We start from the raw sequence: 72,089 nt of genomic DNA, 5'->3' as shown, positions 1-72,089 counted from the left end.
TCGAAAAAAGGTACCTAATAGCCAATATAAGGAAAAAAAGCTAAAAAAACAAATTTTATGGACGTTCATAACTGCCACACGTGTGACACAATGGATACCGGACCACATAAGTCGTGTGGTTGTATCCAGGACGTTTGGGCGCAGCTACGACGCCCCACACGGCTCTGTTTGGCAACTGCTCACCCCCACCCGTGAGCGCGTATGCGTGTGTTACCAACTTTAGTTGCCATGTGTAATTATTTGTAGTTGTCATGTCTACCATGTATCATTAAATATAGTTGCCAAGTGTAACTAATTGGAGTTGCCACGTGTGGTCAATTCATAGTTGCCATGTGTGATTAATTAGTTGCCACATATGTACACACGTAGTTGCCGTGTGTGGTTAAGCCATAGTTGCCATGTATGGTCAACCATAATTGTCATGTGTGATTAATTAATTACGACATATGCACACATGTAGTTGCCATCTATCACCGTGTGAGTGTCGTGTGGACGAAGAGCAGTTTCGTCCACACGTTCAGGCGAGCGTCTTGTGTCCGTTTGGGTGAGGAGTGCCCACACGTGTGGCACTAAATGATAACGCCCATACAACGATGGGTGCTTACGTGGCTCTTGGCCCAGATAACAAACTGCTTGAAAATTCGTGTAAATGAATCAAACGGTATCGAGTGCGTGTGGGCGTGTTAATAAGTGTCACACTTGTGTGCGTTATCATTTGAGAATCTTATATAGGGGTAGATCGGGCCAACTAAAATAGTTTTTTTCTTTTTGAAACATGGGCCAACTAAAATAGTTTATGAGACTAGATCGTGCCAAATTTTTGTTTAGAGCTAAACAGAAAAGGTGAATTATTCCCAAAAGAGTGAATTTGGGTAGAAAAATTAAGTTTCACCAATAAAGGAGAATGCACTTCCTTGTCTCATTAAGTCAGGTGACTTTACAGTGGCTGACACGTGGGCCGTCACATCCGCATCCCCACCCTCTCTTCTCTGTCTTCCTCTTCCAGGGTCGGCCGGCTGGACCCTCGCCGTGGCCTCCTCCGTCGCGGCCTCGATCGAAACCGAAAAAGATAGGCCAGTACCAACAAAGTGGAAGGACAAGGCCGTCGTCACTGTCGTGTTTTGCGGCTCGTCGTTGTTCACGGATTCGAGGTAAGGCGGGGGCGTTGCACCTCCTCCAACTCCTTCCAATCTGCTTATTTGAAAGAGGAATTAGAGCAGCAGAGACTACATTTTCTTGATGATTTTCCTCCTCGATGCCTAATAGGCGTGCTTCTGTCTCTGCAAGTCTTATGCTTCGATTTAATTTCTTACATTAGGAAGTGAGGATTGTTATGCAAGTGTCTGAAAATTGCAAGTGGATTGGTAGGTGCTAGTGCTCCTCTCCACCCATATACTTGCATCGTTATACAGGTTTTTTTCTGAATGAATTGCAGTGGATAGATGACCACAATAGATACGTCACAGCCTAATGGAGCACTTCTCACTGTTTAGTTCCACCGTCAGGTTTTGATCCGTGGAGTGACAATTCGGTGACGAGGTACCCTGTCTGACTGAGTTTATATGCCTAATATCTTTGCTTCTGTCTCTGCAGGTCTCATGCTTCGATTTGGTTTCTGACATGAGGAAGCGAAGAACCGAGATTGTTGCATGTGTCTGAACATTTCAAGTGGATTGGTAAATATGGAGCTGTATTGGCATCTTCACCAGCAAACAATGGGAGAAACTACGCGACCTACTAAATGCACGCCAACATACAGCTGAAAACAGATTCCATTCTTCCTGTGGCGCTAGTGCTTGCCTGGCAATCAGGAGCTGCAGACAGATTGTGGATCATACACATGCTTAATCTGCACAAAGTTCTGCTTCAAGTACATCATCAGGCATTACTGCAAGAACTACTCAGCTGGTTTGAAGAAACGGATGCCTACATTACAGGTAACTATATCATGACACACACCACACCAGTTCATCTTTGAGTTGCAGAAACCCAACCAAAGCATACTGATATTACACTGAATATTAATAAGAAGTCAAATTTGCGCACAAACATCACACTTTATTACATGAAACCGTACACGAATGCATATGTTGTTCGATACAGAGGAAAGACACACGAATTCAAATCCAAGCATAGATACAACCATTTATGCTCAATCGAAGCCACTAGGGCACTCATGTAGAGCAAGTAAACGGACATACTTCAGTTGTAATGCACGCAGAACATAAACACACAGCAGAATGAAATCAACAGACAAGCAGAACAGAGTGCAATCCACACTAGCACACGCAAACCACACCATGGGATCAACGGAGAGGCCCTTCCAGCGTCAGACCTGTTTCTTCCAGCAGAAAGAGGATTTTGCAGCATCATCGTCATCCTCTTGTTCATCTCCTTTTGCTTTGTCTTGAGTTTCTGGCCCATTAAGTTTAAGACTAGGCTTGTTTTTATGGTTTTTAATGGCCTCCCTCACCTCAACAGGGACTTGGTCACCGACACCGTTGAAGTTGAACTTGAGCTCCTTCAATCTGGGAAGTTTGTTGATGCCGGAGAGAGATGTGGAAGATGACCAGACAATCTTCTTGAGCCTAGGAGCAGATCCTCTGGTGAAGACTATCTTTGTGATGGCCGAGCAGTCAACAACAAGAAGGTTGAGCCACAAGAACTCATCTTTTTTCAATGTAATCTTGTTTTGACTTCGACGAAAAGACTTATCCAGGAGCACCAGAGAGCGTATATTTGGTTTCTTGGCCAGTGTTTGAAGAGCATCTTGCTCTAGCAATGTACCACGAAGAGTTAGCTTGGATATCTGTTTGGCATCGTCAAGCAAACTACCGCAGAAGCTGCTGTTCAACTCAAGCTCTTTCAAGTTAAGAAGGCAGTCAACTCCTGAAATAGAACATTTGCTGGTGATAGACAAAACCATCTTCTCGAGCTCACTGGCTGCCTCATCCTCAAAAGTGATATTAGTCAAGTCTGAGTCCTCAACAAGAAGGTACTTGAGGCATCCGAATTCACCTTTCTTGAAGTTCAGCTTGTGCTCGGTGCATAGAATATGTTGGAGCCTGACACACCGTAACTTGGGCAGCTTGGCAAGGACTTCCAGATCATCTTGGCTCAGCAGAGTGTGACATAGAGTTATCTTGGCAAGTTTGTTGTTATCACCTTTTATGAACAATGGAAGGAGACGCCCCTTCTGTGTGGTTCCCTTGATGCTTAGAGACTCAAGAATCTTGGGATGTTTTTTTAGGTAAGATACATTGACTTCTGGTAACTCTGCCTCATGTGGTCTGGCTACAGGAATAGTGATTGACAGAGAACAGAGACACTCATGTAGGTCACTGATCGCCTTAAGCAAATTCCTTAGGTGATTATCAGTATCATCGATAACCACACCTAGCTTCCTCAGCTGCCATAGCCTTCCAATATCTTTTAAATCATGACTCTGCTTGGCCTTGACATTGTGTAGTGCCTCCATGTTTACCATTTTGTCGATCCTATGAGGAATCTGGGGATTAGATTCAAAATTACTTGGATCAATGTGGCCAGCAAGCAGACGCTTCAGCTTCAATAGCAGGATATGTGCTGTTGCATGTGGAGGCACATTAGTTTCTCGGATATCCAGTACCTCTAGTTCACGGAGGTTGTTGATTTCACTAGGTAGCTGGGTAATATCTGTTCTCCTTAGGCTCAGATACTTGAGCAGTAACATCTTGCTGCAGATTTCCTTGAGGTACCGATGGTTCTTCTCAAGAAAGCACCGACAACCTTCTAGATCTAGCACCTTGAGCAGGGATACTTGAGATGATTTATAGAGCCCATGGAAGAATTGATCAATTCTATCAGAGCTGCGGAGTTGGAGATCATTGAAAATGGAGAAGTGGCGAGCCAAGTGATGTGACAGGCGTGTCTCCACAATGTGTTGTTTTCTGGCGATGGTGGTAATGAATCCATGAACTGAATCACTTACGACGCAGCTCTTTACTTTTCCCATGGCATCAATATTAGCTGGATCAACAAGGCACCGGCCAACAAGTGTGTCAAAACATCGGTTGGCCTGACGCACAGAACTGGGCCAATCTTCCTTGGATGTCAGCCCTTCTGCAACCCAGCGTGCAATCAAGGTTGACCGCCTGATCTTTTGTCCGGGAGAGAAGATAGCTAGGTACAGCAAGCAGGACTTGTATTCTTTAGGCAGGTCATTGTAAGAGAACTTGAACATCACCTTAGTGATGCTGTTGAATGATTTTGTTGGTAAAGCCTGCAGGGTGCTGTGCAGCTTGTGTAACTCCTCACCGCTCCTCTTGGGGTTAGCATGCAGAGCATGAGTGAACACCTTCATGCAGAATTCATGTGGCTCACACTCGTACAAGATATCATGAAAAATTTGGGGGTCATAGCTGTCTTCATTCTTCTGCTGACTAGTAAGCTCGAGCACTGTATCATGGTAGAGGCCAGCAAGAGAATAGTCTATAGGTTCCAGCGGTGGATAGCAATATTCTTTAGCCCGCTGGATGTCCTTTGCGCCGGTGACAATCATCAAATCGGCGCTGCAGTTTAACAGGCTCAAAGCATTTCTGATATCCTCACATGAGGAAACATCCATCAGCTCATCAACTTTGAGGATAAACAGGGGGCATTCACACTTCTTAGCCCGGTACGGATGAGGATTCAAGTTATTTTTAATCTTGTTCACGAGCCCTTTGATCTCGAGCTGCTCTTTGAACTCATGCTTCATTTTGTCCATCATCTGATCCATGAAAGAGGCAAATATTTTTTCAGAAACAGATTCTGGGTTTTGATTCGGAGCACCAGGATCCCCTTCACTCTTGTCATATTTGCTTTGCTGCAGCTCCCGTAAGATGTCTTCCTTTGCATCGTGGATGAGTTTTCTTACTTGATCCTCACCCAATGTATCCGTTGTGGTCTTTGTAGCTTGCTTATCCAAGGATCTGTCTTGAGCCTGCACAGGCTTGCTGCTGCTCTTGGGGAACAGCTTCCCCAGGATGTGTGCATATTGTGCCTTATGGAGCTGAATCCATGTCGTCTCTTCCTCTTCATCGTCGTCGTCATCATCTTCTTCTTCGTTGTCATCGTCGTCGTCATCATCATCATCATCATCTTCATCATCTTCTTCTTCATCTTCCTTTCCTTCCTCCTCCTCCTTATCAGTGGTTACTTTTCCTCCCCCATCCTCCATATGTATGGCTATTTCTCCTTCCCCCTCCTCCATATGTTTGCATGTTACTTCTCCTCCTTCCCCCTCCTCCATATGTTTGCGTGTTTGCCTTGCTGCAGCTCCCGCGGCTTTTTCTCCTTCCCCCATATGCTTGGCTCCTCCTTCCTCCTCCCTATGCATGGTTACTTCTCCTCCCCCTTCCTCCATTTGCTTGGCTCCTCCTTCCTCCCCATATGTATGGTTACTTCTCCTCCCCCCTCTTCCATATGCTTGGCCATGGCTTCTTCTCCTTCTTCCACCCCCATATGCTTGGCAGCTTCTTCCTCTTCAAGCTTCTTGTCCTTTTCCTTTGCTTCCATATGCTCCTTAAGCTTCTTGACGATGATGTTCTTTTTGTCCCACGCTGGTAATATATGCATGTCTTTATTCTTCCCGTTTTGATCTTGTTGAGACGCTGTTTGCAGCACCAACTGAAGTAGTTCGTTTAGGTCCAACTGGTCAAAATTACCCAGCAGCTTGTCACCCTTGGGTTGTCCGTCGCCCTTTGCTAGTTGACCATGAATACCACTTTTGATTTTGTCAAGCTTTTCATCAATCTCCATCTCTTCAATAGTCACCTTGATATCAAGAAGAGCACTCTTCTTTTCACGGTAAATTTGCCATTTTCTCATGTAAACTTTCCAAGAGTCAAGATCCTCTTGGCCTTCTGTGCCTTGCTCCTGGGGGTTGGATTTGGCAAGCTTGAGCTCCCGCAGAATGTAGAAGAGAACCTCCATGGGCCGTAGCGGCATAAAATCGTGGTGCACGGCTGGGATGTCAACCACCACAATGCGATGGTAGGGGGAGGCCTCTGGGTTTTGACTCAAAACCCAGATTTCTTGTACAAGAGCGAGGAGGTCCTGATACGTGTAGGCTGCCGCTACGACCATGGACAAACTTTCGCCGGCATTTCCAGGAGCTCCATTCATCCACTCCCATAGCTTTGCCTTGACGTAGTCGTCCAGAGTGTGAGGCTTAGTGAAGGCTCTTGGACCAGAATGGCCACCAGTTGCCATTCCCACCACGAGTTGACCGTCACCGTCTTCTTCTTCTTCTTCTTCTTTGTCCCCGGCCGCATAGCCACCTGCTGCTGCAGCCCACGACGATGATGATGCTGTCGGAGCCAATTGCCCCTTCCCTGACTTGTCCGGGACCTCGACGCCATACCTCAACCGCCGCTCGCCGACGTCGCGCGCCCGCTCCTTGAGCAAGCGCAGCTCCTCGGCCGCGCGGTGCTGTGCGGCCAACTTGTGGAAGAACCAGGTCGCCCACCAGAGGTAGCCTCGCAGCCCTCCTCTGGCGCGGTGGATATCAGGGTTCCCCCTGTAGAGGTAGAGGCCGATGGAGTTGTTGCAGTCCTGGGCGAGCAGCCGCACCTGGTTCATCCAGGTGCGCACCTGCTCGTCGTGCTCGCCGCCGGGGGGCGCCCACCTGGCCAGGTGCGCCAGAAAGCTCTTCATGCTCTCCATCTCCTCCTTGATGAACTGCACGTCGTCCCGGACGCCGCGCAGCAGCAGCGCCTCACTGCGGATGACGACCAGCAGCGAGCTCACGGCGCCCGTCGCGAGCTCGGCCATGGCTCCTTCCTCTCCTTGCGCCGGCCGGTTGGGTGGTTTCTAGTTGAACTGGTGGAGGCTAGCTGAGCTGGGTGGTGGCGAGGACGCACATATTCTTCTCCATGTATGGGAGAGCCAGAGGAGGATCTATGAGTGGGAATACGGTGTGCCTCTGTCATCGCTCGGTCCAGTGCACAAATCGAACGGATTCTAAGGAATGAGAATCGCCTTTTCACCCCACTAGAGATGGTCTGATATTCTCTCGGGCCACGCACTAACGTAAATCTTGGCAGGACCTAAAGGTACAGGCAAATCCTGTTCTCAATTCTGTAGGTGGATAGAGAAATTGACGGGGTGTGCAATGATCTGGGACCCTGGCTCCTCTTCAGGCAATCATCTGCGCTATACCATTCCACTTGGCCGAAGTATTTGCTTCTTGATCTAAACGCTCTTATATTTCTTTACGAAGTACTTACAAGCTTATTTACCATATAAAGGGCCACGTTTGGAATGCAAGAATTCAAAAAGAAGAATGCATGAATTGAGATGTCGTGTATTCTAGATTCCTACAGGAACTAAAAACCACAGGAAAACAACAAGATTGAGGCCGCGTTCGGCTCCTCTCCGCTCCCTCCACTCCACTCCGCTCCGGAGCGGACCAGGCTCTAGCTCATTTTCACGGAGCAACTAAAAGTGAGCTCCACAACTCCGCGGAGTCAGAACGGAGAGGAGGGATTCCGAACAAGGCCTGAGATGTCACCAACTCCAAGATGATCTCGTTGAGCACTTGTGGTCACTTCATAGCACTTGATTTTTGTGCTTTTGTTGTTGTTGTTATTATTATTATTATTATTATTATTATTATTATTATTATTATTATTATTATTATTTATGCTATTACTTCAGTTGGACTCTATGGTGTTTTTGAATTTGAACATTTAAGTTTAAAATATTGAAGTTCAAATGTTGTTGAATTGTGTGCATTTAAATTACCAGGTTTTGAATTAATGTGGTGTGCAAATATCAAGTTAAAATGAAGTATGTAAGAAAAAGAACGAAAGAGAGTTTGCAAAGATTTTTTTAGAGAGCTAATTTTAAGGGGTTTGATTAGCTCCACATCTTTGCTAACTCCTCGGGCTTTTTCTGAGGGGAGCTAACTCCTCAGATTTGAGGAGTTAAGGTTGGGAGGGCGGTATCTAGTGCAAGGGTGCTTGTTGTGCACAACCCAACCCTTGCCCGTAATAGTTTGCTCGATCCGAGTATCTCAAACTATGTTTCTAATTTCAATCTGATTTTTTTTGTGACAACATAGATTAGTGTTGTGTGAATGTATTAAGTTTTTAGCTTAATTTTTCAACATTAGTAAAATAGCTAAACTAAATCGGGTGCATCGATGACACCAAGCACTCCAGTGCATCAGATATTTCCCCTTGGGTGAGGAAGGAGGGTGGGGCATGTGAAATTGTAGAGATTCTAATAGAAATGCCCTAACATTATGGCCGGTTGCATTTACTGCATCAACAACCAAAGGTCGGTACCAGACGTGGCAAATCGTGTCCGTGGGTAGGGAAATTGATGAGGTGTGCAGTGATCCAGGACCCTGCCTTTTATTAATTTTTATTTATAATGTTACTTCATTTGGACCGTATGGTTTGTTTGAGTTTGAATATTTAAGTTTGAAAATAATGAACTTAAAATGTTTATTGAATTGTGTGCATTACGTTGCCAAGTTTTGAATTAATATGGCGTGTAAGAAAGATGAAGGAATTGGCAAATAAACTTTTTGTAGAGTTAAATTTGATTAACTCCGCATTTTTGCTAACTCCTCGAATTTGAGGAGTTAGTTACACCCCCCCCCCCCCCCCCCCCCGCACACGCGCATAATAGTTTGGTCCATCTGAGTATCTCGAAGTATGTTTCTAATTTCAATCCCTTCGATCCATATTAATTGACGTTACTCTAGTACTACCTTCGTTTCAGTTTACAAGTCCTGCGCGTATAACTAGGTTGCCAATTTTATCACCCTAATATAAATTATATAACACAAAAATTATACGGTTTAAAAATAGAACATTTGAAGTTTATATTGGTATATTTTTTGTAATATATGACTTGTATTAGGTTGGTCAAATTGACGGCCTAGGGATACGCGCACGCCCTGTAAACTGAGAGAGAGGGAGTATAAACCTGTACTATAGCAACGTCAATTAATATGGATCGGTGGGAGTATCTATTTTTCTATGACAACATAGAGTGATGTTGTGAGAGTATCTGGTACTCCAGACGCTCAGGTGCTATGGTGATATGGGTTTCTAGGCCGTTGGATCTCATAAACATCCGGGAAGCTACTGGATCTGCTGGCCCTATGCGCAATTTTCAGACTCCTAGGAGAGTTTTCTGCAAAAAGTCCAACGGATCCAACGGCTCCCACAAGTCCGTAGCACCGTAGCACCTGAGGGCCTGAACCACCTGTGTTAAAACTTTATTTCACAAAAAATGTGTTAAAATTCTATGTCGCAAAAAATGTGTCAAATTTTTAGTTGAAATTTTCAACATTTATAAAGTATCTAAACTAAATCGGGTGCATAGATAGCATCAAATAATCCGATGCATCAAATATTTCCCCTCATTTAGACTCTATGTTTTTTTTGAATTTGTAATGGTGACATGGCAAAATTATGGATTTTATTCTTGTGGTGAAGATGGCAAACTTTGGGATTTCGTATTTTGAACATGATGGAAATTTTAGGAACTTGCAATGGGACACATGGCAAAATTAAAATAAAAAATCTTCTCAGAAAACACATGGCAACTTTTTGGGGGATTTGAAAACGGGCACATGGTAAATACTTCCTTCGTTCCTAAATATAAGTCTTTTTAGAAATTTCAATATAGACTACATACGGAGCAAATTGAGTGAATTTACACTCTAAAATGCGTCTATATTCATTTGTATGTAGTCTATATTGAAATCTCTAAAATACTTATATTTAGGAGTGGAGGAAGCATATGAATTGTGTTCTTTTAAAAGCAGTTGCAAATTTAGGAAGTTTGCAATCCACACATGGCAAGTTTTAGGAAATTTGTTCTCTAAAGAAGACATGGCAAAAATTGTTAATGGGCACATGGCAACTTTAGGGTTCCTCCGCCTCCCGCCGGCGCTACCGCCAACCCGCTCGTCTCCGGTGGCCTTAGGGCCATGGGAGCGCGGTGGATCCCGACCTCTGCCGGTGGGAGGGCTCCATTTTTAGATGTGTTTTAGAGTTTTGTTAGGGTTTGTGTCCTGCTCAGGAAGGCGAGGCGACAGCGGCTCCTTGAAGATGGAATAAGGTTCTCCCCGCCCAGCCCCCGTCCGGTGCTGCATCTAGCATCGTCAGTGGGCGTGTGAAGGTGTGTTTCCGGCGGATATGTTTTTGGTGGATTTGCTCGGATCTGTTCGCCGTTTGTCTACGTTTTTGTGTCTTCAAGTTGGATCCTTTCGACCTACGCTACTCTTCATCGGCGGCGGCTACTGTTCTGGTGCACTGGTCCTATAGGGCCTTAGCACGACGAATTCCCGACTGTCTACTACAACAAGTTTTGCTCGGCTCCGATGAGGGATGAGCGATGACGGCGGCGCACCCTTGACTCGCCTCAGATCTTGTAGTAGTCGCTAGATGGTCTATGAATTTGAATGTAATTTTTATTATTTTTGGTATTTGTTGTACTATCATGATTGAAGATGAACTTTTGTTGGCTGCGCCTCCTCCAACTCCTTCCGATCTGCTTATCTGAAAGAGGAATTAGAGCAGCAGAGACTACATTTTCTTGATGATTTTCCTCCTGATGCCTCAATAATAGGCGTTTTTCTGTATCTGCAGGTCTTATGCTTCGATTTGATTTCTTGCATTAGGAAATGAAGATTGCTACGCAAGTGCCTGAACTTTTATGAAGGTCTTATGCTCCTCTGCACCCATGTAGATCGTTATACAAGTTCTTTTTCGGAATGAATTGCTGTAGATGGATTTTCGGATAGATGACTGCAATAGATACATCGCAGCAAACAATGGGAGAAACTATACTGTTTAGTTCCACTGTCAGGTTTTGATCCGTGGAGTGAAAATTGGGTGACGAGGTGCCCTGTCTGACCGAGTTTTATACCATGAACTATACTGTCCTCTCCACCAGCAAACAATATGAGAAAACTACCCGAGCTTCCAACCAAATGCATGTCGACATATAGCTGAAAACACTTTCCATTCTTCCTGGGGCGCAAGTGCTTGCCTGGCTATCAGGAGACGCATACAGATTGGATCACACATTCTTAATCTGCATAAAGTTCTGCTTCAAGTAATAGTCAGGCACTAGTCCAAGAGCTACTCAACTGATTTGAAGCAAACGGATGCCTACATTACAGGTGACTATATCATGACACACACCAGTTCATCTTTGAGTCGCAGAACCAAATCAAAGCACACTGATATCACGCTGTACATTAATAAGAAGTCAAATGTGTCCACAAACCTCACATTCTTAATCTTTATACAAGTTCTTTTTCTGAATGAATTGCGGTAGATGGATTTTCGGATAGACGACTACAATAGATAATACTGTACGTCACAGCCTAACGGATCACTTCTCACCGTGTAGTTCCACCGTCAGGTTCTGATCCAAGGGATGAAGTTGGTTGACGAGCTGCCCTGTCTGACTGAGTTTATATGCCTAATATCTTTGCTTCTGTCTCTGCAGGTCTTATGCTTCGATTTGGTTTCTTACATGAGCAACTGAAGAGCCGTGATTGCTGTATGTGTCTGCACAGTTCAAGTGGATTGGTAAATTTTGGAACTGTATTGGCTTCTCCACCAGCAAACAATTTCGATTCTTCCTGGGGCGCTAGTGCTTGCCTGACAATCAGAAGATGCAGAGTTGCAGACAGTTTGTGTCACACATTCTTAATCTAAATAAAGTTCTGCTTCAAGTAATAGTCAGGTACTAGTGCAAGAGCTACTCAGCTGGTTTGAAGCAACGGATGCCTACATTACAGGTAACCATATCATGGCACACACCAGTTCATCTTGGAGTTGCGGGACCCAATCAAAGCATACTGATATCACACTGTACATTAATAAGAAGTCAAATGTGTCCACAATCATCACACTTTATTACATGATACTGTACACAAATGCATACAATGTTTGATACAGAGGAAAGCCACACAAATTCAAATCCAAGCATAGATACAACCGTTTATGCTCAATCGGAGCCACTAGGCACTCATGTAGAGCAATTAAACGGACATACTTAAGTTGTAATGCACGCAGAACATAAACACGCAGCAGAAAAAAAATCAACAGACAAGAAGAACAGATTGCAATCCACACTAGGACACGCAAACCACACCATGCGATCAATGGGAGGCCCTTCCAGTGTCAAACCTGTTTCTTCCAGCAGAAAGAGAATGTTGCAGCATTGTCGTCATCCTCTTCTTCATCTTCTTTTTGCTTTCCGAAAAAGGCTTTCGCCCTGCTTTATAAATAAAGAATCTCCTTTTTGCTTAGTCTTGACTTTCTGGTCCATTGAGTTTAAGACTAGGTTTGTTTTTATGGTTTTCAATGGCCTCTCTCACCTCAGGAGGGACTTGGTCACCCTTGAACTCGAGCTCCTTCAATTTGGGAAGTTTGTCGATGCCGGAGAGAGATGTGGAAGATGACCAGACAATCTTCTCGAGCCTAGAAGCAGACCCGCTGTTGAAGACAATCTTGGCGATGGCGGAGCAGTCAACAACAAGGAGGTTGAGCCATAAGAACTCATCTTTTTCTAATGTAATCTCATTCTCTGTTCCACTAAAAGAGTTCTCCAAGAGCATCAGACAGCGTATATTTGGTTTCTTGGTGAGCAGTTGTAGAGCAGCTTGCTCTAGCAATGTACCACGCAGAGTCAGCTTTGCTATATGTTTGGCTTTGTCAAATGATGACAGCAAACTGCTGCAGAAGCTGCTGTTCAACTCGAGCTCTTTCAATTTAGCAAGATACTCAACTCCAGAAATAGAACATATGCTGGTGATAGACAAAACCATCTTCTCTAGCTCACTGGCTGCACCATCCTCAAAAATGATATTAGTCAAGTCTGAGCCCTCAACAACAAGGTACTTGAGGCATCTGAATTCACCGTCCTTGAAGTTCAGCATGTGCTCGGTGCATGCAATGTGTTGGAGCCTGACACACCGTAACTTGGGCAGCTTGGCAAGGACTTTCAGATCATCTTGGCTCAGCAGAGTGTGACCTAGAGTTATCTTGGCAAGTTTGTTGTTGTCACTTTTTATGAACAATGGAAGAAGACGCCCATTCTGTGTGGTTCCCTTGATAGTTAGAGACTCTAGAATCTTGGGATGGTTCTTGACAACTGGTAACTCTGCCTCGCATGGTGTGGCGACGGGAATAGTAGTGATTGACAGAGAACGGAGGCACTCATGTAGGTCACTGATCGTCTGAAGCAAATTCTTGAGGTGCTTATCCTTATCATCGATAACCACACCTAGCTTCCTCAGCTGCCATAGCTTTCCAATATCTTTTAAATCATGACTGTGCTGGGCCTTGACATTGGATAGTACCTCCATGTTTACCATTTTCTCGATCCTATGAGGAATCCGGCCACTATAGCCAAAATTGCTTGGATCAATGTGACCAGCAAGCAGACGCTTCAGCTTCAAGAGCAGGATATTTGCTGTTGCATGTTGAGGTATCTCAGTTTGTCGGATATCCAATACCTCTAGCTCACGGAGGTTGTTGATTTCATTGGGTAGCTGGGTAATATCTGTTCTCCTCAGGCTCAGATACTTGAGCAGTAACATCTTGCTGCAGATATCCTTGAGGTACCTCTGGTTCTTCCCAGCAAAGCACTGACACCCTTCTAGATCTAGCACCTTGAGCAGGGACACTTGAGATGATTTATAGAGCCCCTGGAAGAATTTATCAATTCTATCAGAGCTCCGGAGTTGGAGATCGTTGAAAATGGAGAAGTGGCGAGCCAAGTGATGTGACAGTCGTGTCTCCACAATGTGTTGTTTTCTGGCGATTGCAGTAATGAATCCATGAACCGGATCACCAACGATGCAGCTCTTTACATTTCCTGTGGTACCAATATCAGCAGGATAAACAAGGCACCGGCCAATGAGTGTGTCAAAACATCGGTTGGCCTGACGCATAGAACTAGGCCAGTCTTCCTTGGATGTCAGCCCTTCCGCCACCCACCGTGCAATCAAGGTTGACCGACTGATCTTTTGTCCGGGAGAGAAGATAGCTAGGTACAGCAAGCATGACTTGTATTCTTTAGGCAGGTCATTGTAAGAGAACTTGACCATCACCTTAGCGATGCTGTTGAATGATGCTGTTGGCAAAGCCTGCAAGGTGCTGTGCAGCTTGTGTAACTCCTCACCACTCCTCTTGGGGTTAGCATACAAAGCATGAGTGAAGACCTTCATGCAGAATTCATGTGGCTCACACTCGTACAAGATATCATGAAAAATTTGGGGGTTGTAGCTGTCTTCATTCTTCTGCTGACTAGTAAGCTCGAGCACTGTATCATGGTAGAGGCCAGCAAGAGAATAGTCTATAGGTTCAGCCTGTGGATAGCAATATTCTTTAGCTTGCTGGATGTCCTTTGCAGCGGTTACGATCATTAAATCGGCACTGCAGTTTAACAGGCTCAAAGAATTTCTGATATCCTCACATGTGGAAATATCCATCAGCTCATCAACTTCGAGCATAAACAGGGGGCATTCATAATTATTCCGGAACGGATGATAATCCAAGTTATGTTTAATCTCTTCCACGAGCCCCTTGATCTTGAGCTGCTCTTTGAACTCATGCTTCATTTTATCCATCATCTGATCCACAAAAGAGGCAAATATATTTTCAGAAACAATTTCTGGGTTTTGATCCGGAGCACCAGGATCACCTGCTCCTTCACTTTTGTCATATTTGCCTTGCTGCAGCTCCCGCAGGATGTCTTCCTTTGCGTCATGGATGAGTTTTTTGACTTGATCCTCACCTAGTGTAGCCGTTGTGGTCTTTGCAGCTTGCTTGTCCAAGGATCTGTCTTGAGCCTGCAGGGACCTGTTGTTGCTGCTGCTGCTGCTCTTGGGGAACAGCTTCCGCAGGATGTGTGCATATTGTGCCTCATCGAGCTGAATCCATGCCGTCTGCTGACTTTTGATTTCTCCTTCTTCTCCGCTTCCTTCTTCCTCCTCACTATGTACAGTCACTTCTCCTCCTTCCTCCATATGCTTGCCTGTTTCTCCTCCTTCTTCTTCCTCCTCATTATGTATTGTTATTTCTCCTCCCCCCTCCTCCATATGCTTGGCCGCGGATTCTTCTCCTTCTTCCAGCCCCATATGCTTGGCAGCTTCTTCCTCTTCCTCTTCAATCTTCTTGTCATTTTCCTCTGCTTCCATATGCTCCTTAAGCTTCTTCACGATGATGTTGTTGCTTTCCCATGCTGGTAATCTATGCATGTCTTTGCTCTTCCCTTTTTGATCTTGTTGTGGAGATGCTGTCTGGAGCAGCAACTGAAGTAGTACGTCCAAGTCCAACTGGTCAAAATCACCCTGCAGCTTGTCACCCTTAGGTAGTCCATCGCCCTTTGCTAGTCGACCTTGAGTATCACTTTTGATTTTGTCAAGCTTTTCATAAATCTTCATCTTGCCAATATTCTCCTCGATGTCAAGAAGAGCAATAGCTCTCTTCTTTTCATGGTAAATTTGCCATCTTCTTAGGTAAACATCCCAAGGGTCAAGATCCACCTGGCCTTCTGTGCCTTGCTCCTGGGGGTTGGATTTGGCACGCTTGAGCTCGCGCAGAACCTCCTTGGCTCGTAGCGGCGCAAACTCATGGTGCACAGCCGGGATGTCAACCACGACAATGCGATGGTAGCCGCCATTTGGGTTTTGACTGAAAAGCCACATTTTTTCTACAAGAGCGAGGAGGTCCTGATATGTGTAGGGTGCCACAACGACCATGGACAAAGTTTCGCCAGCGTCTCCTGGAATTCCATTGAACCACTCCCATAGCTTTGCCCTGACGTAGTCGTCCAGAGTGCGAGGCTCGGTGAAGGCTCGTGGACCAGAATGGCTGCTGGTCGCCATTGCCCCCATGAGTTGACCGTCACCGTCTTCTTCTTCGTCATCCCCGGCCGCATAGCCACCTGCTGCAGCAGCCCACGATGACGAGGATGCCGTCAGAGCCAATTGCCCCTTCTCGGACTTGTCCGGGACCTCCACGCCGTACCTCAATCGCCGCTCGCCTACGTCACGCGCCCGCTCTTTCAGCAGGCGCAGCTGCTCGGCGGCGCGGTGCTGCGCAGCCAGCTTGTGCAAGAACCAGGTCGCCCACCAGAGGTAGCCTCGGAGCCCACCTCTGGCACGGTGGATGTCGGGGTTCCCCCTGTAGAGGTAGAGATCGATGCAGTTGTTGCAGTCCTGGGCGAGCAGCCACACCTGGTTCATCCAGGTGCGCACCTGCTCGTCGTGCTCGCCACCGGGCGGTGCCCACCTGGCCAGGTGCGCCAGAAAGCTCTTCATGCTCTCCATCTCCTCCTTGATGAATTGCACGTCATCCCGGACGCCGCGCAGCAGCAGCGCCTCGCTGCGGATGACGACCAGCAGCGAGCTCACGGCGCCTGCCGCAAGCTCTGCCATGGCTCCCTCTCGTTGCGCCGGCCGGCTGGTGGTTTCTAGTCGAACTGGTGGAGGCTAGCTAACTGGTCTCCCTCGTCGGGGGAGAGCGAGGCAAGCTGAGCTGGGTGATGACGACGACAGCGCATGAGATATGATGTTCTCGCGCGCCACACACAAATTTAAATTATCGGTATCGTCACAGACGCTTGTGCACCTTCTCTCACGCAACGCACCGATTTAACCATCTCGACTTGACTTGACGAAGGGTACCGTCAAGGGCGTTCACACGCTGTGCAGTCATTGACATTGGCTAGTTGCGTTTCCCACGGGCGGGAACTGGTGGCATCCATATCCACTACTGATGGTGACACTAGTTTAGACTCTTAAGCAGCCGGGGTCTATGTCAGCTAAGTGGCCTAAAATTATTTACTCATCTCTGCATACATCATTTTATGCATATCAATAAGTAAAATGAGCAGAACTTGAGCCATCAAAAGAAAAGAAAAAACACAAAACTTTAACCACTGAAAGAAGCAAGCTCATGTTTCTTATTGGTGCATACGGCTATGATATGTGAACCATTTGGACTATGTGTAATAAGATGATCATTGAGCAATTCTTGCGTCGTGCTTCTGACTTTGTGTTCAATTTTTTAGCATTTTTACTGCAGTGACATCCGTTATGTAGGTGGCGGGACAGAGACCGGCTAGGCCTGTGTTTTGAATTTCGGCCGAAAAAAAGGGATTTCGGCCGAATTTCGGCCATCTCGGCCTAGGGCGAAATCTATCTTCCGCTGAAATTGTTCAAATTTGAGAAATTTTGGTCAAATTTTAATCAAATTTCAGTCAAAATTGGTCAAATTTCGGCTGAAATTTTTTAAAACGACCGAAATTCGGCCATCTCGGCTTAGGGCGAGAAAAATCACAAACCGAAAATCAAAACGATGGGCTAGGCGGCATGCTGGATGGTCTAGAGGAGGGCCTGTTTGGTTCGCTTCCTCAAAAAGCTCCCCAACTCGGTCAGCCATCTCAGACGTTGGATTTCTCAAGCCTAAAATTGAAATTGCTCCCTTTCTAAGTAGCTGCTTGTGTAGCCTCCAACCAAACACTCCCGTAACGCACCCCTAGCAGTTGACTCATCAGAGAGGCATGTTGTACATTTCTTTTTCATTTTTGGGCATGTGGTAAATTACAATTACACATGCTTCGCTATGATGAGGCGGTAATTAACACATACTCGTTCTGGTTCTTTTTAGTCTGCATATAAGTTTTGTCTGAAGTTAAAGTATTTCTAATTTGACCAAACTTATAAAAAAATGTATCAACATTCATAAAACCAAATCAATATCATTAGATTCATTATGGAATGTAGTTTCATATTTATATATTTGATATTGTAAATGTTGATATTTTCTAATATAAATTTGGTCAAACTTCGCAAAGTTTGACTTGACACAAATCTTATACGCGAAGTAAAAATGACCGGAGGGAGTACATGCTGGCACTTGTGAACAGATGAGAGAAATTTGCTGCAACCATTTTAAAATAATTAAAGTTCTAGGATTTTTTTTCAAGACAAGCTTCATTAAGTTGGATCAAGTCTATATAAAAATGTGTCAACATCTACAAAACCAAAATTATTTCATTAGATTCATTATGAAATATATTTGCACATTATATATATTTGATATCATAGATCTTTGAGGATTTTTTCTATAGACTTGATCGAACTTTAGAAAGTTTGACTTATGTAAATCCTAGAACTTTAATTATTTTGGGACAGAGGGAGTAATAAACAAAAAACACATGTAACATGGCAAATTTTAGACTGAGGCAACACAACGTCATGCATGCGACGCAACATGTTCAGCAAGTGGGCACCACTGCCTGGCGGCGACGGCGACCATGTGCTGGTGCACGCCACGGGTGGCTACCGCCGTTTTTAGTTGATGGAGAGATGTGGGAATGTGATGTAAGCTAAATATAAACTATAACAATTGGTTGACACACAACAATCATATTACTGGGAGGCAGTTTGTTGAACATGTCTCGTGCACATGACAGAGTGGAAACCTAGAGAAGGAGAAACAATGATACGTGAAGGTTATTGGTGCAGCCCAGATGGGGAGGGGGAGAGCTCGACCAGCCTTCAGCTCTTAGAGCTCGCAGGGAAAAAAGTTACTGTGTTCCAGCTAGCGGTGGATGGAATGAATCTTAATTCTCATCTCCAGATCATGCACGAAAAGCAATGGCCTAAATGATCATGGATGGACGGTATTAATCTTTTTCTTTGAACAAGCTAAAGGCGCCAAGGGCGACATGTATTCATACCACTCACAGTTTACATCATGGAGGTCTAGATCTGTAACACAATGTTTTAGGGGACAATCTCTGCCAAAATGATCAGGATTGTGACAACTAAAAGGCATTAGAAACTGCCGGATTCTGCTGAATTGCTTTTTGGGCCTGTTCGTTGCAAGTTCTTGAAGTATGGAACACCTTAACCTGCATCTCTCTAGTTGCTAAACAGAAGTCAGCAACCATAGAATCTGCCAATGTCCTGGTTCATCTGTTGGTGCTCGAGCAGCTAGAGCCTTTGCCAGGGTAAGGCTGTCAGTAAGAAAAACTACACCCTTGAGCTGTAGATGTTGAACTAAAATTGCAGCCAGCTTCGTTGCTTGGGCTTCGGCTTGTAGAGGAGTTGTTGCTCTGTCTGACGATGCTGAAATTTTGGCTTCCATTCTATTGTGTTCTTGTTGTACCTGTATCTGAATCCCTAGGCCTGCTCATGAATCTTGCCTATTTTCTTGAGGGTTCTTCCAAGCTGCATCTGTAAAGATTTTGATTGTTGCTTCTAGCTTGGTGGCTTGGTGTAAAAATACTAAAAATATGTCTGAAATAAGCTTGAACTTCCATTGTACTCATAAAAAGAATTCCACATAAGAAAAACACCCCTTTGACTTCAGGGCAAATTTTTTTTGGTCAAAATAGTGCGAGGAGTGACTTGTATATAGCAATATTGTTTGTTTTTTCCCTGAAGTCAATGCTAGGTTTTTATTTATGAAAATTTATATACTAGTGCAAAAGAAAGTTAAGTTTATTAAAAAAAACTTTTGAACTTTTTTGACTTTTTTTGTAATTATTGAACTTTTTTTCCAATATAGGATGTATATACAGCCAGTAACCAGGGGCATTTACCACGACACTATAGACTATGGTCTGCTCCAGAGATTTCATGTGATCAACTGAAATAAGTTTAGTGCTTTAGTCTTTTGAGCCCATCCTCAACTTTCATCCTGGATTCACCGCTATATTCCATTATTGTAATGGTCGTAGTAAACAACATCTGTATATTTTTATCTTTTTGTACCGAAAAAATATACTAAAATGTTGAGATCTTTGTGTAATTCTGTAACAGACAGACTACAGTAAGGCAAATTTGGTCATCTGCCGGTGGTGGCCCAAGACACATCATCACTGCAGACATTGACCGACGACGACGCGTTGTAGGCATGTGATCCAGGAGAAATGTCGGACGGCCCCGGCCTTGACAGGGTCGGTAGCGTGACGTCCTCAGATTGCAAGACGTTCATGAGCTGCACAACGGACGGCCGCACGCCCGGGCGCGGGTGCGTGCACCAGAGCCCGACAACCAGCGCCCGGTGTAGCTGCCACTTGCAATCGTCGAGCTGCTTGTCTCCCTTTAGCCTCTCATCCACCGCTTCAACAATGGCGCCCTTCTCGTACAGGTTCCAGATCCACTTGAGCAGCGGCAGCGCCATGTATACTTTGTCAGCTGCTGTTGGTTGCTCCATCTCCATCTCCGTGTCCGGCCGGCGGCCGGACACTACCTCCAACACGACGATGCCAAAGCTGTAGACGTCGGATTCGGTGATCGGCCTGCGTGTGCGGACGAACTCCGGGTCTATGTACCCTGCGGTGCCCATGACAACATGCGTTGTCCGCGGTCCGGCTCCATGCTCCACGAGCCTCGCCAGGCCAAAATCCGCCAACTTGGTGCTGCGTGATGAGTCAAGAAGTATGTTGCTTGGTTTGATGTCACCATGCAGCACACACTGATCCCACTCCGTGTGGAGATAGCGTACTGCAGATCCCAAGCCAAGGATAATTCTGTATCTGAATGCGTGATGTGTTAGGTTAACTAGTAATGGGAATGATGGGAAAAAAGAGATATTCTATGTCATGATGGTTTTATTGCGTACATTACCTCTCTGACCAAGTGAGTAGACGATCAGTGTTGTATATGTGTCGATCAAGGCTGCCTTCCGGCACAAGCTCGTAGACGAGCAGGAGTCCTTTGCGGCTATCGGACCAGCCTAACAAGTGCACAAGATTCCGGTGCCTCAGCCGGCTTATGATCTTCACCTCGGATTCAAACTCTTTCCTCCCCTGCGCAGACGATTCCGCGGAGAGCATCTTGATGGCCACTGGGCGGTCTTGGTCGCTCAGGCTGCCCCGATCCACGTTGCCGAAGCCACCTCGCCCGAGCTTTCCCTCCTCCGCGAAGTCCTTGGTGGCCACCACGAGCTCACGGTAGCGGTACCTTCTAGGGCCTACCCCTCTCTCGAATTCAGCCTGCTCGCGTTTTTCGTCGTTGGAATCGTCTAACCTCTCCCATATGCGTCGCCGACGGACTAGGATGACAGCGATGACGCAGAGCAACACAAGAAAAGCTACTACTGCGGAAGGCACTTAGCACACGCACTAGTCGCCGCCGAGGACTGGTGCTGCTAGTAGCCACCGTGGCATCATCTAGAGTGGAGCTAAATAACCAAGACATCACCTGATGTAGCTCGCTGCAGATGCCAGTTGATGCGGCGAAGCCGATTGCAACTTCATGAGGCAAATTCGCCTTCATGTCCACTGACGCGTTCACCATGTACGGCTTGTCGCCGTCGATGCGAAGACGGGCGATAAGGACACCCGTGCGGTTGTCGTAGCTGATCTCGGCAGTCATGACCGCGTCGTCAGAGACCAAGCGCTTCGTTACGTTTGTGTAGGCCCTGGAGTCGATGCTGTTCACGTCTATGCCGACGTGGTTGTCGCTGTGGTCCCAGGAGTTGGGGTAGGCGTCGAACTCCACCGCGACGGTGCGGTCATCGCCGGCGGCGTTGAAGCGGTTGCTATCGTTGAAGAGAGCGAGGTTCTCCCCGACGCTGTTGGGAGGGAGCCTTGACGGGAAGTGCGCCAGGAAGAAAGCCATGCCGTCACCAGCACCATCACGAGTGACGTGGCTCAAGCTGCATAGACGAAGATTTTCGTCCGTCTCGTTCTTGGGCCTGATCCGGAACGTGAAGTTGGAGGAAAAGCTGGCCACCTCACCGGTGGCGTTGTTCCAGAGCGGCACCCGCCGAGCATATGATGCTCGGCCGACGCTGAAGAAGTTGGCTTTGAGCTCGTTCTTTGTTAGCTCGATAGCGCCGGAGACCATGCGCGCGTCATGTTCGCATCTGAGCTCCGTGTCACAGAGATCGTCGGAGCTGGAGAAGTTGAAGCTGAAGGAGAGCGCGGTAGCAATTAGCAAGGACGATGAGTAGCTCAGACAAGTGTACACGGAGACGAGTAGGAGGCGATGAGGCCTCATTATGGTTGATGTTTGGCTCGCGATCGAGAGACGAGGTGTGACAGCTATAACTAGCTTCCTTGGGTTCTAGTGGCACCTCCGCCCGGCCAGCTTCAGGATCAGGTGGCGCCACGCAGGCTCGATGTGACATGTATCCCAGCTTTGAATTTTTCTTTCGCTTCTACACTAGGGCCGGCATTCCGTCGGTTTCCACATGTGCTAGTCTACTGGCCTACTACAAGGACTCAGACAACTAGCACACGGCGAACACACCCATCAGAATCTAAGCCACTCGTCGTTAGTTTTGGGATCGGTGCAACATTTTCTTGAATTAGCAAAAGGTCCATACTCATTTATTAGACTAGCCACAATGGAGAGTAAAATACACTAGTAACATACACATATTTCTAGACTATATTACTACCTTCATAGTGGGTAGTAACATAAATGTAGTGTCATGCAAAGGTTCATTTATTAGGTTATAGACTCATATTGCATTGGGACATGTGATGTTATAGTAACCAGCTAAGTTACTGTAACTACCTCTTTCCTCATTAACTCATTGCCACATAAGCAAATTTGCTGAGTTGGACTCGATGTTACTGCTCAAGTTACTCCCACTGTGGCTAGTCTTAGTAAACTGGACGCAGCGCATTTAACTCACACATTGACTGACAAATTGGTGCAAACTTTCAATGGAGAACTGATTGAAATAAATGAATGTAAACTTGCCAGGCAACTTACAGTGGAAAGGTACCCCTAAAAAAGCTTATAGTGAAAAGATAAAACGGTAAAAGGTAAAATAAAATATGCCGCTACAAAGACTTAGACTAGTTTTTTTTTTAAGTATTTGAAGAATATTATGATTTTCTCATAAACCACAATTTTCAAAACTTTGAGGTGTTTGGATTCAACAAATACCAGTTTTATAAACATATTATCTCTAATACCATTTTTTTCTTAGTATTCAAGAAAAAATGTCTTGACCACTTTTTTCTAATCTGAAGAAGAAAAAACTATGGGTTTTTGAAACTGAAGTATTCATTACTTACGCAATTGAATACAGAGGTTTTAGATTACTACGGTTTTGAGAAAACTATGTACTTTAGTACAAAAAAGGTCTCAGTAAGCATACGTATAATAATTTGTTTATATGATTAGGGTCGGATGGTTGATAATACAAATTATCATATCTCCATCATTAAGCACTACTTCTTTCATCGTACTAAATTATGCGACAGAAACACAACCTTGAGGGAGCAGTTAATCACATAATCAATCTTCCCAACCTCAAATTTTGTTCAACTAAAACATTAGATGGCCAGTATACTAGCAAGATTTGATCAAGGCCACAGTAATAGCGGGTTGCATTTAATATTTGATGGGTGGTTCGGAGGTGACCATTGGATACAATGGAGTCTTTTCCTCTGCCATTGGTCAGGTCAGCACGATTGTTGATATTCATATGGGAGGGATAGCATTTAATATTTGATGGGTGGTTCGGAGGTGACCATTGGATACAATGGAGTCTTCTCCTCTGCCACTGGTCAGGTCAGCACGATTGTTGATATTCATATGGGAGGGATATACACAACTGTTGAATCATGGAATACATCCTGACTAATATAGTGGTTGGGATCCCGATGCAAATGAGTAGAGGAGATTTCGGTGGGGAGCGTCGCCGAGTGCTCCTATACAATTTCGAGGAAGTCCTACATACTACTCCGGTACAAGATGTTGCGGGTAGTCGATAGAGCCTTAACACAAAAAATAAATATTGAAAATTTGAAATGGACTGGAGCTTCAATATATAATCCACTAGCATGGCCAACCTTGATATTTTTTCGTGGCAACATCCTTGTCATAAAAAATTGATCTTCTTGAGAGAAATTTCAAAGCCCTGTTATTGTATTGATTCAATATTCATCCAGGAACCACCGAGCCCTCTGTTTTTAATTAGCATCCCTATCGCCGGATCAAAAATACCCAAGGCGATTTTTTAGCGCTGGGGCCTGAAAATCGGCCCAATCGCGCCCCTAGGATCTCGTTTAGCGTTGGTTTGGGCCGAAATAACAGCCGGTGACCCCGAGCCAAACCCAAGCCCCCGGGGGTCGCCTGGGGGCGCCGGCCGAAGAGAAAAGGGGCGTGGGTCCGCTCTGTCGACGAGAGAAGGCCCATTTCCCCCCGCTTTCCCCCCTCCGTTTCCCTCCATTCCCCCTTCCTCCCGCCATTCTCCTCCCCCTCCCCTCCATCCAGCCGCCATGCCGCCGAAGAAGTACATGGCCCCCAGCCCAGCACCGCTACCGATGCCAACGCCACCGCCACCACCCTGCTGAAGCAGAGGAAGTAGAGGGCGCCGCCGTCCAAGCCACTGGGCATGTCTAACACCGACTGGAAGGCGGAAGTTCAGCGCCCGGAGGCTGTCACCACCGACCAGCAGAATAGGGCCAACGCCAAGAAGGCCCGGGACAGGGCGGCGCTGGCGGCGGCAGTGGCTGCGACCGTGGCGGAGCAGGCAGATCGCGCGGCCGAACAAGCCGAGGCGTCTCGCGCGGGGATGATGAATCCACCCGACAAGTTCGAGCGATGATGCATCCACGACGCCTAGCACAAAAGTCGCGTCAACGCCGACCAGCCCGCGAACGCCGACTCCCGCCAGTCCGACGCCGGAGGCCGATGCCGCAGTTTGATGCATTGCCTACGCGTCCTTTCTTTTGCACACCGAACTTGTTATTGATCGCCGAACTGTGGCGAAGTGATCGCCGATCTTCGCCTGGACTTTGTGGTGCTGATCGCCGAACTTGTGGCATTTTTTGGGTAGCAAGAATGGACAAGTTTGAATTTACGAGGCCTTGGAGGCGACACCTAAGGGCATGGCTGGGACATAGATCGTCTCAAGGCCTAAAAATCGCCGGGCGAGCGTCCGAAATAACGCCGGCCTATGCGCTGGGGGGCCGAAGGAGTGGAGTTGCTCTGACCCAACTGTCACTTAGTTAGGATGTCTAGTTATCCTGTGATAATTGCTAACACTAACAAAGTTGGAAAGCTCGGTTTTTTTAAGAACTGGAAAGCTGTTTTTTCTTCTTCAAGGATACGTCGAAGATTGATGTATCGTGAGCATATATAAGCAACGCCAAGATGGCACATACTACATCGTTTTACATTACAACCACAGCTACGAGGTCCCAAGTCATCACATGTTGGTGTGGCGAGCTTTGACGGAGGCCCATCGGTCCCGCCATGATGATGAGCCTACAAGCTGGGGTGGGTTGAGCAGGCCGGAGGCCGCGGCTGCTAAAAGCATCTCCAGCCGTTCGGCCCGGGCGCTAAAAAAAAGCGGTCTGAGGGCAAACCGGCGCTAGTTCGGCCTCTAAGGCGACCTAACTCCCAGTCACGCCCTCAGGCGTCGTCCCAGGACGCAGAAAATTCGAACTTGGTCATTCTCGCTCACAAAAGACGTTACACAAGTCTGGCGATCGCAACTCACAGTTCGGCGATCGGACAGCCGTACAAAAAATAGAACGACAGAAGTTCGCGTTCGCATCACTCGGCGGGCTCTGCCCCAGGCGTCGGCGGAGTTGGTGTGCGCGGGCTTGGCCGTGTCGGAGCTGCTTCTGCGTTGGGCGGTGTCGGCGCGGCATCGGTGCTGCTGGGTGTCGTGGAGGCGTCATCACGCGGGCTTGGCGGCGTCGACAGCGGTATCGAGGGAAGCTGGTTTAGGATGAGGCGGCGCTCCGCCAAGTACCACGCCTTGACCACCTCGTCGGTGCTCTGGAGCATGTCCGCCCTGCCCAGCAGGAAAGCCAGGTCGGTGTTTCTCTTCTTCGCGGTGACGTTGGTCCGGAGCAGGTCGAGCTTGACGGCGCTGCTCGACATCAACGCCGACCACCGCGCGTCGGTCTTCTCTTCACGAAGGACGGCCCGGGCCTGCACGTCGGCGAGGCAGTGCTCGATGGACTCGCGCACTCGAGCGGTAGCCGCCTCGGCGTGTTTCCCCTTCTTGGCACATTTGTTGCCGTTCGGCCGCCCTTCCGATGCGCCAGGAGTCGGCGCGTCCGGCTTGTAGGTCTCCTTGGCCTTGTCGAGGGTGCGCCGGACTTCCGCTCACTTCTCACACTTGTCAATGCGCTTGTAAACGTGGAAGTACTTGAATTCAGCGTCACTGTTGCTCTGCCGGTACAGGGCGAACATGCGCAGCAACTGCACGGAGGAACAAACAGTTGGCAGGCGTACACGGCGAAGAGAGGCGGGAGACCGGCGTGGCATACCTGATCCTCAACGCCGGCGCCGCTCTCCGGGCGAGCCAGGACCTCCTCGACGACCCCATGCCATTTGTTGCACGCCCCCTGGATACGCCCCCAATGGTTCGCCATCGCCTTCGAGCCGCGCTGCATGTAGACGCCTTTGAAATAGGGGTCGACGAGATTGCGCTCGTCGAACTCGGCCTTGATGCGATCCCAGTACGTCTCGATGCACTGGTTCGTGCCGGTGGTCGGGTCGAGGCAAACGACTTTCCATGCTTCGGCGAGGCATTCCTCCTCCTTGGACGCCCACTTGATGTGCGGCTCGCCTGACCTGGCCGCCCGCTTCTTCTTCTTGCGCCCTTCACCGGAACAGGCGCCGGCTCCTCCTCCTCCTCCTCCTCCTCCTCCTCCTCCTCGTCCTCCTCCTCCTACTCCTGCTCCTCCTGCTCGTCCTCGCCGTAGACGTAGACGAGCTCGCCGTCCATGCCGCCGCTGAGATCCACGGACTCGTCCTGGGTGACAAACCCGGGAGACGCGGCGGCCGCGGCCGAACCTACCGCAATGATGTCGTCCATGTCGCCCTCGGTCTCGTCGGTGTCGTCGAGGTGCGAGAAGGGCAGCGCGCAACGGCGTAGATGGGGCGTCGGGGAGGAAGCGTAGGCGGGCGGCGAGTAGTTGTATGGAGGGTACTGCACGCTGGCGAAGGCGTGCGCTGGGCCGGGTGTCCATGGGGAAAGATGATGTTTGGGTTGAACCCACTGTGCGCGTCCCCGTCGGCGTAGCTCGGCGAGGGCGATCCCCATGGCTGCAGCGACGGAGAGCCGACGCTTTGCTGGCCCCAGGGAGCGTACTGGGCGTGGCTGCCGGGTGGATTCATCATCCCCGCGCGAGTCGCCTCGGCCTCGGCTTGGTCCGCCGAAGCGGCAGCCGCAGCCGCGCGCACCGCGTTGTCGCGGGCCTTCTTGGCGATGGCCCTGTTGCGCCGGTCGGTGGTGACAGCCTCCCATCGCTGAACTTCCGCCCTCCACTCGGCGTTTGTCATGCCCGGTGGCTTGGACCGCGGCGCCCTTGGCTTCCTCTGCTTTGGCTGGGCGACGGAGGCGGTCGCGGTTGCCGCCGCGCAGGGGGCGACGTACTTCTTCGATGGCATGGCGGCCGGCTGGGAGGCGAGCGGAAGGGAGATGGCGGGAGGAAGGAAGAAAATGGGAGGGGAGTGGGGGGAAAGCGGGGAGAAACGGCGGGAATAGGCGCTGGACTCGCCGACAGGGCGGACCCACACACCCTTTTCGCTTGTGCCGACGCCCTAGGCGCGGGCGCCGGGTTCTGCGTGGGTCCGCCGGCACCAGTTTCGGCCCGAGCCGGCGAAAAACAGGCTTCTGGGGGGCGACTGGGCCGTTGCCGGCACGGTGAAAACACCTGAAGAGGGCATGTTGGGGACGGGGCTGGAGATGCTCTAATGCTGCAACGCATCATGACCCGACACGGCCGGGCCGGCATAGACAGTCTAAAGGAGATATGAAGCCTTGACCTCCCTATCTGGCACGCCAGATGGACAGGTGATCGTCGATACCGAAGATTGAAGAAATCCCCTTTTAGAGATTCGGTCAGAGGTCAAACACTTCAGATACCAAGGCTTGGTTTATCCAGGTTCAGATCATGGAGAAGGTGTAACACCCTACCAGTGGCGAACCCAGGATTTGAGGTTACCCAGGGCTAACTTTTAAAGAAAAAAAAATTAAACCCGCAGTGCAATCAAGTAAGACAATCAACAGAAAATATTGGTCAAATAGTATGCATTTAAGGAAGAAATTAACAAAATTAATGGTTCAAAATAGTTTCATTCTCAAGAACTAGGTGAAAATATATAATGCAACAGAAAATTCATATAGATTCTACTACTCCGTCCTGCAATGTAAGACGTTTTTGCAAGTTGTTTTAACTTGCAAAAACGTCTTATATTGTGGACTTCTGCTTGTTGAATCCTTCATTCTTCACTCCAAATAAATGTCTAATCTTCAAGTCAATTAGGTACCTCAACATGTAAAAAAGCATACAACAATATAAAACTTAGCACAATACGACATTGGTTCAAACAAAAACTACGACAAGTATTTACCGCCAATTTGTAGTTATACGTGGAGGATTTGGTAAATGCCCTATACGATTCCTTAGGCGATGGAAATGTTCTATGATCTCTTAGGCGATGGAAATGTTCTATGATCTTCTAGTCTACAATCCCAGCAAATACATCTCCCTGGAACAGCAGGAGCGGGTCGACTCCCTTCTCCTTCTCCATCCAGCACCATCAATTGGAGATGGACCTGGGCAACGCAGGGGGAAGGCGGCAGGGGAAGGCACCGCACCAAGGCGGGAAGCCGGCAGTGGAGGGCGGCGGCGTGCGCGCAGACGCGTTGTGGCTGCACGTTTGAATCGATAGGGATTATAGGAATTGGGAACGTCAAGCTGCAGAAAATAATAGGCCCGCGTGATAGATTGTTCAATTGGGCCTTACTTACTAGCCCATGTGCCAAGTTAGAGCGAATCATTATTTTCTATTCTCTTCTTCCTTCCTGCTCGACGACTGGAACTACAGGAGAGCTTGCCTCCCATAGTGTCCACTACCCATGCTGGCGCCGCCCCGGGTAGTTCTGCGTCTGCGTGCGTGCTCTTGCTGAGATATGTGTGTGTGTTCTACAAGATTTCTCCCTCATTCTTGGGCTCCGGTTCCCCATTTATATGCTACCAAGGGAGACCACACGAGCCGTTACACCCAATCCAACCCTACCTACCTGAGTGTCGATGGCAAAACCCTGTAGTGATGTGTTGGCCCTGTTTGGATCCATAGGTTAGAGTTAGTTTGGGTTAGATTGGACTCAACTAACCCGAAAATATCCAAACAGGAGGGTTGGTTTGGGTTAGATGCATCTAACTCATTCAAAAAATCTAACCCACCCAAGAGGTGCTTATTTGAGTTAGTTCTTCTCGGGACCACTAAAAAAACACTTTTTTCTCTAGCTCTCGCCGCAGCAGATCTCTCCCCACTTCCTCGAAGCTTCTCATCCTCTCCCTCCCTCTCTCTCGCACCGTCCGTGATGGTGCCTCGCCGTATCCGCGCTCCATCTAACTCTGCCATCCAAACACCTCTTAGGCTGGAGTTAGTTCAGGGTTAGAATCTAACTCTAACCTCTAACTGAGTTAGAGTATCCAAACAGGGCCGTTGTTGTATGTCCACCTGCCCTTGTTGACAGGAGAGGGGTGCCACACGGGAGCACGGCCGAAGTCAAAGAGGGCGTCGTCCCGTCGCGTCTTTACAAATGGCAACCCTCAAAGTTCAGGAGACATGCGCCCACGCGTGCCTCTTCGTCATTGCCACGAATGTAGGCTACCGAAGAGACGTCAGGCCTCCCCTTTGTCTACCATGGTCCACGAGGCCCCAAGGACATCCCTGCCAACCCGGAAAACTGGCCAGAAGGCGCGCAAGCCTGTGGGCGTGCCTGGGGTGGAGTCCCCGGGGGTTTGTCGTGCCCATGTTGCGCTTGTGCATAGGCCCCAAGCACCTAACTCGAGGGCCACCCTGGGACCGAGTTCAGCCCGCGCCATGGATCCCTGACACCACTGATGTCTATTTCAATGTTTTATGAGCCAAGACCCGGATCAATGAGGCTCTTGTTTCAGATGGCCAGGCTATTCAAACGAGTGACCTTGTTCCGACCAAACTTGGCGCCAGGAAGCAATGCATTTGTTGTGTAGTCAAAGCTCTGCCACAACAATATGTCAGATGACGATCTCCCTGTGAGGCCAAGGTATCCACTGTTCAAGAGAACAACACTAGTCCTATGTATGTTGGTTTGTGTCCTATTGACAATGTGGGTGGACCAAAGCTACGGACGGAGTGCCAGCATGGTTTACGATGACAAGTTTGCCATCACATGAGATCTTGAGTTGTGTTAGGGGGTCTGTGATGGGCCACGCAGCAGTAAAAACTGGGATTTTGTCGAACCATATGCCAAGGTACGAGCTGGCGTTGTGGGACTTACTGATGGTGCTTGCTGGCTGGAAGAAGCCGAGCGCGAGCTTGCCGTTTCTTGAGATGAGGTTGGTGCCGATGGCGAGCACTTGGCCTCCTGTAAGAGTATCACTTGCTGCAGAGGAGCATGAAGGGGCGTGCAAGAGGAGAAGCCCGAGCAATATGTAGAGTGGAGGCATGGATGAATGAGTTGGCTAAGAGAGGAAGTATGGTTGGTTGAAGCACGCTGGATGGACGCATGCTCTGCTCTGCTCTTCTATACATAGACGGAAGAAGAGGATTAGAATGGACAATTACGATGAAGGCATATATCATACAGTATATGTTTCAGCTGACTGACAGGGAAGGCACTTGGGATCTAGAAAATTCAGATTGGTTGTTAAGACAGCACTGCATCTGTACCCACTTGAGCTGCCAGTTGAACTATGGTAGCTGTACACCCACATGGTATCTCCCTCTAGATATATATGGTATATTTACATATATACAAGGCAGTATAACAATAAAAACCATGTGCTACCCGGCAGGGTATACTACCTAGCACACTATGGTCTATGGATGAGGACTTTAAATGAAGCTTGGTAAAGTCAACCACAAGGCTACCACCAAGTTTACAAGGGACATTTTGGTGAGCTCTATCTTAGGAAGTGCTAACCATACTACTCCCTCCGTTCCAAATTACTCGTCGCAGAAATGGATGTATCTAGAACTAAAATACATCTAGATACATCCATACTTGCAACAAGTAATTCGGAACGGAGGGAGTATTTAAGAACCCAACAATTAAGGCAATGGCCTGAACGATCATGGACTCATGGTATTAACCTAAATCAGAAAGAGTGTACCATTTACCTCACTTATTGAAGGGTTATCTTTGAATACTACTCCCTCCGTCCCAATAATATAAGACGTTTTTTGACACTACACTAGGGTCAAAAAACAACTTACATTATGGGACAGAGGGAGTATTTCTAAAGATTCTTTTACTAACCCACAATATCTGCTTCAATGAATATATTATGTGAAACTTAAAGCACATAAGAGCTAGGAGTATAAATAAATCACCAATTAACATAGTAACCAAAAGGGGTTGTGGTAGTGTGAATATCAGAGTACCAGACTCACCTCTTCAGCACAGAAATTCAACTTATGCCTAGACAAGCTATGGGGCCATCACAGGCTCACTGGACCAAGGTCTTGTTCACCCAATCCAGATATAAGCTTGAGTGAACTTCTCTGCAAAAATGTATCACACTTGTAAGTGGGAGTGGTTAATCAACATTCTACAGGCATCACAACATAACACTAATCATTTCACAAAAAAACATAACACTAATCATTTCACAAAAAAAAACATAACACTAATCAATATGGACATCAGTAGTGCTAAGGAATTTCTGGAAAATTCTCACTTTATATATGATATACATACAAGATACAATCAACAAAAGCACTTGTTTTCCAATTCAGAGATAGTATATCTTGTCTAATTTCTACCATCTCATTTTATTCTCAAGTGGCTAGGATTCACATATAAATTCTGCCTGTGATATTGATCATCAGAGCTTAGAGAAAACAGGCTTCCGCTTCTCCATGAAAGCTTTGATGGCCTCCATCAGGTCATCAGATCTCAGCATTCCAGAGTTCCAAGTCGCTACATGCTCCAGGCCCTGCTCTACAGTGATATCTCTGCTTCTGAGTAGAACTGCCTTTGTTCCCATCACTGCGTTTGCCGACTTCTCTGATATTTCTGAAACAGTTAAAAAACAAAGTCTCTTAGTTATCATTGGTCGCAACTTGTTGAGTTACATAGTTGCTGGAGAAAAAGTGGTAGGCATAGTTAACAAGAAACTGGTTTACGCAGGGACATCTTATGCATGAATCTGAATTATGGTAACACCCTATGAACATGGAACAGTCAGACCTACATATGTGCATTTACTTACAACTTGGATGAACAAATCCAACTTGCTTCTGACTTGATAGAGGGGTGACACTAGTAAATTGCAAACCCTTTAAACCATTATACAATGCTTTGCTGGATTGATTCAAGTGCATTTGACTTCAAACTACCAGCACTAACTATATGACCCAAACTTTCCAGTTCACTTTTCATGTTGGGAAATGGAGCGCAGCGCCTCTGCAGCCAATCAAGAGAGTGGTGGATTTTGCTACTTAATGTAGTAAGAGAAACATTTAAGCCAGCACTTACAGGATAGGACACTAAGCACACTATAGCAAATGCGCAAAAACCAGGAAATGAGAATATAGATGAATCTTTATGAAAGTTGGGAGAGTTGGAATTCTAGAAAGCCTGTGAAACGTTTAAGCTGAACTAGATACTATATTCAAATACCAGCAGGTCACCAACTGTATTTAAAGACGCAATTCATGCGTGCTGTGAAGTTACTAACATGAAGTTTAACCTCTCTTTTTTCAGAACCAACGGGTTCTGACTGACATAAAATCAAAGATTATCCAGCCAAATGGATCTACGGATTCTAGTTAGATCAACTGCAATCAGAGTACAAACAAGATTTATTGACAGCATATACACAGATACCCAAGAGAGACACCCTTGTTCTTTTTCTTACCAACAAGAACTACATAATGATGTAATGGAATCTTAAGTTCTGCAAACAATGACTCTTTTGTGGGTTGTGAAATTCCAGGCAACATCCCTTATTAGTTTGAACTTTGAATTGCACAATTCATGTTAAACATTTTAGCAGAATACAGAACAGAGGCAACAGCACTGAAAAGAAAGAAAACAGAGAGAAATCATACCTTTGGCAATCTTCGCAACACCGGCATCCAGCTCCTGCTTGGAATCGAACACCCTGGTGACGAGCCCCATCTCCTTGGCCTCCGCGGCGGTGATCCTGCGGCCGGTGAGCGCGAGGTCCGCCGCGTTCCCGTAGCCGACGATCCGCGGCAGGCGCTGCAGCGCGCCGAGGTCGGCGACGATGGCCATGTCCACCTCCTTGAGCACGAAGGTGGCGTCCTTGGAGCAGCAGCGTATGTCGCAGGCGGCCACCAGTTCGACGCCACCGCCGACGCAGGCGCCGTGCACGGCCGCGATGACGGGCTTCCGGCACAGCTCGACGGCGGTGAGCGCGGCCTGCATGCCCAGGATCGCGCGGCGGAGCTCCTCCGCCATGGCCGCGGGGTCGGCGCCGCGGGCGGGGGGCGCGGTGAGCGGGTTCCCGGGCCCGCCGAGCTCGATGCCCGCGCAGAAGTGGGGGCCCGCGGCGGACAGCACGACGGCGCGCGCGGCGGGGATGCGGTCGAGCAGCGCCATGGCGCGCGGGATCTCCGCGAAGGAGTCCGGGCTGAGCGCGTTGAGCTGCGCCGGGCGGCTGAGGCGCACCTCGTACACCGCAGCCGCCGGGTCGGGCCGCGTCACGGCCAAGGCCTTGAAGCCCCGCCGCAGCTCCGCCTCCGCGTCCGACGAGCCCGCGCCGGCCATCTGATGCCGTGTGGGGATTAAACTCTAGCCGCCTGTGCTGCTCTATTGACTGCTGCTGCTGCTGCTAATACGAAGCAAGGAAGCCATCATCATTCATGGTAAAAACCGAAGCTAATCCTCTCTTGTTGTTCTTATGATGGATAAGATAAGCAGCTCGAAAATTACCAGAAAAAATGAACTTATCCGAAGCTTCTATAAGCAGCATCTCCAATATGTAAAGTACATCGTCAAAAAGTGATAGATAAATAATTTACATCATCCAAATATGCTTTTTACATTAAAAAAACATTCAATTCACGTATAATTGATAATGTAAAGGTAGTGCTCCAACAAATAATGTAAAACGGCCAATGGCCTCGCTATAGCCGATGTACATAAGCATTTCAGCCGCACTTCAACCGTTGTATAGCCGCACTCCTTCAATCAAAATTATCCCATAGATATGTAAAATGAACCATTGACGGAGCACCCCAGTGGACAAGGCATGGCGGCCGCCATACCTTGATTGGGTGAAATGAAAATTTTATATGTATGTATGTACTGTTATCGGTGGATATCCTAGAAGCCATGCAATGCTGGGAAATGTCACTACGAGAGAAAGAGGCGGTTCGCTGATAACTGGGCCACGCAGATGCAGCCCACGAACAAACCAAGCCAGTACACACGATGCACGAACCAGCCTGAGCTTTGATGCACGAACCAGCCTGAGCTTTGATGCACGAAGCCGCTAACCAAGTACACACCCACGAAGCAAGGTTTTTAGGGAGATGAAAATCTATATCCAATTTTTTCAGGGATTCAAGCTTCAATGGGTCAAGAGAGGAGCGAATGGAGCTGCTCATGCATGCGCTTAGGACGCGCTTAATATTGGTGCTAGCTCTTTGTCTCTTGATGTAATCCCTGCTTGTCTGATTGACATTTGTACAGTCGGATGCAAATCCCCTTAACACTTAAATAAATTGCCGAGAGGGCGGTTCTCAAAACAAAAACTACACTCTTATGCAGCAGCAATCCTAGAAAGCACGGCGGCTGCTGGCTAGGATGAGGCGGATGACGGGACTGGCAGATGGCCAACAATGGCCGTGGGCTAAGTGTCGCCGTTGAGCAAGCGTGTGCATCAAAAACAATGACTTAAGAATTCGCCACACCTTAAATTTTTTTTCGTCTTCCGCCTCTTTAATGAACAATATTTTTAAACTCAACATGAACTCAAATTTTATACCAAATATAGTCATAATGCAACAAATAGAAGTGCATCATATCAAACGAAATTCGGATCCAACAAATAAAAATGCATATAAACATAGCATCTCAACTTTCATCCTCTTCGTTATCATTAGTCACACTGTAAACATTGCATCATCATCTTCAATGGCTTCTTTGTCGGCGTTCTCAATTTGTTGATGCATTGATGCCGCCACCTCTACCGGAAGCACCTCCATGCCAGTCATGTTGTCATCAAAGCCACCTCTCATGCCACTCATGTTGCCATCGAATCCACCTCCCATGTCACTCATGTTGCCACCGAAGCCACCATTCATGTTGCCACTAAAGGCACTGTCGGTGGCAAAACCGGCGGATCTCGGGTAGGGGGTCCCGAACTGTGCGTCTAGGCCGGATGGTAACAGGAGGCAGGAGACACGAAGTTTTACCCAGGTTCGGGCCCTCTTGATGGAGGTAAAACCCTACATCCTGCTTGATTAATATTGATGATTGGGTAGTACAAGAGTAGATCTACCACGAGATCAGAGAGGCTAGACCCTAGAAGCTAGCCTATGGTATGATTGTATGTTGTGATTGTTGTCCTACGGACTAAAACCCTTCGGTTTATATAGACACCGGAGAGGGTTAGGGTTACACAAGGTCGGTTACAAAGGAGGAGATATCCATATTCGTATTGCCTAGCTTGCCTTCCACGCCAAGTAGAGTCCCATCCGGACACGAGACGAAGTCTTCAATCTTGTATCTTCGTAGTCTAACAGTCCGGCCAATGGAGATAGTCCGGCTGTCCGGAGATCCCCTAATCCAGGACTCCCTTAGGCACCTTCAATGGTGCCACTGAAGGCACCACACATGTTGTCACCAAAGCCATCACCCATGGCACCTCCTATTCCTCCTCCCATCCGCCCATGACACCCCCTATTCAATCCATTCCTCCTCCAATTCCACCAATAATGGCACATGATGTTCCTCCCATTCCTCCTCTCATCATGTTTCTCGTTAGGATGGTCTTCTTCATAATCATTTCGTCGCGACAAAGCTCGACATATGCTTTTGCTTTGGGGGCGAGGCCACTTGTGTCCATAAACATAAACTCGAGGGCCTTCTCCTCCATCATCTTGAGCTCATTGGCCGCCACCTTTCTCTCCTCGGCCGCCACCCTCCGTCGCTTGGCTCCCGGCACCCTCCTCCATTTCTTTCAATTTGAACATTTTTTCTTCAGCATACCCTTTCCTTGAATGACAATGACGTCAAATCCTTCTTTATGATCATTGTCTTTGGCCTTCGAACCCTTTGCTTTTTTCACTTTCGTCCGGCCTATATGTTTTGGTCGTTGAGTGAGGAGTGAGGCTCATTTTTCTCTCCTCACCCCCACCATCGTCATCTTCATCTTCATGATCAACAATCAAACTTTTCTTCCTCGGAGATAAATTTCTCAATTCTTCCACTTCTCATCCTTGAGCTCTTTTGTAGCAATGATGGAAAATGAAGGGGTTTCCATTCTTTTTCTTCTTCTCCCCGTTCTTGTTTCTTTCTCGGAACAAACCTTAGGCAATCATTTTCTACAACAAGACAACAAAAATAGCATCATCATTTTAGGAACATATGCATACTTGGGCAAATGTAGAAAAATACACAAAAGTAGCAAAGCAATTACCATGTCACTATCACCGCAACCACTAGGGTTCATGCGATCAAAATTGGTCGAGCAACCTGCCCACTTTTGCCATTCGCCCTTGATGGTGCCCCGTTGTTGACGAATGGAATCCCTCGATCGCTAGTGCCCTGTGACGACCCAAGACCGACGCTCCAGAAGCCTTCCATGTTTTTCGTTGTTGCCGTGTGTTTCATTTGTTTGTTGCATTCATCATGTCATCATTTGCATTGCATCGGTTGTCCGCTACCATCGTTTTCATAAAACTTGCATCCGTTCGTAGTTGTCGCGTCCCCCCTTGCCTTCGTTGACCGATCCGAGTCCAATCGGGTTTCGATTCCCTCTTGTCAAATCACCTAACCCCTCTTTGCACAATGCATCGATCCCTCACCCGCGTCCAAAACTCTCCGTACCCGAACCGCACTGTCGTTACCGATGGGTCCGGATCATCCCCAAACATCCCTAAAACATATTTGGTTTCTTATTTAGATTACCTAACCTATTTATTTTGGGCCATCCGATTATGATCGGAGGGACCAAGTAGCCCCTAAGCTAACCAACCACCTATATAAACAACCTAACCCTAGACCTAGGTTGTCCCATCCATCCATTCCATCCCGCAGCCGCCGCCACTCCACCAAATCCCCCTCGGGATCCATCCCCAACCAACCAGCCTCCACCTCGCACCTCACGATCTCCTCCCGATCCAAACCCTCCCCGACCACCTTCCTTGTTTTCCTCTCCCCAAATCATCAGCAGTCAACCAGTGCAAGCATCGGCCCCGCTTGATCTGGATCATACCGAGGCAACATCCTCTGTCCTCAAGCACGAGAGGAGCTCGCCTGGGCCTCACCTCCGGGACCCCGTCGCCGGAGCCGGCCGCAGCACTTCGTCGGGTCTCCTTTGTCTTCCTGTTTCTTCTCGTCCGAGCTCTCCTCAGCTCTCTTGTTTTTCTTCCTTGCTGCCACAGGAGCCCTCCACCATGGCCGCCGAGAAGAGCTCGCGTCCCCGTGCCCAGATGCTCCACCACCGCCTTGCCTCGTCGCCCGCCTGCATGCTCGAGGACACCCGAGGCCGTGCCTCCTCTTCCCTCCTCTGCTCGATCCGGAATGGATCGTGAGCACCGAGCGCCTCCCCGCGGCCTCGCATGTCCATGTCGTCAGCGACAACAGCAGCAGTAGGTCATGTCGTCGGCCTCCACCCTACCTCGCTCGGTGCTCAAGCACCACCACGCCGCCCTTACCTTCCCTTCCTTCCTCTCCCTTCTCATGTTCTTTCTCATATCTCTCTCTATGTCTGCTCGTACAGGGAGCCCGACATGGCGTCCTTGGAGTTTTCAGGCAGCATAGCGCCTCAAGCTCGTCCGCCTCCCCAAGCCGTGCCCTCGCCTGCCGTCCTGCCGCCGCGTCCGTCTTCCCCAGGCGCTCGAGCCCGAGCCAGGAGACGAGCAGCTCGTTCGATCCCTGATAACCCACAAGTATAGGGGATCGCAACAGTTTTCGAGGGTAGAGTATTCAACCCAAATTTATTGATTCGACACAAGGGGGGCCAAATAGTATTCTCAAGTATTAGCAGCTAAGTTGTCAATTCAACCACACCTAGAAACTTAATATTTGCAGCAAAGTAATATGATAATAGCGGTAACGATAGCAAAAGTAATATTTTTGGTTTTATAGTGATTGTAACAGTAGCAATGGAAAAGTAAATAAGCGAAGAACAATATATGAAAAGCTCGTAGGCAATGGATCAGTGATGGATAATTATGCCAGATGCGATCAGTCATGCAACAGTTATAACCTAGGTGACACAGAACTAGCTCCAGTTCATCAATGTAATGTAGGCATGTATTCCGAATATAGTCATACGTGCTTATGGAATGACATCTTTTGCCCTACCCTCCCATGGCAACGGGGGCCTATTGGAAACTAAGGGATATTAAGGCCTCCTTTTAATAGAGTACCAGACCAAAGCATTAACACATAGTGAATACATGAACTCCTCAAACTACGGTCATCACCGGTAAGTATCCCGATTATTGTCACTTCGGGGTTAACGGATCATAACACATAATAGGTGACTATAGACTTGCAAGATAGGATCAAGAACTCAGATACATTCATGAAAACATAATAGGTTCAGATCTGAAATCATGGCACTCGGGCCCTAGTGACAAGCATTAAGCATAGCAAAGTCATAGCAACATCAATCTCAGAACATAGTGGATACTAGGGATCAAGCCCTAACAAAACTAACTCGATTACATGATAAATCGCATCCAACCCATCACCGTCCAGCAAGCCTACGATGGAATTACTCACACACAGCGATGAGCATCATGAAATTGGTGATGGACGAAGGTTGATGATGACGATGGCGACGGATTCCCCTCTCCGGAGCCCCGAACGGACTCCAGATCAGCCCTCCCGGGAGAGATTAGGGCTTGGCGGCGGCTCCATATCGTAAAACGCGATGAATCCTTCTCTCTGTTTTTTTCTCCCGAACACGAATAAATGGAGTCAAGATGGACGTCGGTGGAGCATCAGGGGGCCCACGAGGCAGGGGCGCGCCTAGGGGGTAGGTGCGCCCCCACCCTCGTGGACAGGGTGTGGGCCCCCTGACGTGGATCTTTTCGCCAGTATTTTTTATATATTCCAAAAATAATATTAGTTGATTTTCAGGTCATTTTGAGAACTTTTATTTCTGCACAAAAATAACACCATGGCTTTTCTGCTGAAAACAGCGTCAGTCCGGGTTAGTTCCATTAAAATCATGCAAGTTAGAGTCCAAAACAAGGGCAAAAGTGTTTGGAAAAGTAGATACGACGGAGACGTATCAACTCCCCCAAGCTTAAACATTTCCTTGTCCTCAAGCAATTCAGTTGATCAACTGAAAGTGATAAAGAAAAACTTTTACAAACTCTGTTTGCTCTTGTTGTTGCAAATATGTAAAGCCAGCATTCAAGTTTTCAGCAAAGATTATGAACTAACTGAAGGAAATATGCCCTAGAGGCAATAATAAAGTTATTATTTATTTCCTTATATCATGATAAATGTTTATTATTCATGCTAGAATTGTATTAACCAGAAACATAATACATGTGTGAATACATAGACAAACAGTATGTCACTAGTATGCCTCTACTTGACTAGCTCATTGATCAGAGATGGTTAAGTTTCCTAACCATAGACAAAGAGTTGTCATTTGATTAATGAGATCGCATCATTAGGAGAATGATGTGATTCACTTGACCCATTCCGTTAGCTTAGCGCCCGATCGTTTAGTATGTTGCTATTGCTTTCTTCATGACTTATACATGTTCCTATGACTATGAGATTATGCAACTCCCGTTTACCGGAGGAACACTTTGTGTGCTACCAAACGTCACTACGTAACTGGGTGATTATAAAGGTGCTCTACAGGTGTCTCCAAAGGTACTTGTTGGGTTGGCGTATTTCGAGATTAGGATTTGTCACTCTGATTGTCGGAGAGGTATCTCTGGGCCCTCTCGGTAATGCACATCACTTAAGCCTTGCAAGCATTGCAACTAATGAGTTAGTTGCAGGATGATGTATTACGGAACGAGTAAAGAGACTTGCTGGTAACGAGATTAAACTAGGTATTGAGATACCGACGATCGAATCCCGGGCAAGTAACATACCGATGACAAAGGGACAACGTATGTTGTTATGCGGTCTGACCGATAAAGATCTTCGTAGAATATGTGGGAGCCAATATGAACATCCAGGTTCCGCTATTGGTTATTGACCGAAGACGTGTCTCGGTCATGTCTACATAGTTCTCGAACCCGTAGGGTCCGCACGCTTAACGTTTCGATGACAGTTATATTATGAGTTTATATGTTTTGATGCACCGAAGGTTGTTCGGAGTCCCAGATGTGATCACGGACATAACGAGGAGTCTCGAAATGGTCGAGACATGAAGATTGATATATTGGAAGCCTATGTTTGGATATCGGAAGTGTTCCGGGTGAAATCGGGATTTTACCGGAGTACCGGGAGGTTACCGGAACCCCCCGGGGACTTAATGGGCCTTAATGAGCCTTAATGGGCCTTTGGTGGAAGAGAGGAGAGGCGGCCAGGGCAAGGGCTGCGCCCCCTCCCCCTAGTCCGAATAGGACAAGGAGAGGGGGGCGGCGCCCCCCCTTCCTTCTTCTCCTCCACCTCTTTCCCCTCTCTCTCCTAGTCCAACAAGGAAAAGGGGGAGTCCTACTCCCGGTAGGAGTATGACTCCTCCTGGCGTGCCCCTCTCTAGGCCGACCGCACCCCCCTTGCTCCTTTATATACGGGGGCAGGGGGCACCCCATAGACACAACAATTGATCGTTTGATCTTTTAGCCGTGTGCGGTGTCCCCCTCCACAATAGTCCACCTCGATAATACTGTAGCGGTGCTTAGGCGAAGCCCTGCGTCGGTAGAACATCATCATCGTCACCACACCGTCGTGCTGACGAAACTCTCCCTCAACACTCGGCTGGATCGGAGTTCGAGGGACGTCATCGGGCTGAACGTGTGCTGAACTCGGAGGTGTCGTGCGTTCGGTACTTGATCGCTCGGATCGTGAAGACGTACGACTACATCAACCGCGTTGTGCTAACGCTTCCGCTTTCGGTCTATGAGGGTACGTGGACAACACTCTCCCCTCTCGTTGCTATGCATCACCATGATCTTGCGTGTGCGTAGGAAATTTTTTGAAATTACTACGTTCCCCAACACTAACCGTATTCACAATAACATTTAGGTCTCATGTTTACTCATATCAATGGCATAATAAACTAGCGAGCAATAATAATAAATCTTGGATGACAACACTTTCTCAAAACAATCATAATATGATATAACAAGATGGTATCTCGCTAGCCCTTTCTGAAACCGCAAAACATAAATGCAGAGCACCTTTAAAGATCAAGGACTGACTAGACATTGTAATTCATGGTAGAAGAGATCCAGTCAAGTCATACTCAATGTAAACTAACAATAATACATGCAAATGACAGCGGTGCTCTCACTACAAAAAAATACACTTCCGTGATGATACGTGTTTGTCACAGTAGGTCGCGTTTTCTGTCATGCATGTACATCCATGACCAATTTATGACAGAATCAAGATAGTCATACCTGTGCTGTCATAGAAGTGTTCCATGACATTGCCAAAATTATCATCACGGAAGTGTCCACTTCCATGACGATAAATCGCGCATCACAGAAGTGCTTTCATCAAGGGTGACCGACACATGGCATCCACCGTAACGGAACGCCGTTAAGCTATCGGGTCGGATTTTGGATCCGATAACCCGTTAATAGCCACGACCAATGCCGATTTTCCACGTGTAAAATTCTCATTGGCTGACGGATCCAACGGGCGAGATGGGCCTATGATATGTTGACACGTGGATCGGCGCAAAAGTAGCCCACAAATATTAAATGGGCCGGCCCAACCGAAGGCCCATAAGATTTAGCGGACCATAATGGGCCGGCCCAGCTAAAGGCCCACAAAATTTAGCGGACCATAATGGACCAACCCAGCTAAAGGCCCACACGATTTTGCAGACCATAATGGGCTGGCCCAGCTAAAGGCCCACAAGATTTTGCGGACCATAATGGGCCGGGCCAGCTAAAGGCCCACAAGATTCTGCCGACCATAATGGGCCAGCCCAGCTAAAGGCCCAACATTCTCTTTCAAATAGGCCCGTCAACGGCCTGTCCTAAACTTGTCATCAACGCGGCCCATGGTCACTTCTGGCCCGTTAACAGTCCGCTAAGTAATTGGGCCGAATTACGGCCTGGTGTATTTCCGGCCTGTTAAAGGTCCGGCTTCATTTGGGCCCATTTACAGGCCATCAAAACTTTTGGCCCATAAACGACCGTGAAGGATTTGGGTCATATTCGGCCATGTCTGACATTCGGCCTGTTAGAGGTCCACTATAGCTTTGGGCCAGTTTCGGTCTGTTGTCATTTTCGGCCTGTTAAAGCTGGACGTAAACCATGGGCCATATGTGGCCCAACGTCATATCGGGCCCATTAACGGCCCATATAGAAATGACGATAATCTAGCCCGACCGAAGTTCCGGCCTGTTAAAGGCCCGTGTATTAGGTCGGCGCATTTACGGCCCGTCCGAATTTCGGCCTGTTAAAGTCCAGTGGGTTATTTGGCACAATCAGGGCCCAATCTCACTTTAGGTCTATTAAAGGCCCATGTATTTTATGGGCTCGAGATATTTACACCTGTAAACGACCTATTTTTACTTGAGGGCCCAGATTATGTTTAGGCATGTTAAAGGCCCACTATGGGCACAGGCCTACCAGAAAAATATGAAAACTTATGCTGATTTAGGCCCAGATATTTTTAGTGGGCTACATGCCAATTTCGGCCCGTAATCGTTTTTAGCCCAATTGGAATGGGCCCGACGAATGTTGGCTTGTTGGGCTCCTACGAAGCTTTCAGCCGATTACATTATTAAGATAAACCTACACTATACAAAAATAGCGTCGTAATTACTGCAGCCTGAGGCAGCATCATAAATGTTGTATCACAACAAAATAAATTCCAACCATACAACAAAAGGCCTGTTGGCATAAAGTTTACAGTCCTTCCAGATAAAAGCACCATCAGATGTATAGAAGCACAGATCATTTGACCTGAGTGCTAATGTTTCAGGCTGTAGAATCTGATGGAGCAGCACGATCTCCACCTTTTTTCCGCCATTGCTCTTGAACAACGAAGCGAATGTCTGATAGTCTGGTTTCAAAACCATTCATATCTTGACGACATTTCTCAACCACTATTCTTGTTTCCGAAACAACGTCCATTAGGGATTGGACTTGTGTCTGGAGCACAGATATATCACTCTGTCTAGCAGGAAGATTTTGTTCAGTAGGCGACTTGGACGAGGTTACCTTGACAACCAACCCAGAATTACGCAGGAAGGTGCTTTTTGCACTGTTAGTGGAGAGATACTAACGCACTACAGCAAGAGGTGACATTGTTCTTGTAGTAGCCTCGTCACCTTCAGGTGGTTGTGGCTGTTCAATCATTTGTTCCATAGCTTCCTGAAAGTTTGAACTTGTAGATTAGTGTACCAGATAAGTTACTAATGAGACAAAACAAACAAAGTAGGTTAAACGTTTATACATAACGTATTTTGGTGAACTACTGTAATACATTAGCATGTATTGTAGTGCCAACTACATAATAAAATCACTTTCGGAACATATGTCCATGTAGCATGCCTACTATATTGTCTATTTCCTCACATTCGTTGACATCTAAGGATAAAGAGACATGGTTTAAAGTAGGATGAACATAGTATGACATCATTCATATCATGGGCAAACAGATATAAAATAAACAGGCTATTTTATCATTGTGTGCGCACGTGAACATAACAACTAGATTACAGATCAAGACCAAAAGAATATCCTTCATCTCTTTTAAACCATGTAAGGTGAAATGATACATTAAGACAACTGTGAATAAAAGTGAACAGAGTAACTGGCATTGGCTGCAAACCAAGTAGTTAAATGAACACATCACAATACCAATCAGTTCAAGGCAGCAGGAGTAAGGACTTACAACAGCGGCTTGAACTGGTGTGCTCATGCCCTTCATCTTGCTGGTGTGGCAATCCTTGAAGATTTGCACTGCATTCGGTTTAGGTTCTTTTTGGTCTGCACGGGATTTCCTCTGTATTTGGAACAAGTCAATATAGATACGATAATATGGCACAAAAAAGAAGGAAGTAGCAGCTATTTACAAGAGCCTCGCAGTGTGCAATATAGCTACGAGATCCTGTGGTCTGTTGGAATTTCACTTTAGAACGGTTGGTTTTGTTCTTCAAACAGTTAGCCTAGAAGAAGATACACTTGTAAGCCTAGAAGAAGATACACTTGTAAGGCACATACATAAATACAAGTTCAATATGTGGTCTGATCAAATACATATAGCCTACCTGATACTTTGGATCAAACCAGTGTTTAACGAGGGCTGTCCAGTCTTCATCTGTAATATATTCCACTGGAGATGTTTGGGCGATTTCATTGTTAGCCTTGCCTTCAAAGTGAGATTTTCTAAGGTGGTACCGATACTGTCATAGAGTAGACTGAAAAACATGAGTGCATGCTTGTCTATTTGCATCATCTTTCAGATCCAACTTGAACCTCATCTGTTGAAAAAAGAATGTGAGTCTTATTAGGAGGAAGCTAGAAAGTATGGGACAGAGCAAGACAATATTACTAATTGCGATGAATAACATTACTTACGGATAAATGGTCAAGGAAGGTGTTAAACTAGGCATTGTCTTTCTCATTCCTGTACTGGATCCACGTTGGGAGGATACGTGCATGACACCTAACGGCAACGGCTGCCTCTGATACTAACTTGGCTGACTCTGTAGCATCACGTGGCCTTTTTAAACCTGCCTCAAAATGGATCTCCATTCTTCCTCCTTTAGATTTTGTTAATCTGTCAAACATTATCCCTGATGTCTGTTTCCGCATGCGCCGTGGTGCTAGTTCAACAACGAATATGGAAAGTGTTAGTGTACATCAAACTGTGAGAGTACATATAAAGGAGCATGCAACTGCAACTTGACTCGGTCAGGTACCGTCTTGGTGTTGATGCTCATGAGGTTCATCTGATCTTGCCAAGTCCTGTTGTGTCACTAGTGCTTCGGAAGTAGTGTTAGGTGTGAAGGCAGCTTGGGAACTGGCTAGTTCCGGTGCAAACGAACAAGTAACTGGTTGAGATGTTGGTACAGTTGAAGCGGATGCTGCAGCTGGTGGAGCAGGTGATACTGTGTTTGTAGATTTAGCCGGTGGACTTGGACCTTCTACTGCACTATAAGTACCAGCAGAATCTCGACGGCAGAACCTTTTCCGTTTCATCGGACGAGTAACAGCACTCCCTACTATATTATTTTTCTTGCTCTTTTTTGACTTTGCCATGTCAAGCTGTACCCACAACACAAAAGAATAAAATCACTCTTCAGAACTCATTGATGCATGATACAGACAAGCAATACTTTGATGTAAGACAACCGTATGAGGATGGAATATGTAAGAAAAACAGGACGGCATGACATATTCACAGCTACGATGTGCAAACTAAGCAGAAGAATTTTCAAGAAAATAGAAGTAATGCAAGTTAGACACCATATGAAAGATGCAACCAATATTACTCTACCAAGTTAAAAGTGTCTTGTCATAAGTGGCAATTCGAAAAATTAGAAGCAGTACAACGTAAAAATCAATGCAAGATGCAACCACTATCAAACTGCCATGTTAAAAGCGTCCAATCATGAGTGACTGATGCGGGATACACAACAGCAGTACTTTGATGTAAGAACATGGTATTATAGATAGATGCGGTGTATTCTAGACACAGAAAGCCATGTCATATGCACATGTATAACGTATAAACTCAGCAGGTGCAATTTAATCAAAATAGAAGAAATACAGGCTAGACAACATATGCAACATGAAACCAATTATCACACTGTCAACTTAGAGCAAGCACCTGCGATGGTGGAGTACGGGAGATGAACTCATCATGTAGACTTGGGACTTCAACTTCATTAGCAGTAACAGTGGCAAATCTAGAGAGTCTTTGTTTGCGTCGGTGCGGAGGACCACCAACATCCGCTAACTTACTCTTTTCCTTCCTATTTTCTGATATTGCCTTATGAAGTCAAAACCACAAGAAGATGAATAAAATTAGCTCAGCATAACTGGTTGATGCATGATACAGACGAACACTACTTTAATGTAAGGCAAGCGCAGGATAGGAGGATGGAATATATACAAAAAAAAGACAGCGTTTCATATTCACACGTACGATAGCGTGTCTTATGGGTAAGTAATCATTCCAGGTATAAGTTGTAAGCTACGCAGATGCAATTCAACATAATCATAAGCAATACAAACTAGACATCATACGGAAAACACAACCACGTATAACAGTTCCAAGTAAGAGCAAGCACCGGTGATGGTGGAGTAGGGGAGATGTACTCATCATGTACATGTATGTTCTAGAAACAGGAACACGTGTCATATTCACAGGCATTATGTGTAAAGTAAGCAGATGCAATTCAAGTTAGAAGCAATACAAGCTAGACATCATACGCAACATGCAACCACATATAATAGTGACAAGTTAGAGCAAGCACCTGTGATGGTGGAGTAGGGGAGTCATCATCTACACAGCTACGTTGACTGTCCAGCCTTGTGTTGTCTTGCGAATCTTGTTGGGAGGATGGCGGAGTAGAATCTGTAGAGACCCCCTGTTTGAGTTGCTCCGAAGGACCACCATCATCCACTGCCGGACTAATTTCCTTCAGCTGTAATGATTTTGCATTGTGAAGTCAACCCGATAAGAAAAAGGGATTAGAAACACTGCAAGACACCATATGGAAGGTGCAATCAATATCACTCTGCCAAGTTAAAACTGTCTCGCCATAGGTGGCGTTCATCAAACTAGAAGCAATACATGCTAGAAATCATATTCAAGACGCAAACCAATATCACACTGCCAACTTAAAGGTGTCCCATCATAAGTGACTGATGCAGGATACACAAGAAGAGTAGTTTCATGTAAGAACATGGTGTGATAGACAGATATAGTATGTACCAAAAACAGGAAAGCGTGTCATATTCACATGTATCATGTGTAAGCTAAGCAGATGCAGTTTACACTAATTAGGAGCAATACGAGCTAGACACCATATGCAACATGCAACCAGATATCACACTGCCAACTTAGAGCAAGCACCTTGGATGGTTGAGTAGGGGAGCGGAGACTTGGACCTTGTAATGCACTATCAGTACAAGGAGAATCGGTACAGATGCTCCGTTTACGTTGCTGCAGAGGACCACCACATCGCCTTCCTTACTCTTTTCCTTCCCCTTTCTTGATTTTGCCTTGTCAAGTCAAACCCACTAGAAAAAGGAATAAAATTTGCTCTTCAGAACTCATTGATGCATGATACTGACGAACACTACTTTCATGTAAGACAGCCGCATGATAGGAGGATGGAATATGTATGAAAAACAGGACGACGTGATATATTGACATGTATGATGTATAAAGTGTAAACTAAGCACAAGGTGCTTGAACTTGTTAGAATCGATGCAAGCTAGAAACCATATGAAAGATGAAACCAATATCACTCTGCCAAATTAAAAGGGTGCCCTAACAAATGTATTTGACCAAATTAGAAGCAATACATGGCAACAGGCTAGAAATAATATGCAATATGCAACGAATAAAGGTGACTCATCGTAAGTGATTGATGCAGGATACAGAAGAGAGGTAGTTTCATGTAAGAACAAGGTTAACACATAGATGTAGTGTGTACCAAAAATAGAAAGGCATGTCATATTCACAGGTATAGTGTGTAAACTAAGCAGATGCAATTTACCCTAATTAGAAGCATTACAAGCTAGACACTGTATGCAACATGCAACCACATATCACACTGCCAAGTAAGAGCAAGCACCTGTGATGGTGGTGTGGGGGAATTGCGGTGATCAACTAGAGAGCTACGTTGACTATCTTCATTTAGCCTTGTTGTTTCTTGAGAATCATGTGGGGAGGATGACACTGCACTCTTTAAACGAGTATGTGGTCTCACAGTAACCCACCCGGGTGACTGTCTCATCATAAGTGATTGACGAGGGATACAAAAGAGCATTAGTTTGATGTACGAACATGGTTAATAGACATATGTAGTATGTATCGAAAACAGGAAGGCATGTCATTATCAAAGGTATAATGTGTAAAGTAAGCAGATGCAATTTAACCAAATTGGAAGCAATACAAGCTAGACACCATATGCAACATGCAACCACATTTGACAGCGCGAAGTTAAAGCAAGCACCTGGGATGGTTGTGTGTGGCAATTGAGATCATCAACTACAGAGCTACGTTTACTGTCTCCAACTGCTGACACTGCACCCGTTAGAGCGCTGGAACACTTAGTGCTTATCTTCGAATTACACTGGAGCGACTTCTGTCTTTTCTTTTCTGCATTCATCAACACTGCGTCAGAATCTGAAATACCCATGCATAAAAAAACAATAGTGTGAGTATGGGTGAAGTGTGTGCACAATTAGTACAGTGTAAAGGTAGCAAATAACAGGTCGGTGAGAAATAAATGACGAGAGACATATGATAGCTCTACAACATGCATGGCACACTAAATTACTACAGGATTCTATGAAAATAACAGTCGACTGAAAGCAAATAGGTCAGTACATTTTTTCTGCACCATCCGATGTACAAAGAACGGGCAAATCGCCTTCATCTACCTCCAGCCAGTCAGTGTTGACGATCTTCCTCGAAACGCCAGCGACCACCGGCCTAGTATTCCTCCCCTGCCTGCGCCCTCCTCTTGACCTCACCGCACCGCCGTGCTTGGCACCGCCCTCCCGGCCATCCATTCAAGCCCCGCCGACCTCCAGATCGGACGCAAGCAGCTCCTGCGCCCCACACCCCGCTTCCCCGGGGAACAGGCGGACTAGGTGCTCCGCGCGCCTAAGCGCGTGCTGCTTCTTTTAATTGCGGTTCGAATGACCCTGAATTGAAATCCAGGCAGGCTACTGACCTCTAGCAAAGGTGAAATAGTAAGGGAGGAAACCTTGTGCATTTAGTATCACGAAGAAGATGCAGTAAGAAGCGCTCAACTAGTTTCTTTCGTGGGATGAATACGGTGTGAGCGGAGACGTAAGATTTGCACGAATATGGGAAGAGGAGTACCTCTTTCTGCTGGCAGTGTTGTGTCCTCCTTCTGTTTTTCCGACGATCTTCTTGTTGTTCGCCGGAAACCAGAAGTTGTGGAGGACGGTGCAGCCTTGGACGAACCCATGGCCAAGTTGTTGAGTGTGGTGTGGTGGCCGTCTGTCGACGGCGGGGAAGCAGATCCGAGGCGGCGAACGACGGCGTAGCGGGAACAGCTCCGGTGCGGTGGACGGTTGCGACAGTGGAGCCGCAGCAGTGAGGCGCAGGACGGCGTGGTCGGAGTGGTTCTGGTACGGCGCACGTCGGCGTCGGCGTCGTGGAGGCAGCTCTGCCTCGGCTTCAGCTGCTAAGTCCTTGAGGGCGTTGCGGTTGCGGTTGCGTTGGACGATGGCGTCGGGGTACCGGCTCCGGCGTGATGGAGGAGGGCGGCGGTGGATTGGCCGCTATGGGTGGAGGACAAAGGAGACTGGGGTTTCGCGGCTAGTGGAGAGGGCGTTTTCGCGCCCACGGAGTATGAATGGGGAAACGGAGGGAGGCGGGGAACTAAGGGGGAACAATGTTTCGGTTTGAGACGCGCTTGTTTGAAATTTGGGGAAAGTTACAAACTTTCCCCCATCTAAAATTTCGGATATATTGCGGGTTGGGGGTAGGACAGTCATGTCAGGTGTCCCAAATGTGGGCGGGATAGATTTCGGCCGAGCGCATGGGTAGGCGCCCACGGCGTACGAATGCTTCTCTGGCGTCTTGGTGAAGTTACAAACCTACTCCGGTTTAGACCTTTGGACATCGGGCTGATAGGCTACACGGGCCAGAGTCAGGACAGTAATTTCCTACCACCAAAACATTAGTCTCGCGCGGTTTCGGGTGACCAGAGGCCTATTTGGCGCTTCGTTCAATATTTGGGAGCAGAAGCATTAACGTTTTTGGTTCTCTTGAATTGAACTTTCAGGATTTGTCAAACTTCACAAATCTTTACTCTTGAAAATCCTAAAGCTACGATTATTTTGGATGAAGGGGGTACATTTGAATATACATTGTACACGAGTATATATTAAAAAATATGCAACTTACCTCAGTTCATGCATGGTTCCAGATATAATCTCCTTGGTTGCAAAAAAAAGTTAGGTATGCGTATTCAAATTCACAACAAAGATTGATGCCCCCTTTTACATCTGATTTACAAATGCCATTATCTCGGGTTCAAATAGATGAATGCACTTCCTATGAATTCGAATCTTCGAAACCCCCTTTATGTTGAATTCGACATGTATTCTATTTCGTAGCTAGCAATTTGGAATGTATCCATGCAAGTGACAAATGTATAAAGTTCTTCACAGTAACAACATGGAGTGCACTAATTAATGTTTATATATGAATTGCAAAAGCATCCATTGCCTGTATTTCAAACCGCTCTCACTCTATGGATCGATAATATGAAATAAACACATGCACATGCTAGAATTCAATTGCAGTTGAAGAAAGAGCCTACTCCTGGTACTGTATATTAGTGATAGGGGTGTGTACAAAGTACACGTGAATACCAGGCATTGTGCGTGTGTGGATACTATCGACGAACTAGCCCCCAATCTTGTATAACATACTAAGGGCCTAGGGTTACAAATCATATATAGTCGTCTTATCACCAGTGGGGATAGAGTCCTCCGCGACTCTGGTAGCTTCATGTTGTACGCCGAGTCCTCCACATGGGTCTTCGTATAACACGTCTTGGTCCAACCTATATGTGGCGCAGGATGGAACCGACCCATGAGTCTTCATGTTGACCCACCACAACTAGAAATGATGTGCCCACCACACCACACACGCAATCGGCCACTAAGAGAATAAGCATATACAATAGTACAACGGTATCTAGCTCACGATACGTCTCCATATTTTGTTGATGACACTGACGGACTTTGCATTTGATGCGTGCTCCGTATTTTGTTGACGACACTTACGGTCATTGTATTTGAAGCGGAAGAACGATATGGTCACTGGACTTCAGAATAAGCTCATCACGGTCACCGCATACATTTTGTCGTGCTAACCAACATGTGGTTGGATGGTTAGAGGACAGTGATTTCTCGAGTCCACCAAGGTTAAAGTCCCGGTGCTCGCATTTATCTTGTGTTAATTTCAGTATTTTCCGGCGACGTACGTTCAGTGGGAGGAGACGTTCCACCCGACTACGAGGCACCTATGGTGACTTCGTAAAATCTCAAGATCATATATGCTAGCCCACTCTCTCGAAGGTGCTCATAGGGGTCGGGTTCGCGTGTGTGCGCTTATATCGGTGAGTGCTTGCGCATATATATGAGCCCTTGCGTCTGTACCGTGTTAAACAAATACATATCATGATTATACGGTCACTGGCTCACCCGTACAACTCCGTATTTTGTTGATGACACAATCAATTGACCAGTCAAACGTTCCACGCGGCGCAACTAGTGTTGCACCATCGGGGCACGTAACCGTGGGGCCCACCTGTCAGCCCGTATATGAAAGAAAGAAATGGTAGTTCGAGTCTATACTGTGTTAATAAAATAGGAGTACATTTTAGGGTGATCGTACGGTCACTAGCTCACCATACAGCTCCGTAATTTGTTGATAACACGATCAATTGACCAGTTAAACGGTCCACACTCAGCAGCGCACATTACCATAGGGCCCACCCGTTAGTGCGTATATGAAGTACAAAAATGGTAATAAATTAGTGGTCGGCGGGTATTCGAAGTCGTGAGATCTCTGGTTGGCAGTCACCGGCGATTGGGGGCGTTCATTGGGCGGTGGGGTGGGGATCCCCGGAGAAAAAGCTCGGCGGGGGGGCTAGAGGGATGGCCGGTGCGGCGGCGGACCGGCGGTGGGGAGTGGTTTCGGGGAGGGCAGGCCGGCCGCGGGCGGCGGGGGCTGGCGGTTCGGCCGGTGGTGGCTGGCGGCTCCGGGGGGTGGAGTTTGATGATAAACTGGACGCCCTTGATTTTGTATCCAACGGCTGGAAAATCTAATGACCAGAGATGAAAAAGTCAGTCGACTGACGTGTAGCCTCACCCCACACGTACACATGCACGCACGCATGTAGGCGTGCAACACTGACACATACACACGCACGCATGCTGGCGTGCAACACTGACACATACACATGCACTCACAAACACACGCACGTAAGCACCCATGCATGCAACACTGAAACGTACCCTTGCACGCACGCAACACTCGCACGCCTGCATGCACACAGCACACGACGCAAGACACACGTTCAACCTATACGTGCATGCACCCTTTGTTAAGGACATGGATTGTTATGGGTATTAATCAATCTTATCTGTGATAAGCAGAACATTGATGTTTGCAGCGGTCTTTATGAATCACAACGTATCGAACGGGCTATCGACATAGTAGGCTTATCTATGAAAAAGATGACGTCACACTCAATGAACAATCATCGGTTTATGAAATGCCCGCTTCTGACCGCCCTGGCCCACCAAAGGTTCCTCTGTTGTGCGCTGCCTGCATTGGGTCACTGACATGCAGGCCATGCACCCAAAGAGCCCACACGTCAGTGGAAGAACGGCGCAGTGTCCTAGGTCAGAGTCGAGGGCGCCACTCGCGGCACGCCCGGCTGAACATGCCTCTGTGCCGCATTCAAATGCCTCCGTGAAACCCGTCTGTGTGGAAGCCGAGAAACCCACTCTGGACACATGTCCGTTCATGACCGGGCCGGCGTTAAACGCAACGTCGGCCGAGCTCCTCCCGTCCGCCGTCTATTTAATCTCCTATTTAAACGAGGCCAAACGCCGGCCAAGAATCGCACACCTCCGCCGCTCCCCTATCTCCTCCACCATTTTGTCCACTCTTACAATGGCTTACAAAGAGTAGTTATTCCGTATCCAAGCCGGCTGGGTAGCCCGCCGGATACGAGCTATGCAGCTCACTGATCCACCTCCCTCCCCTCGCCTGACGGAGGCAGTTGCCGCCCCAAGCCGACGCGCGGTTCAGCAACTCGCCGCTCCAGGCCAGCTCGACGAGGAGCGGCGCACGGGCGTCGTTGCTGCCGTCCACGCCGCCGCCTCGTACCACGTCTCCCGTTTCTGTGGCCGAGACTCCCATGCCGGCGGCCGCGCCATGCAAGCAGCGACAGAAGCCGGGTGCGCGGAGAGCGGCGAGTCGGTGGCCAGCGCCTCCGCGTCCGCCGCCATCATCAAGGAGAAGTAGAACACGGGAGACCGCCGCCGCTTGGGTCCCATGAAGGCCACCGCAGAGGCGACGCCGGCGTACACAGCAGGTGTCTTGCCGGATCCTTTTGTTGCGAGGACCTTCGTCGACCCCGCATGGGCTCCACAGAAGAGGGCAATGTTAGGATGAACTCGAGCCGGTGCCGGCCATGGCGAAGTAGTCGCCAATATTTTGGCTACCCCGGGCAAGATCCAAATAGCCCCTCCCAACAGATTCAAATCCCTCGTTCATCGTGGAATTTTGCCATGTGTTGTTTTCATGGACTAGCAAGATGCCCGTGCATTGCGCGGAACATCAAGATGCATTTTTTTTACAAACTCCCACATGCATGCAAGGGATAATTAATGTCCTCCTTTGCTAGTACCACGAGGCAAACACCATTAATATTGCATCAATTAGTGTTAGTGGCCTTGTATATCTGCAAATTGTAATTTTGATAGTGGCCCCTTGTATATAAAAATGGAGGGAGAAAGATTTGACATAAGGCGAGGAGGAGTGGAGCGTGGTGGTGACTGGTGGTCGGACTGGGCGGAGCCATGGGGATGGACGGCGCATTATGTCTAGGTTTGTATCTCTCTCACACACACCCACGTAGGTGGGGGACGTGCACAAAGAGAAGAGGTGCACGCACGGCGCACGTACCCCCGTCTCTTTCCCAACCACACCCGCGCGGGTACACGGTGGAGCTCATTTCTGTACGAAAAAGACAGCCCACATGGTAATTTGGCACGTGTACTAGTTGTCCACTTGGTGGAGGGAGGATCGTCTATCATGGGTGAACAAACAAATTGCGACTTGACGCGTTATGTTAAATTAAAAAAAGAGGCAAACTATGTGGGGCCTACCTTAGAGGCAAGGCTCTATACACCGGAGTACTTTTGATGTGTCCCGTCAACTCGCAGAACGAGGAGAAGCTTGCTTAGTACGCCGTCTCCCCCGCCCACGGGCGCGGTGGCTCGCAGGATAAGGTGAAGCTTGCTTACCACGCCTTATGCCCGCTCCCTCGCCCACGCGTGCGGTGGCTCGCAGCCCGAGGAGAAAATTTTACTACTCCCTCCGTTTACTCCTCGTCCCTACTACGTACTTTGGTTAGTACTCCCTCCATTTACTTATACAAGGCCACTATAAAAAAATACATTTTGCATCTATACAAGGCCACAAATAGTAATCGAGACAAAATTTACTACTCCCTCATTTCCAGTTTATGGCTCAATTTCAAAATCTCTCCAACCAAGGTAGACGGTGAGTGGTCGAATTAATTTCGTAGTTTGCACAAGTAATTAGTACGCTCGTTTTTCTCAAGAAGTTGTGTTTACCGAGGCATTAATTAGAACGAATGCATGAATGACCACTAAATTTCCATGAACTTGTACATGCATTGGTTAGTTTCCTCTTGACACTGCTTGCGTTGGGTGATCTAACGCACCTCGAAATCCAACATGTAATGGTACTACTACTAGTATAGTACTCCCTCTGTCCCAGAATATAAGAACGTTTTTGATACTATGTTAGTGTTAAAAATGTTCTTATATTTTGGGACGGAGGGAGTAGAATTGAGACTTATCAAACGGAAAAACGAAAGTTTTTTAGATGAGCCCTATAAACCCTAGTGGGTACGTACTCCGTAAAAACAGATTTTTCCAAAACTAAGTCGCTCCCTTTCATGAATTATGTAGTAGTATACTCCTCCATCGACGCTCCCTTTCATGAATTCTGTACTTCCTGTCACCGACATGTGGGACATATAGCAACCGGGTCGACGTGTCAAGCACCAAATAACAGTGCAGAACAGCAGGGGAACGCACCCCACTCGTACCGGCCCAGTAGTAGTAATGAGCAATGAGACGTCAAATCACAATGCCACACTTTCCCAGACGGACGAAGAAACCCTTATTTCACACTTCGGTTCGCCATCATCTCAAACCACGTACTAGTATCGCTTCTGCCTCAAGAGGGACACGCGCATCGCCTTGGTACATCATGACACATGGGACCGCATGACAGGACATGCTCCCCCGCCGATCGCTCGATAAAATCACCTCATTTTTACTATACTTCCTCCGTATCGGTTTACTACATGGCATGCACGTCGTTCTAGGTTGAGAATTTAACTGGCTATATATGTGATGAACAGTACTCTAGCCTTTTAAAAAATGTATACTTTTGTACATTAGTACTATCGATGGATTGCGCCATGGAGCAAAACTTGAAATTAAAAAAAAGGTGGTACATATAGAGAGCGCTTGTCGCCAAATTATGCATATAGTACTATTAAAAAAGCTAGTATGTGCTTAATTGGGGTGCTAAATTCAATTAAAGAAATACTAGTAGTATTTACATACTGAAGAGTTAAAGTAACGAGAAGAAACATAACATAGTTCTGCTGGGGGCTCAACACAACACACCCCTCAAATTAAACTAAGCACACCTGAAATTAAACTATGCAACTAATCCGGTAGACACCGCATTAGAAGTTTAGAACCACCATGAGCAACGACACTGCCACCTTACTCGGAGTCCTCGTCCACATCCTCGACTTTGTCCTTGTCCCTATTCCTCTTGGCCGATACTTCTTTGCTTGAACCGCACACTTGGTTGTTGCTCTTCATCCAACCCTTGTAGATATAGAAGCAAAGGTAGCCATCCATTGCAGCGTAGTGGATGTGGTCTATATCTAGTACATTCCGCTGCCATCCATGACGATGAAACGTGTATGGAGGTTTCACCAGTTTACCGTACGAAGGATGAACCATGGCTCCTGCCAGGGTCAGCATTGAAGGCTGACGAGAGGGCACCAGTCGATTCTTCTGGAGGTAGAAGGGGTTGCCTACAACGAGGCCTATCCGACCCAGGATTTCTTTGCCGTTACCAAAGTCTATAGTAACGAATTTGACTAGGTTGCTCCCGAGGAAGTCCTTAAAATCCTGGCACTCAACGTCGGCATGGCATATGTGGTAGACCAAGCATAAGTCATGCACGCAAACCTGGATCACGGCGGGCTTCTTCCTCTCTTCGTCCTTTAGATCCTTCTCTCGTCCCAGGACTATGGTGTACTCAACATCTAGCCCAGCGACCCACTCATCATCTGAGTTTTCAAACATGTGCCTGAAGCGAGAAAGGCGTCCTTTCACCGTCGCGGAAGAACGGGTGTAGATTACGTCGAACTCATCGCCGGTGATGGTTCTAACCTTGTACTCACCGCCGATCATGGAGATTTGGGACGCCATGGATTTGGGAGGAGGGTTGGGATTAGTGGAACTGCCGTAATGCGAATGGACGGGACGACTAGGAGCGAACCGCCGTAGTATTGAAGGATGTGCGGGGACGAGTAGGAGCGAACTGCCAGCGTGCGAATGGCAGGGTAGTGGCTTTCCATTCTCCCATGATACAAGCTTCCGATAGCCCTTGGATCTGAGATCGAACGGTTGCATGGCGTGATTCTAGACCTATGGGTGAATATCCTATCCTGGAGGGTTATTCTGCAAATTTTCAGCAACTTAGCATGCGACCATTTGATCTCAGATCCAAGGGCTGCTAGCAGCCCGTATCATGGTCGCGCCTACCACGACCGTCGCGTCGCTCATGCGGTCGCGCCCTTGGAGATTTAACACGGTGCGTTAGGCTATCTGATGTTGGCATGTCATACATAGTCATCAGTTAGTCACTCATACTACAACAAGGTTGGCTATAAGTGTATTTTTTGTTACTCCTCTCTATCTCTTTTCTTCGTACTCAAGGAAGAAACGGTGCTAGTAAGCGCGTGTATTTATTGCATTTGCCAAGGAGTGACCTCTTCCAATGAAATGGTGTTGCTAAGTTTGCTTCATTTAATTAGCTATAGACTCAAAATTGTCTTTTCACCTAGGTACACGCGCTTAGCACCGTTTCTTCCTTGGGTCACCAAACTAGTCTCTCTCTCTTCTTGATTAACTTGCCACATCAGACTTTATGCCTATGTGGCAAGCTTAAGCACCTGTAGGAGCAAGTAAAAGTAAGTACAATAGTGCGCTTTACATGGCATTTTTGCATATGTGGAGGAAAGAGAGGCAAGGAAAAAGTGGAGAAGTGGGCTCTCATGCAAGAGCCAGCCTCTACTACATGGTGGAGCATTGGGAGAGGCACCTGTATGGAGGTGGTCAGGAATCTGGGAGACTCACGCCGGTCGTAGCGCCGTAGTTAAAATGATAATGGCAAGTCAAATCATGGGGCCCCACCTGCCAGCAGTAACTCGCTGTCAAATCACACAGCCCTACGTTTGCAGCAGCTACTCCCTCATCTTCTCGCGTCTCTGTCGAACCGACTAGGCGGAACTGCCCCGCCGCCTACCGCGCAGGAAAAGCCCTGCCCTCGACTTTTAAATACAACTACAGCCGCTTAAGAATCCAATGATATACTTTTTGTGACATAGTAACTCCTATTTAGTTAGTCAAATGGATGACCTAGAACTACGTGCAGGCCCTATAAATTGAGACGGAGAGGGTAGTTCAGCACATATCTTTTTAGATCAATATAGTCGGGATTCACCAAGGAGCAAAACCAAGTGGTAGGCTGCTCCTGTCATGTTGGTGTAGCAACTCAAGCAGGGTCAGTCCACACACGAAATGGCGACACACTTAACAGGACCCCTTTGGCCGACATGTGGCTCATCCACCGTCTTGTTCCACGTGCGATGCACCAAATTACAGTTTGGAGCAGCGGTTGGAATTGGAGGCACCCCGGTCGTAGCGCCGCAGTAGTAGAAAATGAGCGACGAGGGGTCAAATCACAAAGCCCCACCTTTCCCGCATTAAGCTGGACGGACGAAGCAACCATCATTTCACTCTAGGGCGCAAGAGCATAAAGAAAAGAGAAAACAATGATGCGTGCGGCAGCTACCTAGGGCACCCTAGGGTAGGGGTCTCCACTGCAGATCCTTTTTTTGAAAGCGCCTCCACTACAAATCGGCTTCTCCCTCGTCCTCTTGAAGAAAACCGATGATGAGTGCGGCGGTAGGGTTTGTACGAGTACTATGGCATGCGGGGCCACGTCGTAGTAAACGGGTTTGAGCCGACGCCTTAAATATGTGTGGGCCGCTTGGTTTTACGGGAACGAGGCAGCATTTTGGGTTCGAGGACCAGTGGAGATATAGTACGTACAAAAAATTGTGGACGTAGGTTCGACCGAAAGGCAATGATGCATGGGCCCTGCATTTTGATATACCCGGGGCCGCGTGAAATTTGCTACTCTACTCAAAACTACTAGTAAGGTACTCCCTCCGTCCATGAATAAGTGTACTTCTAGCTTTTGTCTTCAGTCAAAGTTTTTAAAACTTTGACCAACTTTATAGGGAAAAGTAGCAGCATTTATGACACTAAATTAGTATCACTAGATTCGTTTTGAATTGTAATTTCATAATATATCAATTTTATGTCATATATGTTACTACTCTTTTGTATATATTTGGTCAAAATTTTAAAACTTTGACTTAGAACAAAGGCTAGAAGTACACTTATTCACGGACGGAGGGAGTACACATGTATTGAACGCATGAGATTTCGAAACCAAATTATGAATAAATACACACTATAGCATGTAAAGCTTTGAGTCATATATGCATTATGTAGATGTTCGTTTAGTTCTTATAGTTCATCTCATTCAAAATCAATAAGTTTTATAAAAATGTTAAGATTCATGGGGTTGTGCATTGTACTCCCTCCGTTCCAAAATAGATGACCCAACTTTGCACTAACTTTGAGTTAGTGCAAAGTTGGGTCATCTATTTTGTAACGGAGGGAGTAAATCATAAAGTAAAAAACAAATAATGGCAATTCATTTAGAAAAAATAATCAATTATGATACAGAAGATTCTAGAACAAAGGAGAAGTGCTTGTGTTTTGAGGTTTGTGCATTATGCTTAAGTTCAATCATGGATTCTTCTAAATTGTACATGTTGCAGATCTGGTGGAATGTTGATGATATCCAACGGCCAGTAGTGCTCGGATTTGCCTATCTCTGCACTGTCGGGTTAGCTTCATCCAGCGACCATCTTTCAAAGTTATTGGCACACTATATAGTCTTGTGCCATAGTTGCATGTTTTGGAAAAAAGCTACTAGTGGGTTGTACTATCTATTTAGGAATATAAGATGTATACATGGAAGTTGTAGGGAAAGAGATGACATGGAGCATCTCAATTCCTATGAGTAGGGATTGGAAAAGAGATGTCATTTGGTTCACATCATAGGAACTTTTCTATTGAATCTAGAGATGACATGTATCTCAATTCCTATGAGGAGGGATTAGAAAAGAGATGTAATTTGGTTCATATCATAGGAACTTTTCTATTGAATATACGCTAATGTTTATTTTTCTTTGAAATTAAGGGAGTATAGGAATCCATTCATATGAACCAAGTGGCTCTAAAGCTATAGAAATGATATCATGTTTATTTCCTTTGAAATGTGGAGTATATGAATATATTCCTATGAACAAATTGGCTCTAAAGGAAAAATCCTATAAAAATCATATCATATAGAGTTCCTATGATATTCCTTGACACTAAAGGATGCTTGAAATTGCTGCGGGTGATACGATGGTCTTTCTTTGTAGACTCCTCACCCAACTTTATAGTTACCTCTCGAAGATGAATGAAATGACATATACATGGTATTCTACATGTGCAATTTGGTACACGAAAACTCGGTAAAAGTTTGCGAGGTTCGAATTTTCAATAAATCTATATGCACTGCATTTCGGAACGGATGGAGCATACGGCAGTTGCTAACACTCACGTGGAAGATTTGTGTGTAGGAGGAGTGGCTGTTCTGTTAAATGGCATGGCAAAACTAACACTGTCGGATGCCGATCTAACGGTTCTTACGGCGTTCGTCAGGAAAAGGCTTGTGGCGAACGTTTGTCGAATAATGATTTATGGACATATGCATTGCATTGATACGTGCCCCCCTCTCTCTCACGCACATGCACCCTCACGAGTCACGACTCTCCCGAGTCCTCTCGCAGACTCGCACGTCGCACCCACCGTCTATCTGCAGGTAGACGTCACGCACATATGTGCTCTTCACACCCTACCCTCAGAACTTCTAAAAAACAAAAGACGGCGCGCACATTTTATTTTAGCTCACACGTCACACACTTGTACTATTACTCTTGCGGCGAACGTTCTTTGGGCATAGTATATTGTACTCTCACGAAGAGAAGCGGTGCACGCACGAACTAGTTCTCTCACACCCACTCGCGGGTACACGTAGGAGCGCATTTTTTTTGAAGCTGGTACAACAAAATCACTCCACTATATATAAAAGCAGGAGCCTTAGCGCTTGCTTTACTAGGGTTCCTCTCGTTCACTCTCTCATGCTCTCCAGATCTAAGCAACACATAGGTGGCCAAACTCTCTCTCAGCTCACGGCTGGTCACAAATCCGGCCGGACAACCTCGACCGGGGCAGGGGTGTAGGTGCATCGTTCACGCTGTCGTCGGCGGCGAGGGAGGAGACCAACGGCTGCCTGCGCGTCCCGATCGGCGGCCGTGTCGTTCTCTCCGAGAGAGCGCCGGCTCGGGAGGGCCTCCGACCCCTTCTTCCTCCCTGCGGTATTGTGGCCAAGATGAGGCCTCCCGACGCCGTCTTTGCGACATGCCGACGACCCTCAGGTATATATTCCTTCGAAACCTGCCTTGCTCTACTGCCCCAGCTCCCTTCGTGTGGATCCTTTTCTACTTCCGTCCGATGTTCCAAAGCCACCTAGACTTCTACTATTATTAGAAGTAAAGCTATTTCATACAGTCAACTCAAAGCGTTGGTTCAAACAGGGAAGAAAGTGGGAAAGCTGTAGCATGAATCTAGGACTTGGTTCTAAGAGGAAACGGGGGAAAGTAGTAATATCTGTCACTGTTTAAATAACCGTAGTTCTTATTTGCGCAAACAGGGATGTCTGTCTCCATGTCGTTTCGGGATGTCTGCCTCCGTATCGTTTCTATCCGCGCAATCAAAAGCACACACCTCAGTTTTAGTACAGCTGCGCAAAATGAGATGGCTATCCCTCATTGCCGTCGTCTAACCTCCCATCTTCAAGGTATCCCTACATTGGTAGTAACTAAGGTAGAATGACCAACACAATCTAAAAGAAGCTGATTCATATGTTTTACTTCCTGATTGCAGTGCAGGGACGAGCGAAAACAACCGCATCCTAGTCCGGGATGCACTTTCTACCAGTTCATCCATGGACCTAGGACTAGCTGGCACGGTTGCACGGCAGTTTTTTGGACAGGTGCGCGGACAAGAGGCATTGTGGTCTGCTTATTTCTACAAATAGCGGTGCTTAAATTTAGTGGAATGCACAAGAATTTCACCTGGTCAGTACACTGCATGGTTCAGTTCAGCATTCCAGCTGAGACCACAATTATAATTGGTTATTCTGGAATGAGAGAACCTAACCCTGAATGGTGGCAACAAGAAAAAACCAGAGTGAACTCCAGGAAATTTAAGCCTGCCGGGAGGCCCTTTGCTCAAAGAGAAGCCTTGCTTGTTTTTTCCTGATTTGTAAACCTTCTCACAACTTTGTCTTTTGCTGTGAACTAGTATATGTTTGATATGTTCTATGAATCATTGAGATGTATAAAATTGCTGAACTTATGTTTTTCAAGTTTTTTATGAAGACGAGTTTAATGTGAGTGTTCCACATGAGCGCTGGACTAGCGTGTGAACGTTTGGAATTTATTACATTGTGGCCTCAATTAACTGCATGAACCACTGTAACAAGATATATAGTTGCTTATATGTCAGACAGCAGATTGTTGATTGTTAGCTGGTCGATAGCCTAGTGTTGAAGTGAGCTGAGCCAATGTGCCGTGTTTTGCACAACTACTTACAAGTGGGGTAGCACCAATAGTGTTTACAAGTACTTATGTATACGTCAGCGCACGGTTCTCGAACGAGTGCTCTATTTCATCAAAACACACACTACTCGTATGATAAACCGTGACAACTTACGTCTTACCATGCCATATTCATGAAAACACTAGTGAGGACGCATCTGTTTCGGCAACAATTACGATGGTTCTCACATGATTCACGGGCACACAAAAGTAGCAGCAGTTCCCATAGACGGATTCAAACAGAGTACTAGCCCCAGAGGGGTCGATAACAGGCAAGGTTCAGATAATTAGACACAATCCAAACTACTATTAAACACTAGCTGGGGCAACTATTTCATGCCTCGATCTAATTTGGGCTGGACACAAGACGGACCTTGCCATGAACATCATCGAGGACGTCCCGCAGCAGCTCAATCCTGTGAACCTTCATGAAGACAACCTTGTGGCCTTGCCACTGATAAACTTGTTTGTGGAGGCATGCCACGTCATCTTCCTGCGTAAGCTTGACAAGCACAGTATTCCTCACAAACGAAGGAGTAGCTTTGAACTTCTTGTGCTTCAGTACACCCTGGACAACACGCCTGACAACAGTGAGGCTGGAATATAACTCTTCATTGGTATAACCGCAAATGGATTCCAGGATCCAACAGCCTAAGAACTCTGTTTTCCCAGTGTGTATATTTAGGTCGTCCGCCTCATAGCGAGTGACATGTACAACCACACAATCCTTGTCTGCATCAGGGCTCTAATTGAAACAGAAACAAATTCTGAATTACTTTTCAGTATAAGAAACACAAGTTATTTAAACCACTACGTATACCATGGCATCGAAGCTAATAAAATTTTGCATTATTAATCACCACATACTTCCTTTTCTAAAAAAAATCACCACATACTTAGATGAAAAACCACAATCGAGATCAGCAAAGAAGGAAATCACCTTGGGCAGCTCAGCGGGGGGGGGGGACACATCCTCGAAGGGGGAAAACTGCTCCTGTAGTGCCACGAGGGCTGTAACCTCAAACGGGGCGTTGACCATCTCAGTATCTGGGGTCGCCTCGGTGGTTGCCTCCATCTTCTTGGAGCTCTCTGTCTCGTGGGGATCAGCCTCCCGCGTCTGCTCCAATATCGGCAGATCTTTGCCTGGTTCTCCTTGGTCCATCATGAAACTGACGAATACTAGGAGACCACTGAAAGGAAAACACAATCGCAATGACAATGAAACAAAAAAGAGAGTGAGGATCGGTTACTGCTTTGCAAAAGTTCCTTTTTTCCTCTGAACGAAAATATACCAACATCACGGATCCGCTTACCTTCCCTTCGTTCGGAGAGAAGAACAGTGGCAGATGCAAGTGTTGCCTTTCTTGAAGACGGTGAGGGAGAAGGGGATTCAGCGAAGAGTGAAATGATGGTTGCTTCGTCCGTCAAACTTAGACTGCGGGGAGGTGGGGTTTTGTGATACGACGGCTCGTTACTACCGCGCTACGACCGGGGTGACTCTCCGCCTGCATACTGCCTTCTAATTTGGTGGATGGCATTTGGGCCCGCGCGCTGCATGGCCCGCATGTCGGTGAACAAAATTATAACGGCATTCAGTAGAGGGAGAAGTTTCAATGACCTAGGAGGAGCCAGAAGCGGTAGAGTGTCTCCACTGTACTAGTAGTAATTGTTTTTCTGGGTAGCTGTAGAGTGTCTCCACTGTACTAGTAGTAATTGTTTCTTGAGTCCCAAGACAAAACAGCCCATCCACACTAGTAAATAGTAAAATCAATTCAAAAGCCCATATATTTACTAAATGAGATGCGCTACCCACACCCAGCACACCCCCCCCCCCAAAAAAACTGGGTGCTCTTCTTCCTCCTCGCTCCTACAGAAAACCCAGCTCCCCTTCTTCCTCACTCCTACAGAAAACCCCCAGCTTCCCTTCTTCTTCGCTCGCACTACAACTAGGCTCATCATTCGTTACTCTGCTCAAATCCGTGAGCGCGACGCGACGCCCTCGAGGAAAATGGAGTCGGCTGACCCCAGCGCCAAGAAGATGAGGCTCCCGCCAGCGGCGACGCCTGTTGTAGATCCCGCACCCGGCAGCGCGGGGAGAAGCGGCGACCCCGCCTCCACCGGATCCCAGGAACCCGTAGAATCTCGGGTGGACCGCATCAGCGATCTCCCGGATGCCATCCTTGGGGAGATCATCTCGCTTCTCCCCACCAAGGATTGATGCCGCACCCAAATCCTCTCAATTCGGTGGCGCCCTCTATGGCGCGTCGTTCCCCTTAATCTCGACTGTCCTCGGCTATCTCTCTTCAATGATTTTGAAATCCCCAGAGCCATCATCTCCTCCCACCAGGGCTCCGTTCAAAGTCTCTACATCCCGTCATGCTACCTGAGCAAGCATACCATGCCCTGCACGGTGGACGCCTGGCTAGAATCCCCTGAATTCACATAACTACAGTTGCTTGAGTTCTAATATTCCCCTGGAAATCACATACCACATACCGAACGCCATGAACTTGTGCCCTCAGCACCGATGTCCATCTCGGGGTTTTCGTCCTCTCTCCACACCGCCACCTTTGCGCAGTGCTACCTACCAGACAATCTGGTACTAAACCTTCGACTCCCATTTCTCAAGAAACTTTCACCTGTGCGGGTTCGTATATCGGAGGCCTCATTGCACAGCATCATCCACTCCAGTTGCCCTGCGCTGGAGTGCTTGGTGCTTGTTTTCACAGTTAGAATTGGTTGTCTCCAAATAAAGTCTCCTAACCTTGTAAGAATTGGAATTTCTTTTGACGGAAGGCAGCTCATCATCCAAGATGCCCCTTCACTTCAAAGGTTGATCCTTGATTCTAGTTATTCACCGTTGCAAATAACCGTCCTCTCTGCGCCTAAACTGGAGACCTTGGGTGTAATACATGATCTCTGTGCTCATTTCAATATGGTGTTTGGCTCCATAGTTCACTTGTAACCATAAGCTGCATTTTAAATTTCTGCGCATAATTTGTATCTCATCTTGGAGTACACATTTTGTACTAATATTATGTTCTATGCTCAATGAAGAGTTTCTCCATGGATGGCCTATCAATGGTGCTGGATTCTATCAAGATCTTATATATCCAAATGAATAGTTTTGATCTGAACAAGATTATTGGCTTGCTGCAATGCTTTCCATGTCTGGAGAAGTTGTATATAAAGGTGATAATTTCACGCACATTGGAAGCCTGCATATAGTGTACTAGAATTAACCGTTCAGTTGTTGCTCTTTCGACACTCTTCTTTTAGACCTTAACTGTTTTCAATCTTCATGTCTATTTAGGCAACAGGACGGGGTAAGAAAGTTATAACCAATCGGTGGATTCGTAAGCATCGGGATTTTCTCACTTCTCATGAGATTCGATTGAAGACAATAACGCTAGAACGATATGTAGCCAACCGTGCAAACACAAGATTTGTCACATTCTTCCTACTGAATGCGAGGTTACTATTGTCCATCAGGCTTAAGTTTATCAGCAGCATGGTTTTGACAGATGGGTATGTCGAAGAGCAAAAAAAGGAGTTTCAGGTGGGAAAAAGAGCTTCTGAACGTGTCGGGCTTCTATTTACAACATATTGTGGTCACAATCCAGTAAATTTTACGACCCAGGATGTTCATTCTATGGACCTGACCGATCCAGTTGACTGTGACTGCCGAAAACAGTGCTTGGAGTTAGATGTTGTTGCCCTTTTCAATCTGGTTTTTTTGTAAACCTGATGAACAATTAACCCTCGTGCTTTTGTACAGTTTGTAAGCTGGAGTTAGATGTTCCTGCCCTTTTTAACTCGGCTGTGACTGTCATATTTTCTTTGAAACAAGGCAAATGGCTTGCCATTCGTTTAATTTAGAGTGAAATATTGTAACAAATCCAAACCAAGGGAAATAACATCACTCTCGCCGGCTGCTTCAGCTCACTATGCATTACAGAAGCCAAGTGATTAGCCTCCACCAGCACCCATAAACTTATTTCGAATTAGCACATCAAATGGGCTCTAAATTTTCATAGGAAAGGCTGGACATCTGGGGCTCACGCCATTGTCAACATAGTCAATAAACGAGAGAATTACACTACGAGCGGCTGACACCAGGGACCCAGCAAGTCGCGCAGTTTTTTTTGAGGAACAAGCAATTGTTATTTATACTAGTTTTAGCGACGGATCAGGGTAACAACGGGGCTGTGCGGGGGCTGTGGCCAGTCTAGCCAGGGTTTTATTTATGTTTACCACATCATGAGCCCAGTTGTGTTTTTTTCTTGCTAAAAATGGCTAGCCCAGTTCTATTTTTTTTAAAGAAATACCCAAACAAGGCCTACTTGCTTTATCGGCCCTGCTGGGCTGCAAATCTTTCAAGACGAGGAGAGTTTCATTCGGTTTGCCCAGAAATGGGCTGTACATTTTTTAAACACATCAAACCGGGAATTAGTTTCAATTTTTTTCATTACAAGATCTTAAATTCCATTGATTTTTATGCGTGGACAATTATTTGGATTTTATATTTATATAAATTATTTTTCAAAATAGTTTGAATGTGAATCGATATTTCTGGATTAAAAATAGTTAACCGCACCGAAATATGCAAAATTTCGTATACTTTTTAACCGTGGCCACAATATGGGGTGTGATGCTAACAAAAAGAAGATGGGCTCCAAAAAAATTCTTAAGAATTAGCAAATGGGTTGTACATTATTAGAAATAATGGCAGATGGGCTGTATGCTGTTTTCCACAGATTTGAGGCTGACTTGTGCGCCTACTACAGGTTGACGCGTATGCTTTCATAAAAAAAGGTTGACGCACATGCAACGCCCTGTCAACTTAGTCAACACACGAGAGCACTGACTGTTGGATGTCCATCCAACGGCTGTCGTGCTTCTTCAATCTCTGCTCTTCATGCTCAAGCCACTCAAACAAGCGCCGGCGGGACTGCCTGCTCCCTCCTCCGCGCGGTCGGCTGTGCTGCCGCGCAGGCCTCACCGCCCGACCGTACTCCCATCACTGGCCTAGCCATCCCTCTACTCACCCACACCTGCTATTATTCTCCGGCGACGGTAGACGAACCAGTAAACCCTCGTACAGTCGTACTCCCCTCCGCGTGGGAAACAACTGCCGAGTATTCCCTGGCTCCGTGTCGTTCCCTTCCTAGGCCTCGCCGTCGTCCACCGCCCTGGTGCTCTCGGCGCGGCCTGGTCAACGTGGTCAATGAACGACATCCATCGGAAGTGGACTATACGTGGAGAGGCTGACAGCTGGGTCCACGACCGCACGCAAGGAAATGCCTCCTTATTACATGCAAAATAATGATTCCTCCACCTGACAGCTAGGACCCACAGGAAGGGCCTCTGTATTTTGTGAAAAAAATGTTCCCCCCGCTGACAGGTCGGACCCACCAGCTATATCTTCGCACGCAAGGAAGTGCCTCCTTATTACGCCCAAAAAAATGAATACCCCCTGCTAGCTGGGACCCACCATATTGTTGGGCTGACTTGTGGGCCTACTAAGTTGACAGGGACGGAGAGCTTTGTCAACTTAGTCAATACTCCAGTGACCGTATGATGTCCATCCAACGGCCATAGTGCTTCTTCAACCTCTGGTCTTCTTGCTCCAGCCGCCCAAAGCAGCGCCGGTCGTGCCGCCTGCTCCTGCCTCCCGTGGCCGGCTGTGCTACCGCGGAGGCCTCACCGCCCCCATACTACTCCCACCACTGGCCAGGCCATCCCTCCACTCACTCACATGCCCTGTTATTCTGCGGCGACGATAGCCTCACACCGCAGCCAAACCAGTGAACGCTCGTACTCCTCTCCGCGTGGGCATCCACTGCCGCGTCTTGCACGACTCCGCGTCGTCCCCTTCTTAGGCCTCGCCATCGTCCACCGCCGTGGTGCTCTCGGCGCGGCGTGGTCAATGTGGTTAACGACCGACTTACATCGGAAGAGTACTGTACGTGGAGAGGCTGACAGCCGGGTCCACGGCAGCCGCAAGGAAGTGCCTCCTTATTACGCGGAAAATAATTATTCCTCCACCTGACAGCGGGGACCCACCGGACGGGCCACCATTATTTTGCGAAAAAATCGTTTCCCCCTGACTGCTGGGACCCATCGGACGGGCCACCGTATTTCGCAAAAAAAACGTTCCCCCCGTTGTCAGCTCGGACCCACCGGAAGTGCCTCCTTATTACGCACAAAAAATGAATACTCCCCCGGCTAGCTGGGACCCACCTTGCTGGGAGGCTGACTTATGAGCCTACTAAGTTGACGGGGATGAAGGGTTTGTCAACTTAGTCAATATGAACGATTCTAGCTCCAGTGACCGTATGATGTCTATCCAACGGCCGTAGTGCTTCTTCAACCTCTGGTCTTCTTGCTCCAGCCGCCCAAAGCAGCGCCGGTCGTGTCGCATGCTCCTGCCTCCCATGGCCGGCTGTGCTACCGCAGAGGCCTCACTGCCCCCTACTATTCCCACCACCGGCCAGGCCCTGCGACGACGTCAGCCTCACACCGCAGCCGAACCAGTGAACTCTCGTAGACCTCTCCGCACGGGCTTCCACTGCCGCGTCGTCCCCTTCCTAGGCCTCGCCGTCGTCCACCGTCGTGGTGCTCTCCGCGCGACGTGGTCAAGGAACGACTTCCATCGGAAGAGTACTGTACGTGGAGAGGCTGACAGCTGGGTCCACGGCGACAACCCAGTTTTTTTGTGATTTGCCAAGTAAGTCGCTTTGTCAGGCCTGTTGGGCTGCAAATCTTTCAAGACGAGGAGAGCTTTCATTCGGCTGGCCGAGAAAATGGCCCATCAGTAATGAGAAATGGGTTGTACATTTTTAAAACACATCAAACCGGCAATTAGTTTCAAATATCTTTTTTTGCATTTCAAGATTTTAAATGACATTAATTTTTATGCGTGGAGAATTTGTTGGATTTTATATTGATATACATTTATTTTTAAAATCAGTTTGAATGTGAGCCGAAATTTCGGGATTAAAAACAGTTCGGACCGCACCGAAATATGCAAAATTTCGTATAATTTTTTAACCGTTGCCACAATATGGGCTGTAATGCTAACAAAAAAATATGGGCTCCAAAGAAAACCTTAAGAATTAGCAAATGGGCTGTAAATTATTAGAAATAATGGCAGATGGGCTATATGCTGTTTTCCACAGATTTGAGGCTTTCCTAAAAAAAAGGTTGACGCACAAGCACTGACTGTTGGATGTCCATCCAACGGCCGTCGTGCTTCTTCAATCTCTGCTCTTTCTGCTCCAGCCGCTCAAACAAGCGCCGGCGGGACTGCCTGCTCCCTCCTCCGCGCAGCCGGCTGTGCTGCCGCGCAGGCCTCACCGCCCGACCGTACTCCCATCGCTGGTCTAGCCATCCCTCTACTCACCCACACCTGTTGTTATTCTCCGGCGACGGCAGACGAACCAGTAAACCCTCATACAGTCATACTCCCCTCCGCGTGGGAAACAACTGTCGAGTCTTCCCTGCCTCCATGTCGTCCCCTTCCTAGGCCTCGCCGTCGTCCACCGCCCTGGTGCTCTCGACACGGCGTGGTCAACATGGTCAAGGAACGACTGCCATCGGATATGGACTGTACGTGGAGAGGCTGAGAGCTGGGTCCACGGCGGCAGCAAGGAAGTGCCTCCTTATTACGCGGAAAATAATGATTCCTCCACCTGACAGCAGGGACCCACCGGACGGACCACCGTATTTCCTGAAAAAAACGTTTCCCCCCTGACGCTGGGACCCACCAGCTACACCTTCGCACGCAAGGAAGTGCGTCCGGGCAAAAAAAACGATTCGCCCCCCTGACTGCTGGGACCCACCAGCTACATCTTCGCATGCAAGGAAGTGCGTCTGGGCAAAAAAACAAAACGATTCGCCCCCCTGACTGCTGGGACCCACCAGCCCCCCGACTGCTGGGACCCACCAGCTACATCTTCGCACGCAAGGAAGTGCGTCTGGGCAAAAAAACGATTCGCCCCCTAACTGTTGGGACCCACCAGCTACATCTTCGCAGGCAAGGAAGTGCCTGACAGTCGGGACCCACCTGGTCGAAGCGTACGTAGCGTTGACATTCTGGTCGCGAACATGTACGTACATACTGGTCGATGTAGAGGCGCGCACGTGTCGTAGTAGAGGCGCACACGTGTCGTAGTAGAGGCGCGCACGTAGCATGTACACGTACGTACAACGGCCAGGGTGCAAGAAAGAAAATGCGGCCATGTATGTGTACATACGGGCGGGGTCTCAAACGCCTACTCGCGCATACGTACGGCGAGGGCTCGTGTACATGGCTGGGTCGGAACGGAGAAACAACGTCGTCGTCGTGTTCATGGGTCGAAACGGAATGCGTGGTCGTGTTCATCGGGAGGGCTTGGACGAAAGAGGCGATGGAAACGAGGCCTGGCGTACCGCTCAACGGAGGAAACGGACCTCCTACGGTCGAAACGGGGGTCCTGTTGATCGGGAGGGGTGTAGCGTACCGCAAAATGGAGGAAACGGACCTCCTACGGTCGAAACGGGGGTCCTGTTGATCGGGAGGGGTGTGGCGTACCGCAAAACGGAGGAAACGGACCTCCTACGGTCGAAACGGGGGTCCTGCTGATCGGGAGGGGTGTGGCGTACTGCAAAACGGAGGAAACGGACTTGTGTTGGAGCGCTACGGTCGAAATGGGGGTCCTGTTGATCGGGAGGGGTGTGGCGTACCGCAAAACGGAGGAAACGGACTTGTGTTGGAGCGCTACGGTCGAAACGGGGTTCTGTTCATCGGGAGGGGTGTGGCGTACCGCAAAACGGGACTCCACGAGATACTGTTCATCTCCACCGTCGACCCCCTCCAGCCTCCATGAGCTACTGTTCATCCACCGTCGACCTCCTCCAGCCTCCACGGGCTCCTGTTCATCCAGCCTCCACTGCGCGCTACTCCACCGGCTACTGTTCAACCACCCCTCCACCGTCTACTGTTTATCCAGCCCTCCACACCATGAGGTCCTGTTCAACCACCCCTCCACGGGCACCCCTCCACCGTCTACTGTTTATCCTGCCCTCCACACCACGGGGTCCTGTTCATCCACCCCTCCACGGGCACCCCTCCACCGTCTACTGTTCATCCAGCCCTCCACCACACCACGGGGTCCTGTTCATCCCGAGGCAACACCACCGCTCACTGTTCATCCAACCCCCCCCCCCCCCCGCAACGCTCACTGTTCATCCCATCGATCGGCTTCAGTTAGCAGCAGTAGCCAAGGAATCACTCGATCGGGTTTAGTTAACAGCCATCGATCGATCGCTCGGGTTCAGTAACGCGTAGCCTACAGTGCAATCGCTCGGGTTCAGTTAGAGCCCAACGCCTCGCTCGGGTTCAGTTAGAGACAACGCCTCGCACACACGCTCGTACGTGTACGAGAGAAACGCGCATCGCTCGGTGCCCGACCTCCCACCGTAACCGGGAACTCCCCGAAATTTTCCTCCCACTCGCTTCTACCATGGTTTTTTTCCGTCATGGACGGCCCAAAGAATGTCATGCAGCTGTGTCTCCGGCCCGCCTAGGACGAAAAGCCCATTTTCTGTCATGATTTTTTGTCATAGAAGTA

General features: G+C 47.4%; 2 protein-coding genes and 2 pseudogenes across 2 annotated transcripts; all 4 read right to left on the bottom strand.

The window, feature by feature from the left end:
* Positions 1-2,037: 2,037 nt before the first annotated feature.
* Positions 2,038-6,956, bottom strand: LOC125545803 (annotated as a pseudogene).
* Positions 6,957-11,846: 4,890 nt separating this feature from the next.
* On the bottom strand, positions 11,847-16,963 carry LOC125545802. The gene has a single exon (XM_048709840.1). It carries the CDS (start codon positions 16,445-16,447, stop codon positions 12,308-12,310), a length of 4,140 nt encoding a protein of 1,379 aa, XP_048565797.1. The 5' UTR covers positions 16,448-16,963; the 3' UTR covers positions 11,847-12,307.
* Positions 16,964-19,761: 2,798 nt separating this feature from the next.
* Positions 19,762-22,337, bottom strand: LOC125545801 (annotated as a pseudogene).
* Positions 22,338-31,674: 9,337 nt separating this feature from the next.
* LOC125545800 (delta(3,5)-Delta(2,4)-dienoyl-CoA isomerase, peroxisomal-like) lies at positions 31,675-33,874 on the bottom strand. Its single transcript, XM_048709839.1, has 2 exons — positions 33,068-33,874; positions 31,675-32,030 (listed from the first exon to the last, which is right to left on the bottom strand). Exons 1-2 carry the CDS (start codon positions 33,747-33,749, stop codon positions 31,840-31,842), a joined length of 873 nt encoding a protein of 290 aa, XP_048565796.1. The 5' UTR covers positions 33,750-33,874; the 3' UTR covers positions 31,675-31,839.
* Between the last annotated feature and the right edge of the window lie 38,215 nt (positions 33,875-72,089).

Source organism: Triticum urartu, chromosome 3 (genome assembly GCF_003073215.2).
Source record: "Triticum urartu cultivar G1812 chromosome 3, Tu2.1, whole genome shotgun sequence".
Taxonomy (NCBI): domain Eukaryota; kingdom Viridiplantae; phylum Streptophyta; class Magnoliopsida; order Poales; family Poaceae; genus Triticum; species Triticum urartu.
The sequence above is the reverse complement of the archived record's forward strand: the minus strand, read 5'-3'. Positions and strand labels throughout refer to the sequence as shown.

Coding starts and splice junctions, on each gene's coding strand:
- LOC125545800 (XM_048709839.1), bottom strand. CDS start 33,749: ATGGCCGGCGCGGGCTCGTCGGACGCGGAGGCGGAGCTGCGGCGGGGC. Junction 32,031..33,067: donor TGTTGCGAAGATTGCCAAAG/GTATGATTTCTC, acceptor TAACTGTTTCAG/AAATATCAGAGAAGTCGGCA.
- LOC125545802 (XM_048709840.1), bottom strand. CDS start 16,447: ATGGCAGAGCTTGCGGCAGGCGCCGTGAGCTCGCTGCTGGTCGTCATC.